Here is a 66,663-nt window from a genome sequence, read left to right on the forward strand (position 1 = left end):
CAGCTCCACCAGGAAGCGCAGCCCGCCCTCCTGCCTCGCCAGGTGCTGGAAGAGGCCCCGGTAGCGCGGGGTCAGCGCGTGGCGGAGCCGGTCCTCGGCCTGCAGCAGCCCGCCGGGCTCGCCCTCCTGCAACCGCAGCACCCGAGCGCTGCTCTCCGCCACCCGCCCGTGGTCCACGCCGAAGTCGCCCGCCAGGCGCCTCAGCAGCTCGGCCCGCCGCGACCCGCCGCCGTCCAGAGCCCGGTAGAAGCGCATGAACTCGGCGCTCCGCTGCTCCAGCGCCGCCCCGGCCGGCGCCGCCGCCTTCTCGCGAGTCTCGTAAGGAGGCAGCGGCGGGACGGCCTGGCGGAGCGCTTCGTCTAGGCCCGGGAAGGCCTCGGTTGCCATGGCGACGGCGCTAGGCCGCGGCCGGCCGGAAGGAGGGGAGCCGCGCGCGAGGAGGCGGAAGAGGTGCCGCAGGGTCGCCCGGCAACGGCTCCAGGGGCGCATGCTACACACCCCCCGCCTCTTGCCCGGCCGTGCCTCGCGCTGCCCTCCGAGTCCGCTCCTCGGGCGAGGCGAGAGGGAGAAATACTGGAAAGATTAGCGGGGAGGGTGGGGGGCGAATAGGGGTGGGAAGAGCCTCCCGCCTCCCTCCTTGAAAGGTCGCCAAAGACGATTGGCCGCCTCCGGAGGGCCTGTTTCTTGGCGGCCAATGAAAAGAGAAAAAGAACGGGGCTGGAGCCGTCGAATGATGACGTCACCGACGGGCCAACGCTGGGCGTGGCCTCGCCGGGGCCGCCGCCTTGCTGGGAGTGGCGGAAGAGTTGCGCTAGGCTCCGCCCACCCATGCCCAGATTTAAAGGGGCCATGCCAGGAATATAGGTACCATAGTTGTGGCTGAGGATGATGGGAGTTGCCATTCTAACGCCTGGAGGGGGCTAAAGCTGTGGAAGGGGATGGACTGCAAACTTAGTCTAATAAAGCTTGCTTCCCTGCAGATTGTGTCCTGCTTATTTATTGATATTTCATATTTCTTAACCCATCCCTCTCCCCGGGAATGTTGGAATAAATCTGGTGCTGTGATCCAAGCCAAACGCCATCTCAGGAAAAAGAAAAGGGGGGGGGGAAGGTATTGAATCCTGCAATTTCATGACCCACTTGTTTGATCTGATACACACACAAAAAATCAGGGTTGCCTATTTTCCCCTTGTGGCAACCGAAAATTGCTTTACTTAAATTCAATGCAACACAAATCCATTAAGGTATGCAAGCAATAGCAACGGTGCTTTTCAAATTTGTCCACTTTGAGATGTGTTGATTTCAATCCCCAGAATTTTCTAGCTGGTAAAGATTGACTTTTAACTCCCAGAATTCCGGGAGTTGAAGTCCACCTATCTTAAAATTGAAAAGCACTGAACCTAAAGTAAATCGCTGGGCTCGCATCAAAGCATATTTGCTGAACAGCCCTCAGCAAACCCAGAACCACATCTATATACCTTTGGTCCACTACACTACAAAAACACCAGAAAGAAAAAGGCAGACACAGTGGAAATTCTAGCATGACATTGGAATGCCTTTGGTTATTTTTATTCAATGTTTCCTAAGGAGTAGATCAGCATGGCTGACTATGCTATCCTTGAGATACGGCAAGTAAATATAAACTATGTGGTTTTCTTGATTCCTGTCCCGTTCCTCCCCCCTGTCACTATTCAGGGTCAACTCAATTTGTGAATGTTTTATTACAAGGTGAATTTGATAGCTTAGGTAGGGAGAGTTGGTTGTGAATGCAGCTCCTGTGTTATGGAGAGTAACTTAAACTTACATATCCACTAAATATCAAAGGTGCTCTCTGCAATGACCAACGGGGGGGTGGGGGGTGTGACCCAGAAACTGGAAGTAAATATGAGTTTCCTGCAAAAAATACATGTTAAATGGTGGTCATGTGGCTACAGGAGGCTGTGAAAGGAAGGCTGGTTGTCGAGTGTCGAAAATTCAATCACATGACCAGGTGGGGCATTCCTCAGACCTTCAAATCCAGGTCATAAGTAACCCTAGGGAAGGCTATATAACTTTACATAGTCATTAAGGGACTAGTAAGTCAAGGACCACCTCTATGCAAGCAACAGAGCCAAGGTCCTTTTAAGATGCAAGAGGCACAGAACGTGATATTCTTATCCCGTGGCTCAGATGCGTGACATGTGAACTCAGTCCCTGTAGCTCAAGCATGCCCGTTCCTCATCTTTCACCCTGGCTTAAAACCAAACGGATCTATTTTTGAAGCATTTGAATATTAGCCACAAATTCAGCCCAGGTGGACACCCTCTCCTCGTGGACCCAACCTTTGCTGAATTTGGCACCCCCTGCAGAAACACCCTGTCAGAGGTGGTCTTCAGCAGGTTCTGACCAGTTCTGGAGAACCGGTAGCAGAAATTTTGAGTAGAGGCGAGAAACCAGATAGAAAAGGATGCAAGTCTCTTACAGATGAATTCCTAACAAATGATTTCCATCCTTAGCAAAATAGTACAAGCAGCTTCTTTAACAGAAGCAAAGAGCAGAGGTTAGATTGATTCATGTCAATATGTCCTTTCAGAGGGAATGCAGATTTAGCAGTATCTTTCCCCTGCCATGCAGACCAGGCCACGCCCACAGAACCAGGAGTAAAAAAATTTGAATCCCACCACTATACCCTGTGAAAAGTTGCATCAGGAGGGGCTGCAAACCTTGCTGCCACCTATGGTGGGCTGACATTTCTTTCCGTCTTAAGCGTTATCTTCTCTTCCCCGCTGCCTTTCCCCTTCCTACCCGTCCTCCCCACTCCCTGAAAATTAAAGCTCCCTTTGTAGATTCTGGATCAAATTAATCCCACCCCACCCCAAGAAACACAGAGTCATAGGAGTCAAGATTTTCAAAAGGTTCAGCAATTGAGCCCAGCCGCTTGCACACTTTTCTGCTGGCGGAGGCGCTAAATTAACAGCTGGGTTCAAGACGGACAAAGTCCTGTCGGAATATTAGCCTTCCAGGAGGAGGAGGAGGAGGAGGACGAGGAGGAGGAGGAGGAGGGGAAGGGGAAGGGGAAGGGGGAGAAGAAGAAGAAGAAGAAGAAGAAGAAGGAGGAGAAGGAGGAGGAGGAGGAGGAGGAGGAGGAGGAGGAGGAGGAGGAGGAGGAGGAGGAGGAGGAGAAGAAGAAGAAGAAGAAGAAGAAGAAGAAGAAGAAGAAGAAGAAGAAGAAGAAGAAGAAGAAGAAGAAGAAGAAGAAGAAGAAGAAGAAGAAGAAGAAGAAGAAGAAGAAGAAGAAGGAAGTTCAGTTGCCTTTTGAAAAAGCTCCTTTGGAACAAACCTGGTGTATCTTCCCAAGTGGCAGAGATCACCAAATGTACTAAGTCCAAACTAAACCCAGTGCTTAAAGCTCGCCCTCATAATCAAATAAGTTATTAAAGTCATCTAGACTTCATATGACTTCTACCCTGTCCTATATGGGTTCCTCAGCCATCTACCAAGCCAAAAGAACTTCCTACAAAAGGGTGCTAGATGCATCTGAAGAAGACCTATATCTGTGCAAGAGAGACCAGTTACGTCCATTTGGCAATGGGACACATGCGGACACACAAGAGAAGATCTGTTTGCTTACGAGGTATCTGGATTCAGAAGCTAGAAAGTCTTTAAGACATGTGGACTTCAATTCCCAGAATTCCCCAGCCAGCCATGTTGGAACCCCTGTCTTGCTCCATTAATGGGAGACCTCCAGAGAATTCGAGGGGTCTAAATTATTGGATTTAGCACCACCACTTTTTATCTCTGCACTGCGAAGTCAATGCTACAGAAGTTTTTGGGGTATTCTGCTTGGCTTTGGAGTGTGTGTGTGTGTGTTACAGCGTTAAAAATAATAAAATAAAAAGGCATCCTTATTGCAAAGAGAGAAAAAACAGCAACTACATTAGAGGCTGAAGCTGTTAACGCCTTTTTATGACATGTAATTTCTTTTCTGCTTCATACTCAAAATCAAAGGCTTTTATTCTCTTTGACATTGTTTCTTCATTGTGTGTGTCAGCCGGTGCGTGCGTACATCTGTGTGTATATTAATGAAGGTTCCCCCCGCCCGCCCCCACTTACACTGAGGCAGACAAATGGCTTTGTCAGGGAGACACCGGATTTTGTGTTCCTTTCTTTTCATCCCGGCTGGCAAAGTGTTTTATAAAGATGATTTAATACTCTACAAATCTAGGTAACTGCCATGCTTCATCCTTATATGTCTGCTTGAAATGTTTTCGGAGGCCATTTTTATAGGTTTATATCAAGGGAACTGGCGCCTGGATCATCTTGCCTTACACCCATTTCTGAATTCCAAGCTGGATTAAAGAACTAGAAAGACACGAGCCCTTCAGGAATAATCCTGCTAATTCCCCCAATCAGGCTCAGCCGAGGTTTGTTTGAACAAGCCACCATGATCTAGTTCATACATTGAGTTCTCCCTGATGAGGGGGGATCATCAAAAGATGAGCTCAGGGAAAGTCTTAGCTGTATAAACAGCCCCATTGAATCAAGATCACGTGAAGTACTAGTACCACTTTATAAAGCCCTAGTAAGACCACACCTGGAATACTGCAACCAATTTTGGTCACCACACTACAAAAAAGTTGTTGAGACTTTGGAAAAAAGTTCAAGAGAAGAGCAACTAAGATGATCAAAGGCCTGGAGACTAAAATGTATGAAGAACGGCTGCAGGATTTGGGTTTGGGTAGTCTACGGAAAATAAGAATTAGGGGTGACCTGATAGCAGTACTCCAGTGTTTGAGGGGCTGCCACAAAGAAGAGTTGGGGTCAAATTATTCTTCAAAGCACCTGAGGGCAGGAGAAGAAACAATAGTTGGAAAGTAATCAAAGAGAGAAGCAACGTGGAATTAAGGAGAAACTTCCTAACATTGAGGACAATTAACCAGTGAAACAGAAGTTGCCTCCAGAAATCGTGGGTGCTCCAACACTGGAGGATTTTAAGAAGAGACTGGACAGTCACTTGTGTAAGATAGTATGGGCTCTTCTACTTGAGCAGGGGCTGGACTAGAAGACCTCCATCCATCCTATTCTAGTTTAGTCTAGTCTATTTTATTCTATTCTCATGGTTCTCTTCTCTTCAAACCCACTCTACTCTACTCTATTCTATTCCTTATTATATTCTGTTTTACTCTACTCTACTCTACTCTACTCTACTCTACTCTACTCTACTCTATTCTTGATTCTATTCTATTCTTGATTCTACTCTACTCTACTCTACTCTACTCTACTCTACTCTACTCTACTCTACTCCACTCCACTCCACTCCACTCCACTCCACTCCACTCCATTCCATTCCATTCCATTCTTGATTCTATTCTATTCTATTCTATTCTATTCTATTCTATTCTATTCTATTCTATTCCTTATTCTATTCTGTTCTATTCTATTCTACTCTACTCTACTCTATTCTATTCTCTTCCTTATTCTATTCTATTATTTTTTATTTCTCCAAGTCTTCCATGGAATGTCTCCCCAAAATACATGCACCCCTAATATTTTCCATAGTTCGTAAGCAAACCAGGGCTGAATTCCTGGAAAAAGCTTCAGCTGTTCACAGTTTTAAGAGAGAGAGACAGAAACATGGCAGAAGCAATCTGATTCTAGAGTCGATGAACCAAAGAAACCTGGTTTGACTCATATAAACCAAGATTAAAATAAATCATTTGCAGAATGACTTTTTCCCCCCTAGCCATGTGTGACATTTACTTTGGAGGGGAAATTGTCCTGCCCAGCCCTAAATAAAAATCATCTACCTGTTCTCCATGTCTCTTTCAGAATCAGTCTGTTGTTGACCTCCCTGTGGCTCAGCGTTTTCCTCCAGACACCTATTCCAAATGTCTTCAGTTTGCCTTGTAATTATTCCACAAATCAAGATGTTTGAAATGAGCTCATTTCCCTGGCTTAAATTAAGCTGGTTTTGTTTTTCCGCTTTTCTTTCAATTATTTCCGTAATTAAAGCTTCTTGGAAACGAAGTGAGATGCACCAGGATGGAAAAAAAAAACCCAGACACAGTGATTTCTTTACCCATATTCTTTTGTTATTCTTGTTTTATCAGTTCGATCCTGAGATCCATTTTGGTATTAAAAGGTACAGTGAGGATAGGAACATCTGTGTGATTTTGAAAAGAAAAGAATGTTTGTGTTTTTTTAAAAAAAGCATTTTTCCTTGGCATTTGTGTCTGTGTGTAAAAACACTGCAAAGATTGTCTGGAGAATACCTAATTATGCAAATCTGGTCTTAGCCGAAACTTCTAAAAATGCAAAATCTCCATTTTCCCATTTGAAGCAAAATGTTTTAATCAAGTCAACTTGTTTTTATGGTTCCCTCTTGCCAGCAAACAGGTTAAGTTGTTTAATATTTCATTAGGATTGAGATGTTCATCTGAGCTATATCGGGGGAACCAAAACGGGGAAAAAGTAGGTCTTTTTTTCTGGAGACTTCAAGAAACTTCAGTGCTGACATTATCCAGAATTTGAATTTGGAAAGATAGGAAACGGGTTTGGGGTGGGCGGCTAATAGTAAAGAATTTATAGTCTTTTTTTTCTAACAGAAGATAAAGGAAAAACTTCAGAGAAGGTGTTTGCTCTGATATATACCGGGTTCTAGGTCATGATAGAACGTGAGCTTTCGAATTTCTCTGGGGATTCTCAATCATCCAGATTACCATTATCCTCAAAGGTGCATTTTGCAAAATGCAACTAGTTTTATTTATTTTTTGTTATTTCTTTGAAAACATTTCGCTTCCCATCTGAGAAGCTTCTTCATTTCTAACTGAAGTAGACTTTATCTGCTACAACTGAGGAAGCTTCTGGGGTGAGAATCAAAGCATTTTCAAAGGGGGAAAAAATCAAGAAAGCCCAGTTGCCTTTGTAGGGGGAAAAAAGGACCTTTGGAATGAGTTTTTGAAGCATGCAAATATAATACAATATATAATGGGTTCGATTGAGTCAAATGCTAACAAAACAACCCCTCTAATGTCATAGTGGGATAGATGAACCCAGATGTTATTTATTTATTTAGCATATGGCATAACATACGTGGACTAGCAATATAAATCTAAATATATAAATATAAACCCAGATGTTATATTATCAATGACGCTTCAAACCATAGGAATGTAACCATCAATATATAGGTCTCCCCGGGTTATCACAGCCGTGATACTCAAACTCTATAACCCTCTTTCAGAAAACAGATTCTTTCAACTTTTCCTTATTTTAAACAGTTTCATGTTGCTCTTCAGGGAATCTAAGGTTCCAGGATATGGCAGGATTTGAAACAAAACACTAACCGAATTCTAGAAAGGATGATAAGCATGTTTTGCAAATGCCACGCAAGCTAATTTAACTTTCCTAGTCAATTAGCCAGGTGGGGGGAAATGGGGTATTTGCTCCAGTTTGGGGCTTCATTCATTACCCCAGCAAATGAATTCTTGTAGGGCTTATATGTTGCTTTCCTGCAAGTCCCTTCAGATGTCTGTCAAGCCGGATGAAAATAAATGATGGTGTTAAATTCCTCTCCAGTTAAACAAATCTTCAAAACGGAGCCTCACTTCAGAACTGAATAAGCCTGAACAAATTTATTTTACTTTGGAGTAGACCTCTGCACACCTGTTGACCGAGCATAACCTGTTGAATAGAACTATCCTCTTTAAGCAGGAACATCTGAAAAATTATTCTCTTCAACCGCGAGAGGCCCCCGATCCTAGCAAACCCACACACAGCTTTCAATGCCGCTGAAACTTTCTGACAACTTGATGTTGGCGCTTGTCACCAGCAAGAGTGGTTGGCTGTTCCTTAGCGAAGTCTCTCCGTTTTGCCCTTCTCGGGGTGTGACGGATCAGAGAGCAAAGTCAACAGCGGGAGCGAGCTAAATGAAAATAGAACCCAAATGTAATGGAGAGCTGGACAAATAACGCTTAGCAGGGTCTTCAGAGGAAGTGACAGCTCAATTATAAAGTCTTTGCTGAGAATATAGTATGACGTGCGTTCACTTCGAGATGGGAAGGAATCTGTGAATACCAAAAGAGGCCAGATCTGTTTCAGAAGAGTTGCCAAAGAGTTGATGTCAACCTAACAAGCAGAAGGCTTAGCATTCCCTAGTTCAGACCTCTGTCTTCAGGAGGCAGTGAAATGTTCAAGTGAGTGATGAGGTTACCTAGTTTTGTAATAATGAAACGTCTGCAAGAAAACAGCCAAGTTCAGAGGCACCAAGGACCTCACAGTCCTCCTCCTCCTCCTCCTCCTCCTTCTCCTTCTCCTCCTTGCTTCTAGTATGATGATGTTACCCAGTTGGCTAATGAAACGTCTGCAAGAAAACAGCCAAGTTCAGAGGCACCAAGGACCTCACAGTCCTCCTCCTCCTCCACCTCCTCCACCTTCTCCTCTTCCTCCTTGCTTCTAGTACTGATGATGTTACCCAGTTGGCTAATGAAAAGTCTACAAGAAAACAACCAAGTTCAGAGGCACCAAGGAATCCCACCACTGGAACGGTTGTAAGTCAGCAGTTGTATATGGACATGGAAGAATGACTTCAACAGTGATGTATCTCACGAAAGGGGACACGGTGCCAGTCTCCATTCTAACCCTAAAACTCAAATACCATACGGGGTAATAATTTTGCCATGGCTGGCAGAGGTGTTGATTGCCGGGCCAAATTCAACCACCTTGGCTTAAAATTTCAAGAGAACTTCTCTCTCCTGCTGAAAAGGATCCAATTTGTTCAGCTCTGGGCCATTTGTCTTCTCCTGGCCAGTGTTCCTTAGATGCTCACCAAGTTCCTTTTGGCAATTAGCTGAACTAATGATGGGGATACTCTCACCGATCTCTGGCGTGAACCCTGGGAGAAATTTGTAGTTTCCTTCACCAGCTGTTTGAGCTATAATCAGCCAGGTATCTGAAGAAAAAGGAAGACTTTCTTGGTTTACAAGTAAAATTGGATCAGTGAAGCATGTTAGTGCCAACAGTGTCCTAGGGAATCTACAACAACTATCTAATTAATGGGGAGGAGATCTTAAGATCTGGCAAGAGTTTCCTGCAGAGGGAGGAAAGCAATTTTTTTCAACAATGTATACAGTCTTGCAAATGGATGGATGGATTTCTATAATAAATGTGTCTCTCATTCTTCCCGGGCGAGAAAATGTCCATGTGTTGGAGATATGGAATTAGGCCAGAAGATTGAGACATGTCAGGGGACTTCGGTAGTATTGACTTTCAATGGCAGGATAGGTCACAGATGAGGAGGTAATTAGGAAAATATTGGAATGTGCAGAGATGAATAGATTAACATTAGCAATTAAGGAGAAAGAGCAAACTGGGTAGTATAGGATATGGAAAACATTTTTTTACCAAAGGCGAGAGAATAAAAAAGGAAGTTGGAAATGAGGAAGAATAAAAGAGAATAGAAAATAAGATAAGATAGAAATATACAGAAGATGATAATTGTTAATAGATCTACGCTAAGAATATTGAGATGTAATGTTAATAAGGAATTGTCACCAGAAGAGTTGTAAATGTTTAGCTGTTTGATGTATTTTAATCTTAAATCTATCTTCTCTTTCTCTCGCTCCTGTCTTTTTGTTGACATACATCCACCTTCCTTAGTCCATCCACCTTTTCATTAACCTGTTTGAGGGTGGACTATATGTCACTTGCAGTTAGGAATCATACCAGAAGTTACTACCAACTACTATTAGGAAAAGCAACTTTCAGATTTGAAAAATGGATGCCAGTCAGCCTTACCAGGTAGACCAGACAGGAAAAATGACCAAATAAGCAAATTCTACTTCATGATAAACCTACATGGCATAACTGTAAATCAATTCTCCCACCGTTACAGTGGAGAAACTAGATTCTCTTCTGAATCTCTTGCTCTGCCTGTTATATAGCTGTGGGCTAGGCCATCTCTTATCTGACCATTCCCTATGCAGCATCTCTTTGCCCCTTCTCCCAAGGCCATTCCCATACAACCACTACAATTTTACTCAGATTAACAGAGTTGGAAGGGACCTTGTAGGTCTAGTCCAACCTGATGCCCAAGCAGGAGATCCTACACCATCTCTTATTGAAAGTCTCAAGTGATGAAGCTCTCACAACTTCTGAAGGCAGCTTCTGTTCCATGGGTTGATTGTTCTCCCTGTCAGAATTTTTTTTCCTTGTTTCCAGGTTGAATTTGACCTTATTTCCAGGTCAGTTTCCATCCATTGTTCCTTGTCTGGCCTTCAGGTGCTTTAGAAAATAGCTTGACCCCTTCCTCCTCTCTGGGGCAGCCCCTCAGATATTGGAAGGCTGCTCTTCTGTCTCGCCTGGTCCTTCTCTTTCCTAGACTAGTCAGGCCCAGTTCCTGCAACCGTCCATCATATCTTTGAGCCTCCAGTCCCCTAATCATCCTGGTTGCTCTTCTCTGCACTCTTTCTAGAGTCTCAACATCTTTTTTATACTGGGGTGACCCAAACTGGATACAGTACTCTAGGTGTGGCCTTACTAAGGCTTTCTAGAGGGGTATTAGTACCTCACTTGATCTTGACTGCAGCCCTCTGTTAATGCAATTTAGGATTGCATTGGCTTTTTGGGGCTGCCAATGCACACTGCTGGCTCCTATTTCCTGGTTGTCCACTAAGACTGCAAGATCCCTCTCACAACTAAAACACACACAAACCCACAGCACTCAAAGTTAATTTTCCACCCTTCTATTTGTCTTTGTCAGTGAAGCTTAACTCAATTGTACAGTATCCTCATTTGTACAGAGTTCCTTCCGTTCCTGACAGCATTGAGTGCGGTGACTTGTCAAAGAACATATAATTCCCCAGTAGATTCCAAGGCTACACCTGGATGTAATTGAGATACATGACCAAGATGAAGCAACAATTCTTCATTAGCTCTTTGCTTATCAGTGCCTCAAACAGAAAAGTGGTTTAATAGAACAAGCCATTTGGGGGAATAGAATGGAAAATGGTACGAACCATCTGTTGAGTCTAAAACCTCAGGGCTGCTATCTGAAGGTTTTGTTTTGTTTTTTTTTCTCTTGGCATTCCCAGATCTCAAAATCTCTTAGGAAATTAATCTCTTATTCAATTTTCCTAACAATTTCCCTTTTCATATCATGCTTCTGGAACAATGCCAGAAGTCCAAACAATTTTTGAAAGGCGCTCTGGAGTCTCTCAGGAATCAAGATTAGATTAGAGAAAGGGGTATCCCTGGAGCTTTTTAAAAGTTTCTTACTTTGGCTGCTTCCACTTCCATTCTTTGGTGTGTGTTTTTTTTTAATGCCTTTGAAAGACTCCCAAAGTTGCAAAGTCTGCTGAAAAGCAGAATCGAAGTTCTCCGTGACCTTGTTCACTTTCCTGCCAGACTTCTAATGAAGAGCCTGGTCTGCTTTTCATTATAAAATGATGCCATTAAAAAAAAAAACATCAGGATGGGGCCCTCCGCAGCATTGAGACTGTTTATAATAACTGGTGTTTTTCAAATACCGGTATTTTGCAGCTAGTCCTCAATGTAGGACCACGATTGCGTCATGCTAAGCAAGGCAGTTGTTCATTTTCTACTTGGAAACCACTTCTGAAGTTTGTGATTGAGGTGGGGGGAAAAAATGAAGCTTTGATTTTTGCGGTTTTACTGATTAGATAGGTTTGTTGTTATAGAAACGGCTAATTTATACTATTATGGAAAAGTAAAAAGTTTGGTGTGGTAGCCTAATGGTGGCGCTCTCGCCTCACAATCAGGAGGCTGTGAGTTCAATCCCAGGTTAGAGGCAGATATTTCTCACTCTGGGCACAATGAGAATATATCTACTTGAGGAAAAAACCTCCGCCTTGGTGACAGGAAGGGCAGCCGGCCCACAAACTCCCAGCCCAGACTCCACCCCGCGAGGGATTGTGGAGTGATTAAAAGAGGATGATGATGGAAAAGTAAAAAAGTTGAGGTAAAAGTAAAAAAGTTGTCTTATTCTATGCCTTTATTTCTTTTTTCTCTTCTTTTCTACGCTTCTCTCTTCCCCTTCCTCTCCCTTTAGTTCCCTGTTTGCTTTTCTATTTTCCTATTTTTCTATTCGAAGTTAATAAAACTGTTAAAAGAGCTAAAAAAAAAGAAAAAGAGGGAATAGAGTTCGATTTTATGACTGTTTTTTTTTTTTTTTGGCCAGATCCTGGAGGGGAGCAATTCCAGGGTCCGGGCCAAGAAAGAAGGAAAATGGCAAAAAGTTTGGATCAGCCCAAAGTGACAGGTATAAAGAGAGATAAGGGAAGAACATATCTCTCTGTAAGGAATGCAGTCAGTGAAGGCTGGCCTCGCGAGCCCTTAAGTCAATATACCTCAAGCCTTTTCAAAATCCATAAAAGGAACCATCAAATATCCATTACCTGGGAAGATGAGAAGAAACAGCCTTGAATTTAAACCCTGGAAAATGGAATCAGCTCCCAGCTTCCACTGTGGTGCACCTTGCAGGCAAATCTTTCTCAGGTGTCTAGCTTGATTCCGGTCTGCAATAAAGCATCCCTAGATGCCCTGGGAGCTTTCTGGATAAAGAAACGAGGAATTTGAGGGCTGAGATTTATAGCCGTGCTGGGTAGGGTTCCTGACAGATCTCCCGTTGCCTGGCCTTGCTTAATACAAACCTTCAAAGGATTCTCACCCTCTTCTAATGAGATAATTAGCTGTTTGATATCCAATAATGCAGATAACAGGTTGCTTCCAGGTGAAAGGGAAAGCTTTTCTAGCTATTGACAAAGAGTTGATGAAATACCGCAGCAATAATAATGATAATTAGCTCAGTGAACTTCTGAGATGGAGATTTGAAAAGGCCTTTTTTTTTTTAATTAAAAATAAAAATCACTATCTTTTTTTTTTTAATAGTAGCCTTCATTTTTTTTTTCTTCCCCCTCCCTGCTTTCCAGTGACACAGCTGGAGAACATCATGTTTCCAATTAATTGCCATAGTTACTACATGAGAATGAATAGCCTTGTTGGGGGTGTGTGCAGGCTATCCATCAAAGCTGGCTTTGCTTGCACAAATCAATTGCTCGTGGACAAATATCGCCGGCTGGTCTGCTGGACTAGCGGTTCTTGTAACTTGCGCAGCGAATTTACTGATCTCCCCTGTAAATGCTGCTGATGTGAATTAATTACAGTCGGCCGACTGCAGAAGGACCAAAAGCAACCTGGTCACCTGCCTTGGAAGGATGTCAGCATCTTAGCCAGAGACGGTTGTAAGCTGCCTTCTAATCTGTGTGGTTCGGGGAAACTCCTGAACAACAAAAATCTACTTAGTTGATTGTGTGTTTTAGATCTTTAAAAAGCTATACAGCTAGGCCTCGACTTGTGCTCATGTCAGCATTCTAGCACACCTCCATTCCAATCAATCATTCTCCAAGACAGACATACCTCAAAGATACCTTTATTTGGATAGAATCTGTGGAATCCCAAATCTGAAAGTTTTGGGGCTTCTTTGCAATATTCAAAACTACAAATCCATCCCCCGCTTGGCTGTCATCACATCACATGGCCCAATGTTGTGGTTCATCAGCAGCAGGTGCGGACGGCTGAGGTCTCGGAGAGGGAGGACTCAGGTGAGGGGCCTGCGTGTGATGCAGGGATGGGGCCAGGACCATCAGGGAGTGTGGAAGGCTACCTTCGGAGATTGTGGAGGCTGGCAGCAGCGATGAAGAGGTCCCTGAGGAGCCTGTGCCCAGTGCATGTGCATGCAGGGCTGCTCGAAGAAAAAAGCACGGGTGACACGGGAGTAAGGCTGTAAGGTAATGGCTCCTCCCTGAGGAGATAAAAGCCAGCTGAGAAACCAGTGTTCTTTGCAGGAAGCAAATAAGGTTTTGCACTCAAGCCTGGTGGATGTTAGGAATATCTGAGTTGATGTTTGGAGACTCTTTGGGTTTGAATTATTGCTTAGTAACTTTATCTCATGTTCTTGGCAGCCTTGCCAAGGTTTTGCATGGCTCTTTCTTATCGGAGCTAATTGGTTTGAAGCAGCCTTTTACCTGCGAAAGAACAGGATTTCGTAAAGAAACATTAAAAGGTTGTGCTGTTACCTTTGTCTCGCGTTTGCTTCTTTGGAACCAGGTTTGGGTCAGAATACCCAATAATGATCGACATCCTATAGTAAGATTCTTATTTCGTTCTGTGCCACACTCCATGATCCTGAACTAACAAAATCGTTTTATTTTGTCTACTTAGAGATACTCAATGGAATCTCCCCCGTCCCATTTTCTCAGGCTTGTGGCAGCATGGGAGCATTGAATCTCAATATGACTTCCAAAACTGACAGGTCATTCCTTTATTAACCACTCAAAATGAAGACCCTGTGAGGAAAAGCGACCTCACCCCAATGATTGTCACAGCTTCCTCACACTTGCATCATAAAAAATTGGGCATTTGGCAACTGGAACGTATTTACAATGGTTGCAGCGTTCTAGAGTTGTGTGACCGTCATTTATGATTCTCCCAGTCAGTTTCTGACAAGCAAAATCATGAGGAAAGCTGGATTAGTGTGATTTGCTTAAGTTACCATGATTATTCACTTAAGGACCACCACGGTTAAAAAAAAAAAAAGTCATAAAATCGGGTATGCTTCTTAGCAACGGAAGTTCCAGTTCTTATTGTGGTTGCAAGCCAAGGATTAGCAGTAGGTGTCTCTAAGGTGCTTTTTTTTTAAAGAGGCAGTGGGACTTTCTGGTTTTTCTTTGAAGATGTTTCGCTTCTCATCCAAGAAGCTTCTTCAGCTCTGACTGAAAGGTCTTCAAAGAAAAACTGGAAAGTCCAGTTGCCTCTTGGAAAATCACCTTTGGGGCAAACCATGGCCTGGAGGACTGAGATATTTCCATAGACATTTAGCGGTAGGTGTGTGTACACTTATGATTGCCCAATGTTTACGCGGTTTTATGAAAAACACAAGGGTCAGTTGTATTCGGGGAGATAAGCAGCCATTCTTTGAAGTCTTCTAAACCCCAGATTTTACAAAAGCCAACTGCCTAAGAATATTAAAGGCATCACAAAAGCCTATTTCTTCCTGGACATCAAAGTCTCTCGTTTTTACAAGTTAGAGTTAACATTCATTTGCTTGCAAATGGACAAATCGTTTTTTCCAAGGGAGTGTTGGAGGCAAGTTGTACATTAACATTCTTTTCCTTTATTTACATCTGTTCTGCACATGATTTTCCCCCCCCACCAAAGCTAGCAAAAACCAGACTAAGGTTTTCCAGCTATCTGGATAGCCTGCCCTTTAGATATCGATTTTACTCCTCCACCTCCCATAGCTCCGTTAAATGAATAAGTTAAAGGGGACCAAGAGGAATAACTTATCGTCCTTCCAGATGTCCAGCGAAGCTTTGATGTATCCTGCATCAAACTGTCATTGACCTAAGAAAGATGCACGTGCACATTCTTCTCTAATGGAAAAACGTAATGTTGGCTAATCACCAATCAATCAGCATCAGCCAAAAGTATTTGCTCTTTCACCCCAGCAGACCACAGAACCAGGATGTCCATGTTCCTCCTGGGTAGGACTGGCTCCTAGGGAATGCCCCATTCTCCATCTTTTTATTTTTAAACCATCTTTTCCTCCCTAGTTGCTAAGCAATAATAAACCCTCAAGGTTAGGAAGAATGCAGTATAATGATCAGGACTCCGATCCAGTCAAACCCCACTGTCAGCCTTCAAGATCTCTTCTACATCTCTTCTACTGCTATGCATCTTTCGGCTGTCATTAGTAACGGGGGGGGGGGAGGAGGGGGGATTGGAAGGGAAGAAGGCTGGAGGTGTTACATTCCTGTGCTGTGAATGAGAAGGAGGAGGGTGACTATAAAATTCTTGCTCTTAAGTTTCTGTTTCCTTGCTCAAACTGCCTTTCTACTGCGCAAAATGAATCCGGTGTTGCTTGCCAGAAGGTCGCAAAAGGTATTGTGTGACCCTGGGACACTGCAACAGTCATAAGTACATGCCAGTTGCCAAGCAGTTGAATTTTGCAACGGTCGTGTGAGAAATAGGCATAGGTCACTTTTTTTCAGTGCCGTTGTAGCAGAATGGTCTCTAAATGGACTGTTGTAAGTCAAGGACTAGTTGTATCAAGATTTTTCCCTAATTTGCCCTGCACACAGTTCTCATTCACACAGAAAGAGGACTACATAAGAACAAAAGCCGGCATACTTCACCCTTTTGAATTTCATGAAAATTCTCTTTCCTGCAGGTAGTCCTTGACTTACAACAGTAAATGTTGGTCATAAGTCGAGGACTACCTGAACTGAAAAATGTTCAAATCCAGAGCCAATTCATCAAGTTGAATGAGAACTGATGGGGAGGAAATGGAGAAATGTTTCTCCGCATGACATTAAAATGTACAATTATTTTTGGCACTTTCAAGTTCCACTGATTCAAATGGAAAAATCATTTATGGCAACCTTGAATGTGTGTGTGTGTGTGTGTGTGTGTGTGTGTACACATACATACACACACACATGCAGAAGTGAGTGTCACTAATTTTAAAGGAAGACTTTAATATGTTTTAAATCAAGCCATATCCCTGGTTGATGGAATATATGTCTGTGTGTATGTGCAAATTCCCTACCTCCACACAAGTTCTTTATTGCCTCCTTAATTCTCTACAACGTGATCTGCAAAGCCTTCTCATTTTTCTTAAATAAAATAAAATCATGTACTCTGAAATCAGATGGATTGTATCTCACCCTGCCAAGCCTAATATTTTTCTCTTTTCCTTCTTCTCATAGCAAACTACAATATAAATGGTCTTTTTTTTTAATATAAAAAGCACACGCTTTTATATCTTCATAGACTCCCTTAAATGTCCAATTCACATGAAAAATATCCCCAGAAACTAGAGATTCGGATAACTTAACAGGAGAGGGGGGATAAAAATTCAGGCTGAACTGTAGATGTCACTAGCTAAATTGCAGCACAGCAAGGGTTTTGGATGCAACCCCCTGTAATTTATATAAATCACTGCTTTGTGAAATGTAATGAAGTTAATATCTTAAAAGTGGCAGAGAAAAATGCCCTTGCTTTGGGTAAGAAAAGCAGCAAAATAGTGATTCGAGAAAGAAGAGCGGGAAAATACTTTAGACTAATAAACTATGGACCATGCGCTCTGTTTTGTAAAGACTTTGTTAAACTGGAGAAAAATAAACCTCAATCTAGGACAAAAAGTAGTTTACATCTAAGTCCTAATTAAATCAAAGTTACAAAATATCCGCTGCTTAATTTGCATCCTATTAATTTCAGCGCAGAGATTTTGAGGAGGGTTGTTGGAGGCAATTGGTTCCCAATCCGGAAGAACTCTGGGATCTATTTTCACAGCTCAATCGGGGAGTTTCTTTTATTTCATTGGACAAAGAGCCATACCTGTCTATTTCTGAAAATCAGACCTTCTGTGGAAAGGACTAAAGAATGAACATTTGGGTGTTCCTACATTGGCTTCAAGCTTTTCCAGGAACAATTCCTATAATCTAACCTCAGCTAAAAAAAAATTAGCATTATAAGACAAGATCAACCTGTAATTATTGGTTTAGAGGAGGGGTGTGTCCAACCTTGGCAACTTTCAGACCTGGGGACTTCAAGTCCCAGAATTCCCCAGCCAGACTGGATGGGGAATTCTGAGAGTTGAAAATGGGCAAGCCTTATAGTTGCCAAGGTTGAACACCCCTTCTTTAGAGCAAATATTAGATGAATCATTGTTATAAGATGATACCAGCATTCATAACTTGGTTTCATGGTTTTTATGTCTACCAAAGCAAGAACAGAACCAGCATAACACACTGGACTAAAACATGTTTAGCAAGCGTGCATTTCAATGAAATGGTGCAAACTCAGGTCGTTGAGTTTAATTTTGCAACCATGGTCAAGTGCAAACCCATCCAACATTTAGCAATGCAACAACAGAGGAATGACGCAGCCGTAGCAACAGATCGGTTTCAGCTTAAGGGAAGGAGAGAAAGAAAGAGATATCAAGAGAAAAAAAGAAAAGAAATTAGATTCCTTCCAGGCTGTTTGAGAGCCAAATCCACTCCTTTTAGCCCTGCTTTTCCCATTGGCTACAAGTTCTGAAACATCTTCAAGGGACGGCCCTCAAGCATTCCTCGCAGCAGTCTAGTCTTGAGCATGAAATATGAAAAAAAAAAGGGTTCAAGGTGAGTTATTAAAATTAGCTGCACCCTGGGGGTGGAGGGAGGAACCTTTCCCCAAACAATTTTGTGGCAATATTGTCTCTCATTAGCAGTCTATTCATTATTAATCCTGTAGTGCTGAAAATAACTTAATTGATTTCATCTGTCTTGGGGAAACCGTAGAAGCTGAATGCACAATTCTCCTCAGTGGTTTTGCTTGCTAATTGTTGCTGAGATAATCCGAGCATGTTTTTAAAGAAAACCCGGCAGCACGTGTGAAGTCCTCTTGCACTTCTAGATAGAATTGAGTATCCATTTCCTCGGGGATCATTTATTATTTCATTCTTTTAGAAAAATCAAATCACGGGGAGATGATATCTCTTGATGGCACTTGCATTTAACTGCTGAGAAGTTCCGTACTTTTTACGTTCCATCTTACATTTACCGTTTTTTTTCTTTTCCTCCAAAGGAGCATCTGAATTCTGTTTCCTTAGGACAAATGGTGCGTGAAACTACTTTCTGGGAAAGTCGTTCCGAATTTGAATGGCCTTCGAAAGTGGTTCTGTAATTTAAATACAGAAATATTCACAACAGAGGAATAACAGAATAACAGAACTGGAAGGGACCTTGGAGGTCTTCTAGTCCAACCCCTTGCTCAAGAAGGAGACCCTATGCCATTCCAGACAAAGAGCTGTCCAATCTCTTCATACAAACCTCCAGTGCTGGAGCACCATCAACTTCTGGAGGCAAGTTGTTCCACTGGTTAATTGTTCTCACTCAGGAAATGTCTCCTTAGTTCTTCTCTCCTTGATTAGTTTCCATTCATTGGTTCTTGTCCTGCCTTCAGTGCTTTGTGTAGGTTACTACTAAATATTGTTACAATTATTCCTACATTCAATTTAAGACACATATTCACACAATTATTTGCATGGTTATGGATAGTATTTTCTCATCTTGACATAACTCCTACTTTAAATCTTTCATCCATCTACTTGGCATCTACCTTCCAACCAGTTATACCATAAACTCCAAATCTCATAGTACTCTGTTTTTTTCTCTATCTTTCAAGTCCTATCCATCTCTGCACATTCTAAAACCTTTTTTATTATCATGGTGTAGGAAGGAATATTGTCACATTTCCAGTTACTATGTGAAGTAGGATGTATTGAAATTTTTTGCAGATTTTATATCTTAATATACCCAATAAAAATATCTCTGGTTTCAATTCAGTTTTTTGTTTTGCCATTTCTTCTAGCCAATTCTTAATTTTGTGCCATTGTAACTTTAAACTGTCATTAAACAAACCGTTGTAAGTCAAAGACTATCTGTATAATCCTGGACATTGACAAAAAGCAAGTTTTTCTCGGCTATCCTTAGTTATGCTACTGAATGTATCTACATTTAACAGCAGGATCAAGATACAAAGCACTTAGAAAATGGAAGATTTAATCTATTACTCTGCATTATGCTTTATCTGTCAGAGTGTGAATGCATCTAACTATCTGTTTAATGAATACATTCAGAAAGCATTCAGATCCCACCGAAGTGCGTATTTTTTATGAACCCATCTGACAATGATAAATTGAAATGATACAGCTTATTATCAATTAAAATCAAAAGATCTGCAAAGCTAGGAGTTGGCATGCTTTCAGCGCACTATTCATGCCTCCAAGTTATTTTTTCTGTCTTGGGAGCGAATGGCTGGGATTTCTGTAGATCGGTTTTATTGTTGTTATTCATTGATACATTTGAATTGATCCATTTTAAATATGCATGCAGGAAAGTGTTTTATTATTAAGGCCCTGGGAGGAGGAGGAGAGGTCAAGCAATTAATCTGAAATATTCCCTAATGGAAGCCACTTATTCATTGGGCTCTGGAAACAGCCAACATGAAATTATTTTCCTTTACTTAGGTGAGGAAAATTAACACACTGCTGAAAGATAATCAATTAGGCAAACATAAGCTTCACTTATATGCAGATTTGCAACATTTAAATGTGAAGCAGGGGACTCTAGTACCCCTTTCCAGTCAATATTATCACAATGTCTTCTAACCATCTCAGTCTAGATTGGTGTTTTTTAACTAACAACTTTTAAGGTGTCTAGACATCAATTCCCAGAATTCTACTGGCTGGGGAATTCTGGGAGTTGAAGTCCATACCTCTTAAATTTGCCAAGGTTGAAAAACTCTGGTCTAGATAACTCTGGTCTCCACCTCCTATTGAGTCCCAGCTGATCAGTTGGGTCTTCTTTGGTTGCCGGGCACAGGAGAACAGAACTGGAAAGCAGGCTAGTGGAGTGGGGAGGGAAGGGGGATTTTGCAGTATCCTTCCCCTGCCACGCCCATCAAGCCACGCCCACAGAACCAGTAGTAAAAAAAATTGAATCCCACCACTGGATCAAATTCATCTCATCTTTAAGCATTTGGTGAGATACATGGAATTGGAGAACTGCGGATTGATCTAAGGTCATCCAGACAGATCTGTAAAATGCAGTGACAGTTTGAATACTGGTTCATTGGCTTTTGATCTGACTTGTAAACATGCCTAAACCTGGAACAAAATTTAGAAAGTGCATGTAATATCTTAACCACAATAAGAATAACAGAGTTGGAAGGGACCTTGGAGGTCTTCTAGTCCAACCCACTGCTCAGACAGGAAACCCTAGACCATTTCAGACAAATTATTATCCAATCTCTTCTTAAAAACTTCCAGTGTTGGAGCATTTACAACTCCTGGAGACAAGTTTTTCCACTGATGAATTGTTCTCACTGTCAGGAAATTTCTCCTTAGTTCTAGGTTTCTTCTCTCCTTGATTAGTTTCCATCCGTTGCTTCTTGTCCCGCCCTCAGGTGCTTCAAAGAATAGGTTGACCCCCCTCTTCTTTGGGGCAGCATCAGAACACTGCTATCGTGTCACCCCTAATTCTTCTTTTCACTAGACTAGACATTCCCAATTCCTGCAACTTTTCCTCATACGTTTTTGCCTCCGGTCCCCCAATCATCTTGGTTGCTTTGGTCTGCACTCTTTCTAGAGTCTTTCTAGAATATAAGCTAGAGAAAGTATTTAGGAATTGCATTCAGTTAGATAGGTAGAATAGAATATGGATCTTTCTGAAATCTGGGCGCGAGAGTTGACAGATCAGATGCAAATCTCTTGGGGCAGCTGCTCTGATCTGCACAATTATAGAGTTTCCTTATTTTTGAAACTTACTTTCCTCCTGTAATGACTTCCTTTCTCCCCTCCTTCTTTCCTGTTGGCCCAAATTTAATTTTATCCAGGAGCAAAAAAAAATGTTTATCGTTTTCCTTTCCCACTCAAAGGACTTCCTTTGATTTTCTTTAAATGAAGATGACTAATTGGGGTGCACTTGAGGCCAAAGGGTTGCTGGAATTTGCTGCATTTTTTTCTATTTCTGCAAATTAAAACTTCTTTCCGTCTTTTCTCTCTCTCTCTCACACAAATTCTCATGTTTATCTGTTTGTTACTTCATGTTTATTCCTGAATATCTCCTCTCGGATCAGCTATTTTAACCCTTGGAATGATGCAGCCTGACTCACTCCCAATCTAGAATCCAATCTCCTCTCTTCAGAAGCTGTGGATTTGTATTTGTTGTGAATTACAATATTCAGAACACTGGCTTGTGAGTCTGTTTTAAGGCAATACAACGGCTTTACAACAGGCGCCAAATGGCAATAGTGCCACCTAGCGGCCAGTCTGTGGTGCTGGTTTTGCGTTGCTGAATTATTACAATTTCTCACAAATAACACAGTTCCTTGTTCTGAAAAGTGCCTTGTCAACAGCCACATTTACTCAAGGCGTACCTCAAACGTACTTTTCGGCTGTTTGCTTTTAGAAGCAGAAATGAAATCATCAAGCTATCATATCAGCAACTCTAAAATGTTGTCATTAACTACTATCAGGATTTCATTTAGTCTATTACTGTACAACGCTTCTGGTTATCAGCAACTTACAAGATGTGAGGACTTCAACTCCCAGAATTCCCCCAGCCAGCTGTAGTGGGATACAAATAATTTAACAACTGATTCTCTACCCTAAACATTTCTTCCAACAACCAGTTCACCAAACTGCTCAGAAAGTTAACAACCGGCACTCCCAAACTGGTGCAAACTGGCTGAATCCCAACACTTCTTATACATTGTTGTGGTCAAGAAAGACTGGCCTTTTAAAATAAAACAAAACAAAATTAAGTATCTCAATAGAGTTGTGGACATCCTTGATATATGAAAAAAATATTGTTTCTCTAGATTTTAAATCATAACAGTGCAAAGATATAGGAATAGAAAATGGCTGGCTGGGGTATTCTGGGAATTAAAGTCCACATATCTTAAAACGGTACGATTGGGAAACACTTGTATACAGGAACCCCTTGCCAATTGTTTGTGAAACTTATTTCAGCTGGTTATTGCTCAGTTTGGTTGGCAGAGATTTCCCTTTTGAAATGCATTACAAAGGAAGAAGCGTTTGAAACAACGTGGCTTGGAAAATAGATTCAAAATAAACTCTGTTCATCTTCATCTTTACATAAAGATTTCACAGAGGATTCAAACCAATGCTTGGCAGACACTCAACCATTCCCTGAATCGTTTTTGATGCCTCTTTGCACCAGCAAAATTGGTAAAGATTTTTAAAGACAAATTAGCTAAATGCTGGAAGTGCCACCAGACAGCTGGATCATTTTACCATATATGGTGGACATGCGTAGAGGCAAAAAAAGATATTGGACAAAAGTAAACACTTGGTTGGAAAAAATGTTAATGCAACATATAGATTTCAAACCTGAAATATTCCTATTAGGGATAGTGCGTGAATGTTATAGCAAAGACAAAACATATTTAATTATTTATGCATTAACTGCAGCTAGAATTGTATTAGCTCAGAACTGGAAAAGCGATAAAATTCCGATAGAGGGAAAGGTGATTGAGAAAATCTTAGAATGTGCAGAGATGAATAGATTAACACTGGGAATCAAAGAAAAAGAAGAAACTGAACATTACATGGTGTGGGATTTCTTTTATCAATGGATGGAAAGTAAAACAAGTTAAAACTGAGTAGATGAATATATAGAGCAATAAGTTAAGATTAAAAATAAGAGATAATGGCTTATCAAGAAAATGTGATTATTGATGTATTGGCAAGAAAAGTATTAATCATAATTGTTAGCACAAGATATATGTACCCAGTCGACACGCTGTTTGAATGAAAGATGGTCTATTGTAAATATAAACATAAAACATGATTTTAAAAAAAATCATTTTTGATGTGTGAGAGGACATCATCTCTTCACCTATTCTTGCATTCAAGAATTGACTGTAGGGACGCTCTTTGGATGCTGGACATTAATAGATGAGCCAAGATGGCATTTCAAAGCATTGCAATTTGTTAAATGGGGACTTTTTTGGTTGCTTAGAGAAAGTTAGATTAAAGCTAACAGGAAGAAAATATCTTTAAGTTTGGAATCAAACAGGAAAGTCAGAAATCCTCTTGTTGAGAAGATTGAGTGAACCTTTAATCCTCTCGTTCTGCGGGATCCATCAACAGAACAGAATCCCTGGATGAAACTTAAGCCGATTTGATGGCATTGAAGTCCACATCCAAAGGCTTGGGCCAGTTTTGAGTTCTTCCAAAATTCTTCAACAAATGAGAAGTCACCCCCCTGCCCTCAAAAAGGAAAATAAAGAAACTGGAGAAGAATCAACCATTTATATCAACCAGGCACAGTTATATCAACCATGACATGCACAGCTTCAAGTCAAATGTGTGACGGTAATTATGAACTGACAAGTGTTGGTATCAAATTATTTCAATGTTTAGGACAGAAGAGATAGTTACTTTCTCTCAATTTCAAAAAGATAAAAGGAAAGCACACTCTGTTATCCATTATTGTGAAATCTACACCGGTTACTCCTGGTCAACCAGATAAAAAGAAGGATCAATATTTAAATCTGATTAAGAATCTTGGACAATTTAAAGTCTGCATATCGCTTTGTATCGTTGGCTTTAATAGAGGTTATGGATGGTTAAAAACAAGCCATCTTTTGATTGACTTCCTGTTCTGGGCTTGGACAATATAGGAAACTCCTATGATTTAGGTAAACTGATCTAAAATAGGAAAATTGTGATTAAAGTTAACCAGCATCTCAACTATTGTATGGTCTAAACATGTTAAAATAAATTAATGGCATGGCTTAGCATGGCATATGAGAACGTCTGGAGAATGTGCAGTAAAGGCAGCTTTAAGCAAGGAAATATGGCCTTCATCCAACCCCAGACAAACTTCTTTTGTTCTTTCAATTAATTTAACTTCTACTTAGCATGTGGCAAATCTACAATTAGCTCTGAAATGAGACCAAAAAAAAAAAGTTCTTCTCAAATAAACGAAGGGAAGATCCCAAAGAGACCATCCAGCTGCCTTTGCCAATGTGCTTTCCGTTATAACCGTTTCCATTTAATTACTCCAGAGCTAACTTGTTTAAAGCAATTCCGTGGGCCTGGCATTCCCCGCCAGGGTAGGGAAGCATTGGGGCAGAAAAAGTTCCCAAAGAGGTATTTTTTGCAGAGGGAAGGGATGCAAAACTGCCATAAAGTTTGACATTTGAGCCCTATCTCGTGGGTTTTTTAACATTTGGAGAAAATGGGAGTTATAAATCAACTAGAAACGCTTTTTTAGAAGAGCGCAATTAAAATGCACCAGGACACATTTTCCTTTTGGAGGAGAAAGGCTTCCTAACTTCTCCTTTTAAAAAAAAGAAGAAGTAAGGAATCGATTAAACCAAGTTGAAAAAGACAACCTATAGGAGAGATTCTTCAGGTACTGAAGGGTTCCGAAACGCAGATCTTTCTTCCATTTGCCTCCTCTTGGCACTTTCTTAAAACAGCTTTGAGAAGGGATAGGAAACCGCAAAAAAAAAAAAACACCCTTAGACCTCATCACAATATTATTATTAAATTAATTTGCTGCCCATCTTGGCATAAGGGTACTTAGGCAGCTAACAACAATAATATGCTACTAAGATATGATTTATCCTGACTCGAATATCTGCTTTGGTTCGTCCAGCACACTAACCAATAAACAAAGCTACAATGGGTGGGTTTATCAACTTGCTAAGCCCAAAATAAACCAGGAGGATGAAAGTTTGAAAGAGAAGGACCAGGGGAGACATGGTAGCAGTGTTCCAATATTTGAGGGACTGTCACAGAAAGGAGGAAGGGGTCAAGCTATTTTCTAAAGCACCTGTAGGCCAGACAAGGAACAATGGATGGAAACTGAACAAGGAGAGATTCAACCTGAAATTTCTCGACAGAGAGTGATCAGCTGGTGGAATAGAAATTGCCTTCAGAAGTTGTGGGAGCTGCATCACTGGAGGCTTTCAAGAAGAGATTGGACTGCCATTTGTTAGAAAGGTGTAAGGTCTACTGCTTGGGTTGGGGGGGGTTGGACTAGATGACCTACAAGGTCCCTCCCAACTCTGTTAATCTGTAAATCTAGAAGTTTAACCTCACACCTGCCATGACTGCTTCAAAATCTGCTTTCCCTGCGTCGTTCATTCAAAAGGAACAAACATGGTTCATTTGGGCACTTCACTGATAAGATTCTGAGTGAACCGGTTCCAGACAGGTGTGACTTTTTGCAGAATAAATTCTGCAGAGCTGTATAGAGATTGGTTTTGTAGGATGAACTGTATGCAGGTAACCTGCAATCAGAGTCTGAAATTTCTGTTCCTAAGCAAGGCAGCTATTCAGTGAGTCTTGCCTCGTTTTACGACCTTTCTTGCCACAAGTTAGCAATATGGTTGTTGAATGAATCCAGCTTCCCCGTTGGCCTTGCTTATTGGGATGTCTCAAAAGGAGATCACATGACCCCGGGGTGATGCAACAGTCATAAATATGAGCCAGTTGCAAGTGGTCGGATTTTAATCACGTGACCAAGGGGATGCTGCAACTGTTGTTAAGTGTGAAAAACGGTCATAAGTCACTTTTCAGTGCTGTTGTAACTTCAGTCACTAAATGAATGGATGTAAGTGCAAAACTACCTTTACGGGAAATAGAAATTTGCTTTCCTATGTCATAGGATTAACATCAGCAAAGTTTTGTTCTTCTTTTTCTAGTTCTCTTCAAACTGCAAAAGAATGGTTCATAAGCCAACTGTGGAAGACTTTATTGGGCATTAAGGAAGCCTCAGGGAACATAATGGATAGCAGTAAGATCCCTTCATAAAGCTCCGTATCCCAAGAGGTTCTGCTAAATACTTCCTCGCTCTTTCCACTTCCTTAAAATGCAACCACCCCTGAGTTTTAAGCCTCGTTGTTCAAATTCCCAAATCATTTACAAGTCTATGTGTCTTTAGCTTGCTCTTGGGAACATAGGCATCCCAGCTAAGAGCTAAGTTGCAGGATGAGCTGATAATTAATCCCTGGTAACGTGTTTGTTTTTTTTGTTTTATGGCAGGCTGCACTTGATGGATGAGGGGCTAGTAATAAAAGCTCAAGGACGGCATGTTGACCAGTAACAAACTGTCCATTGCTGGAAAGCAGGATGGTGGCCTGTAGCATTGATACTGCAAAGCAGAGGGCAGCCTAACAGCTAGGAGCTTCCGTTGTGACACACAGCACATTTATAGAGCCATTGTGAGTCAATGACCTAATAGGCTCTCCTGCTTGAGCAGGGGGCTGTACTAGAAGACCCCCAAAGTCTCTTCCAGCTCTATTCTGATTCTCTGATTTTTCAAGGTGTATTTCAGCACCATGGATAGCACCCTGGTTAGGAGAAGCGCTGCTCCGTTGGGTCATAAGTGAATCTTTCACCCAATCGGCCACCTTTTTCCATTGGATTTGGCATATTTATCCACCTATCGAGTCCTTCTCCAGGACCTGGCAAAGGCGGACTTGGTCATTGGAGGGGGTTAAAGGTCACAGATTGTTAAGCTGTTCTAAGGAAAGCTGCCTTATTGCTATTATAGTGTGACACAGATTCCCCGGTTTGACACTCCAGCCATCTCAGGCAGCCAACGTGAAGCCAAGCTGCTTCCAGGAAAGTAATGGCACCTAGATCTTAGTAAAAAAACAAGGTATTAAAAACAAGATAAAATTCAGGGCCTGCATTCTGTAATTGCAGACAATTGTGCGCTAGAGGGCAGTATCTGATCTACGAGTGGATTTAGATTGAAATTTCCAAAAGTTGAGACACATCAAGCAGGTCAGTCAAGGAGAAAGCAGCAGTTGATTTTTTTCTGCCAAATAAGTAAGCACCTTAGTTACTAAGTAATGGAGAGAGAGAGACAGAGAGACAGAGAAAAAGAGAGAGACAGAGAATCACAGAGAGACAGACAGAAAGACAAAGAGAGAGAGAGAGAGAGACAAGAAAGGGAGTCAGAGAAAGAGAGGAGAGATAGAGAGAGAGAGAGAGAGAGAGAGAAAGAGAGAGACAGAGAATCACAGAGAGACAGACAGAAAGACAAAGAGAGAGAGAGAGAGGAGAGAGACAGAGAGAGACAAGAAAGGGAGTCAGAGAAAGAGACAGAGAGAGAGACAGTCAGAGAAAGAGATAGAGAGGAGACAGACAGAGAGAGAGAGAGACAGACACAGAGACAGAATAGGCCTGATAGAACCTCCAAATCCAAAGTGCTTGTGATAGTATCCATAAAGGGAAAAACCCTACAGCCTACAGAACATGACCTCTGCTTTCTCTCTCGTAAGAGAGAGGAAGAAAAGAAAAATAACTTGTCCAGCTAGGAGTCAGCATGAAGGAAAGGTTAAACTTTTCTCTGAATGCTGAAGACCAGATGCAAATCAGGGGATTTCTACAGATGGATGGATTTGTAAAAGGCCTTTTGGAAGTAGCAACATGATGGGGATTTTATTGGATGAGTAAATCCATCTTCCTCTTTGGCTCTACTGATCTCCATGAGATGCCTTCCCAAGCTGAATGCTAACGAAGCCATTAGCTTGCTGACATTTAAAAATGAAATTAGAAAGGATAAATCTCCCAAGTATCTTTTGACAGGGAATATGGCACTTTCTCTGCTGCGGAGGCAAAGGAACACAATCTAAGAGTTCCGTTAATATCTAGGCCTGAAATCCACTTTGAACAAAGGCTGTGTGTTTCCTAGAAGGAGGGGGCTCTGGGAATTGGAGAAGGGGAACAAATCAATGGGAATATTTCAGAAATGAAGAGCAGGATTCCTTCCCGGAATCCTCTAACATCGATCGATCACAACAGGTTTGTAAAAAAAATGCAAAACTGCACCCATGTTCCTAGGGCACCAATGTCAGCCCATTGCTACTGCACACAACCAATGTTTTTGCTGAAAATTGTACAAACTATGCCTTGTGGCCTCGTGGTTTTTAAGCAGAAAACTTATATCCTTAAGATCGAACCATATTGGGGGTTTTTAACCCTTGGGGAGAAAAGATTTATCTTCAACACCATCTTCCCTTTGGAAAAAAAAGCTTTTCTGTTCAGAGAATAAATCTTTTTTTCTTTTTAGCAGAACACTTGCAATAAATTGCTTGGGATATGCAAAATATCCATTAATTGGGCAGCCTCTGAATGCAAATTCCTCTCCCTGCAGCACTTAATCTTTATACAGGTTTCTGAAGTCCCCAAAATATACCGCAATATTTCATCCTGTCATATCACCCGAGGAAAGTCATTCCGGGGGGGTTAAGAAGTATTCTTTAAATCCTTTGTGTGTGGATATAAAACAGCTACAAGTGCGACTGTGGCTTTTGCACTTTGAGTCTTTATTAATAACACTTTCTGTGAATCAGCTGTTTAGCTTAAACAAAGGCTCAAGATTCTGCTGATGAAAACGTATATTGGGGTTATTTTTTCCCTTTGTTGGCGAACGTTTTGGATAACTTTATCGATACTGTCTGTTGGAACCAATTACAGGTAGTCCTTGACTTATAAATGGTCACTTAGCAAGCATTAAAAGTTACGTTAAAAGGAGACTTACAACCAACATTCAAAGTTTGATGGGTCATCCACCCAGTCATATCACCATACTTTGGGTGCTTGGTAACGTGGCCACCTTTAGGGATGACAGCAGTGTCTTGTAGTCACCTGACAGCATTTTATGGCAGTTTTGCCCCAAACTGTCACTTGTTTCTGGTTTTTCACAAAACTGCTCCCCTAGTCAACCCTGGGTTTGATTAAAAGCTCCAGTGTTTGCTTTATGGCCACCACACACACAAAAAGGTTAAAACAAATCAGGTTAGTCACATGTCCAACTCATTTTGCAACCATTGCAACTTACAACTGTATTGGGCAGGCTCTATTACAGTCGTAACTCGAGGATTTCCTGTAATTTATTTTGAGTGATTCAGTATTTTATACTTCCAGCTTTCCAAGAAAAGAACAAAATTGTTTATCAAATGATGATTTGGAATACCAATATTCTCCTGTTTCTGGAAATATTCTTAGGGAAGAATATTTTTACTGCTCCTTAAATCTAGTTCACTGCCACTTTTTAAAGGTGAGTGTCCTTCTTGGAGAACTTCTGCTCTGGACTCGCGTCCTGGAAAATGTTCGTGAAGTTCTCCAATTTCTCGGCAAAACCTTTAGCCAAGTTTTTCCCAAAGGAGCTTTTCCAAAAGGCTAACAGGCCTTTCTCGTTATTTTTTTTTTCCTTGAAAACTTTTCGCTTCTCATTCAAGGAGCTTCTTCAGTTCTGCAGAATGAACGGAATTCTGTACCATGAACTGCAGAACGAAAGAAGCTTCTCAGATGAGAAGCGAAACATTTTCAAGGGGAGAGAAACCAAATTGCAACAGGATAAGCAAGAGACTGCTGTAAGTTTCATTGTCACACATGGACATATAGGAATGCTTTTCAACACACACACACACACAAACACAAACTCTCCAAATATCAAAGCTAGAAAAATAACTTGCCGGAAACTCTACTTTGCAAGTCAGCATTGACTATCCAGATGCTTCAGGGAAGCTCAGAAGCAGATGGAAAAACGAAATCCTCCTGTCATTTATCCAGAGCCGGTAACATTAAGTGCCTCTAAAGTTTTGATAGATCCTAAAGGCACCAATTCCCCTTTTGCAGCCATTAAAGCCTGCAACGATTGGTCCGGAGGGAAATATAACTTAATTGCACAGTAAATAAAGTGCTTTTACTTTCTCAGCCGAAAACCTGCCTCCGAACCACCACTGTGCATCAAGCAAACTGGGAAAGAGACTCCAATTACATCATCTACGATATAGAGAAATATTTAGTGCCATTTTAGCATTTTATTTAGACATGTTTTAACAGCAGGATCTAAGAAAGATCTAAGGGCTGGTTATACAGGGTATTATTTCAAACCGTCTGTCTCTGCTTTTTCTTATAACACCATTAGGATGACTTCACCGACAGGTCGAAAAACAATTATTCCGATGTCGCCAGCCATCACAAGGGTCTTGATTTTGTTTTGTTTTTCAAAAAATAATAATAAATGGATCTGATGATTAAAGTGCTGCTCTTCAGCTGTGACTGAATGTGAACATTTCCACTAAACTCTTAAGAATACCGGAGATCTCTCTTTCTTTTTCTACTCTGCTCCACTTAGAAAAATTCAGCAGAAATTTTAAAGTGAGAGAGAGAGAGAGAGAGGAAACAAGATTGTTTTCCAAACAGCTGGCTTCTGTCCCTATTGGCAAGATGCCTTCTTAAAAACTTAAAACTGGCACGTGGGGTAGCGGGTCAATTCTCCCTGCAACTCAGGGAATTTGCTGTCCGCATTTCTCTTAGAACAGATCCATAAATATTAAAGGAACAAGAATCAAGGAACCTACAAGCAGCCTAGAACTAAGGAGAAATTTCCGGACAGTTAGAACAATTAATCAGTGGAACAACTTGCCTCCAGAAGTTGTAAATGCTCCAACACTGGAAGTTTTTAAGAGATGGGATAATAAGAGCTGAAGACCCAAATTTGGAAGGAGGAACAGAGTTCCCAATCAAGGAAAATATCTACTAACACCCCAGTGAGATCTACACAATGGAGCAAAGGACCCACCGTTCATTTTTTTAAATGCTCCTAACCTTTTTTTGAAATGAACTCACACCCAGGAGAGGCAAGTTTACTCTGCAGCTTTAGGAGCTAGGCAATAATGCTCTAATCCGCTCATGTCCTCAACAGTTTAGCACCCCAAGCGCGGACTTTTCTGCAAGAAGGCCGCACAGGGTAACTTGAGAGAGAACTTTAGCAGGTTTACAACCATTGTCCATGTTTGGGCTGAAATTATACATCTTCCTGAGGTTTGGAGTTGCAACCCCAGCGGATCGACCTCGATTGCTGCGCACTTATCACAATTCCATCAAACTCTGGACTTCTTCGGCAGCGATTTCTAAATCCATCAGAGGGAGATTTTGTTTGGACACTTGTAGAACCAAAAGTGCATTTTCAGCCGTGATTTTATAAAATCGCATTTCGGGCATTGAAACAGCTTCAATATTGGATGGACCTAAGCAGCCATTTTGCAACTACCAAGATGTAAAGGGCAACTGGCACTGGACAGAGTTCTATTGGTCATCCTTGAAAATAAATGTGCATTTTATTATAAATCCAAGGAACTGGTCTTCATACTTAGAACTATAAGGTGTACCCACCCAATAACAAAATCCTGTTACCAGGCCAATATTATTGACAGTTTATTTTAAAATGATTAACTGTTAAATTTTTCAATCATCAACTTCCTCAAATCGATAACTGAAAATGAAGAAGTTACAGCTCAAGGGATCCAAAATGGATTGTTTCCTACTTTAAACTTATTACTAATAGAGTAAAAGATCTGTAGGTGACTCACAACACATTTTCATCCTTGTGCACAAAATAGGCAGACAGAAAGCACAACACTTTCAACCCATTAAGTAAAGGGAATTACAAAAAAGGAACCAAGAAAAGGAAGCATTTTTTTACATCCAAATTCACAAAAGTCCACTTGTATAGCGTTAACATTGTAGCTGACCCGACAAGCTATCAAATTGTTTTAATAATTGAAATTAGTATAGAACGTGTCAATTCCAAAAAGTATGTGAAACTCACAATGCATAAGAAGTCAGAATAGAAATGGTTCCAAATCTAGTTATACAAGGTACATTAAGAACACAAGTTCTACAGCAGTAGAAAATTGCTTTTACACACTAGTCGTTGGAAAAATAAAATAAAACCAAAAAAAAAATGGTGTCTGGAAACCAGTGTAGGCTTGTAAAAATGTCCCTTTTCTGTAGCCATCATAAATTATTGGCAGGCTGTTGAAAGAAAGGTAGAACAATTAGTAAAGATTGTCAGAAGAAAAACCAGTCACATTCCTAAGTGAAATTTTAAAAGGTTGCATTCTGTACAGTCCTAAAAAGATATACTTACCTCATTCAGGCATTTTAAAAACTCAGGGAGTACTTGACATTACTAGACCAATTTACGTTCATTTTTAAGTGTGTACAACTCTATTTTTCCCCCCCTCTTATAAGCAAATAAAACAAATAAGAAATCCCTTGATTTATGAGTGTAATTGAGGCTGGCTTGGAAACTTATGTCCTGACCGGATGTGTCATTACAATCTTTTCTGCAATGGTTGCTAAGCGAATGCCACTGCCCTTAAATGAACCCATTGCAAGGTGATGCAAACGGCCATAAATGAGGGTCAATAGTTGAGTATCCAAAATGTAGTCAGTCATTTGGCCACAGGAGAGGAGAGGCCAACTTCGTAAGTTTGAAACCAGGTTGCAAGTAGCTTTGAGGGACGGAGTTATGTCTGTCATAACCAGAGGTCTCCAAACTTGGCAACTTTAAGACTTGTGCACTTCAACTTCTAGAATTCTCCAGCCAGCATAGCTGTTGGCTGTGGATAGATGGCCGAAGAATTCTCTAGCATAGCTGGCTGGAGAATTCTGGGAGTTGAAGTCCACAAGCCTTAAAGTTGCCAAGTTTGGGGACCCCTGGTCATAACTTACCAGTTAAGTTGAGGGCTATTTCTTCTATCACATGCAGGCTGAGAGCCTATTTATTTATTAAATTTCTGGGCTGCCCATCTCCCCTACAAGGGGAGTCCAGGCAGCTTATTATAAATTATAAAAGTAGGTGAAAAGTAATTTCAAAGATTGGTAATCCCAATCCAGCCTCTGAGAGCCATCTCAGTCATCTCACCCCCATTTAATCTGCAGGAACATCGAGTCATTTGTGAGTCATCAAAGGTTGACTCGTCCTTCCGTCCTTCCAAGGTCGGTAAAATGAGGACCCAGATGGTTGGGGGCAACACTGCTGACTCTGTAAACTGCTTAGAGGGGGCTGTAAAACACTGAGAAGCGGTATGTAAGTCTAAGTGCTATTATTAATAAAGAGCCGTGGTGGTGCAGTAGAATGAAGTATTGCAGACTAACTCTGCCCACTGCCAGCAGTTTGATCCTCACCAGCTCAGTTTATTCAGCCTTCTATCCTTCCGAGGTGGGTAAAATGAGGACCCAGATTGTTGGGGGCAACATCGCTGACTCTGTAAAAACTGCCTAGAGGGGACTGTAAAACACTGAGAAGCGCCATATAAGTCTAAGTGCTAGTGCTATTTCAGAATCAAGCTCACTTGAAGTCTTGGTGGGGGCCGCTTTGCTTTCTCCTCCTTCCAGCTCCTCCACTCCGGCCTGGGTCATGAGATCTGCAATGTTCTTCTCCAGGTCGTCAATGCGGCAGCTCATGTCATCAAGTGAACCCGAGTTAAGTAAAAATCCCACCTAGACCAGGGAGGGGGGGGGGGTCTTCAAACTTCACAGCTTTGAGACGTGGACTTCAACGCCCAGAATTCCTCCTCCAGTCATGTTAGCTGAGGAATTTTGGGAGTTGAAGTCCACAAGTCTTAAACTTGCCAAGTTTGAAGACCCTTGGACTAGAGAAATGCAACCCCCTTTCAACTCTAGATCACGGCATCCGCCTTCCCAAACACGCGATTGCCATTTTAGAGAGCCAACGGGGAACCCAGAACGAAGTCACAAGCCACACGGCATTGTGCTTAATGACACGCAGTGATCTGCTTAACAACCACAAGCAGGAGTGACACTGAAAGTCAGTGTGGTCGTGACCTTACACTTTTAATGAGCACCCTGCTTAATGACAGATTTGCAATTGTTAAGCAAGGAGCACCTCTACATACATAGCAAGATTCTTTGATATATGTACATTATTTAAAGGGAGAAAGTGTCCAACATTTGTCCCAAAGATGCTTTTTTTGCCCTCAAGAGGCAACTGGACTTTCTGGTTTTGCTTCGAAGACATTTCATTTCGCTTCTCATCCAAGAAGTTTTCTCAGCTCCGACTGGATGGTGTGGAACAGAAGGATTTATACTTCCATTACATCACTCTGGTGACTTCGAGGACACAGGTAAACTTCCAGGTGGCCTCAACGACCCTCTAAAAGGATGCAAATGATCAGCTGTCGGAGAGGAGCATCAATCCTTCCATTCCACACTATCCAGCCAGAGCTGAAGAAGCTTCTTGGATGAGAAGCGAAATGTCTTCAAAGAAAAATCAGAAAGTCCAGTTGCCTCTTGGAAAAAAAAAAGACGTTTGGAACAACCGTGACCTGGAGGACTGAGAATCTCCACGTCCAACATTTGCATACTGACTGCTAAAGTTGTACAAACTTTGGGCAGCACCTTTGGAAAGTGCAGTCGGGGACCCTGGCTTTACATCCTCTCCTGACACCGGAGAGGACGTTTTTTAAAAGAGAGGCAGAATGAAACAAGGGCACAAGCATCATATTATTCCCATGCAACTGCCACAGGGCGATGCGGCTTTTCTTCAGAGGGGTCTCTCCCCCCCCCCCCCCCACACACACATGAGGGGGGGGGGGGTTGTCTGGCCCAAGGAAACCACGTGGCGAAAATCTTCCTGGTCTTGGGGGGTCTTCCTCTGATTTCCACGCTCAAAAGGATATTCCTGCCGATGATTTGGTCCGACATGATCTGGAACTTGTCCTGCATTTGCTGCAGGAGGGTCTGCACCTGATGGGAGTAGGGAAAATAATAATAATTTGGTTTTTAAGCAAGAAAGTACCTTCTTCACACACACACACACACACATATATATTACAAAATGCAAGTGGGTCTAAGTGTTCCCAGTGGCTTCCCTTGCAAGCAGCAGGAGGCCTGGCCCAAACTCTGGGGCAAAAAATAAATAAAAATAAAGGCCACCTCGAAGTCCCCTCCCAGGCGAAGGACAACCTTGGAGGAAGGCAAGGGCCACATTCTCCCAACCCGGGAATGCTCTTAACCCGAGTTGGTCGTATGAAGGCTAAATGGAAACGCTCTTCAGCATCCCCCCCTCCGTTTCCACGGCAACCGAGCCCGCAGCCTTCCGTCGTATCCAGGGCGACCCCAACGGCCGCGCCCAGTTCCCTAGCAACGCCACCACCGCCCTCTCCCGTCTCCATGGCAACTCCTCCCTCACCCCCCCCGCCCGTCAGGCTCCCCGGCGACCCGCTTCTCCGCCCCCAGCCGAGGACGCTCACCACAGCCGTGAGGTCCTGCACGGTCTTGGGATCCGTCTCCGCCATGTCGATCCGCTGCGGCTGCGTCCGGCTCCCGGTCACCCGTCCAGGCCCGACTCCCAGGCGCTTCTGGCTTCCTCCACGAGAACACCGGCCCAACCGCGGGGCTCTCGCGCGAGTCTCGCGAGACCTAGGCGCGAGAGTTGCATTGTGGGGAATGAAGTGATTTCCTCGGTCGGGACACTAGCGGGCCTTTTAAGCTTTCTTCACTGACCGGTGGGTCGGGAAAACATAAGGACCCGAACCCTGTACCGCTGTGTCTCTGGGGATGATGTGAATTGTAGTCCCAGCGAGGGGTTCCTCCTCGAACCAAGCGATGGGGGCGCTCTAGCCCTTTGCCGTCTCTATTGCACTGGTCCAGAGGCCGGAAGTTTCCTATCCAGTAGTTCGACTGGGAGTACTTTGGCCAATCAGCAGTGCTGTCACGTGGCTAGACAGTTGCAGGAGCATTCTGGGAAATGCAGTTTTCCTTTGGGCACAGTGCATGAAGAGGGCTTTTCCCTCCCATCACACTTGCAAAGGAAGGGATATTGGACTACAATGACCATGATGCTCTGCCAAGAGGATTGGGGGAGGGGAGGGGGGCTGTTGTCCCTGAGTTCCACTTGTTTTGGACTACTACAGTTCCCATCAATCTCAGTCCACATGGAAAGAGGATGGGATCATGGGTATTGTAGTCCACAGCCTTTTCCTTTCCAATCTGTAACCCCACCTTGAGCAATTTTATATATGAAAAAGATTTCCTGGTTGAACTAGTTTGGCAATAAATTTAAATATAAAAAGGCATTCGACTCTGCTTATCTGTGTATGTCTATTAGATTTTTATATACATACAAATGTATGTGTATATAAACATAAAATGCAGAATAAATATTGAGCAATATAGTTCTAGCTGCATGAAAATCAGGAGGATTAATATGTTTGTGTGGAGCCAATAATGTAGTTAGTTCCAAACTAAGGGACACATTCAAGCTCAACTAATAAACTTTGATGTTTGAAAGCAGTCCATGTTTATTAGATTAGACCACACAAAGTTTAAACACATCGTTCTGTTGTATATTTTGAGGACAAATATGGGCGCAAAAATAAACAATTGCAATGGAAGAATTTGGGGGAAAGATTATGCGGGGACTGGCATAAAACTACTCTGAATATATTGTTTCTTAAACTTTTTTCTCTCTGCAACCCTTCCCACTTTTAAAAATTACAAAGGACCCTACAAAATATTGTATGTGTCAATATTTACTGTGCTAAAAAAGTAAACTGTTAAAATGTGGTAACTTTTTGTTTCCTTTTTGTAAAATGTGGTTACTTCCATTTCCTTTGGCTGATGTTTTGCCCAAAGAAAACATTCCTTGTTTTAAGACTTTATTGTACGCATTGTTTCTCCGTGATACCATCTTGGAAATAATAAACCGGATAAATAAATGATCAAACTTTGCATCCTGTTCAAATTTGGGGAATGGTCCAAACTCACATAAAAAAAACCTCACTGGAATAATAGTCTATGCAGACTCAGACAGTGACAAATATCGTATGTTTTCCATTGAAGTGCCAAATGCATCCTAGCTTGTCCCCATGTTTTAATTTAATTCTATTTTATGTTGTTGTTATTTTATGTTGCTCTGTTGTTAGATTTATATGCCACCCGCTTCACCCTGCAAAGCTACAGCGGACTCTTTCAATCTGGCTTGGGGTTTGTGATGCTGAACGCCTTGAATTTTGGACAAGCATGGGTGAACCAAGCCAAACATGATTTATTCGTTAAACCCTGGTCACGAAAAACATGACTTTGAGAAAGCGTGAAGCCAGTCCTTTTCTAACTTAAGTTTAGCATGCTCTTGGAATGGTTTCATTTACTCTGTGCTAAACCAAGATATCGGAGCAAAGATTTTTTATAACAGGTGTTTGTTTCTTAAGAATTGCAGATAGAAAATGGTCATTAACTGCACTCTGCAAATGTTATATTATCACTTCCCAAGCAGCTAGAGCTCTGCATAAGATGATAAAGAAACAAGCACACACACACACACACTTGTGTTGGCTCACTGGCTAATATATTCACACACAAGTTCTTTCAAATGCCATCTAGCTCTGCCCTCTTCTTTTCTTTTTAAAGGATTTCAGCAAGGCACGTCATCCATATGCATGACTTCCAAGCATCCTACAATGTCACAAACCAGAAAGGGGGGAAAAAAACCCCTCCTCTGTCTGCTCCATGTTACTCCCTGTTTTTTTTTAAAAAAAAATACATATCTATCTATGCGAGAAGGAATTAACTTGGGCTGACATGACATTAAATAATTCATTTCTTGTTTCGTTAATTGGCTAAAAGGTGCTGCAGCTGCCAGAGACTTGGAAGTCTTTGGACTTGGGTTGTGAGTCAAAGGGCTTCCTGAAGAAATACAAGCTGAGGGGTCCCACAACAGGTTTCATCAATGTGTTGGCCTGGGGAAGCACTGCTAGGGCGCCGATGCGTGCCAGTCCTGTAAGAATGAGGCCCACTGCAGAGGTGGGTATTCAGCAGGTTCTGACCAGTTCGAGAGAACCGGTGGCAGAAATTTTGAGTAGTTCGGAGAAGTGGCAAATCTCACCTCTGACTGGTCCCGCCAACCCCATCTCTTCCCTGCCTCCCATGGAGTCCCAGCTGGTCGGCTGGGTCTCCTTTGCTTGTCCTGCACAGGAGAACGGAGCTGAAAGGCAGGTTAGTGGGGGTGGGGGGATTTTGCAGTATCCTTCCCCTGGCATGCCCACCAAGCCATGCCCACCCCAAGCCACACCCACAGAACTGGTAGTAAAAAATTTTTGAATCCCACGACTGGCTCACAGCACTGGCACAATTTTCCTCAAAGGAAGACTCGTAGCCAAGGGATCTGTTCTTTTGGAACTACTCTCTGAGGGATCTGCGAGATTCCTCTCTCCTGGATCCTTGTGGGAGGATCAGAGGATGGAGAGCCGCTTTAGCTTTCTCTCGGACATTTAAGTCAAAGTGAGGCGAGGGTTTCTCATCTAGCTCAGACCCACGTCCAAGAATATCTCACGCGGGACGGCTCTCCTCTTCCCAAGCAAGCAGTGCCTTGAGGAGTCTTAGGGCCAAAGGGGGTTCATTCCACTTCCCGCTCCTCTCCCCCACTCCACCAAAGTCAGTTGCATTGGCACAGTAAAGCACACTTGTTTTCACACTTTCCTGCATTGTGGGGTCCTTGGTACTCTCTATTGTTTCCTTGCAGATGTTTCATGACCCAATTATCAGTGCTAGAAAGGAGGAGGAGGAGGAGGAGGAGGAGGAGGACGGCTGTGGAGTCCTTGGTGCTCTCTGAACTTGGTTGTTTCCTTGCAGACATTTCACGACTCAACTAGGGAACATCATCAGTGCTAGAAGGAGGGGAGGAGGAGGAGGGTGGCTGTGGAGTCCTTGGTGCTCTTTGAGCTTGGTTGTTTCCTGTTTGAGCTTGTTGTTGGGACATTTCACAACCCAACTAAGAAACATCATCAGTGCTAGAAGTGGGGGAGGAGGAGGAGGAGGAGGAGGAGGAGGAGGGCGGCTGTGGAGTCCTTGGTGCTCTTTGAGCTTGGTTGTTTCCTGTTTGAGCTTGTTGTTGGGACATTTCACAACCCAACTAAGAAACATCATCAGTGCTAGAAGGGGGGAGAAGGAGGAGGAGGAGGAGGAGGAGGAGGAGGGCGGCTGTGGAGTCCTTGGTGCTCTTTGAGCTTGGTTGTTTCCTATTTGAGCTTGTTGTTGGGACATTTCACGACCCAACTAGGGAACATCATCAGTGCTAGAAGAGAGTTGGGTCGGTATGCTCTTCCTATACAAGTGGCTTGCCCTGTCCATGTTGGTGGGTTAATGGTTAGAAAGATAGGGAGCATAACTCCATGCCTGGAGACCCAGATTTGTTCGGGGCAAACTTTCACACAAAGATCAAATGGTTGGGAGAACATTAACCAACGGGATATCATTGTGAATCAACAACTCCCAGCAATCTAGACATGGGTCTTTAGCAAATATATAGCCTCAAAATGAGAAAAAAAGGGGGAATAAGGGAGAGAGAGGGGGGGGTTGGGGCAGAAGGTTGGATGAAAGCCAAAAACAATTTGACGAAAGCCAAAAATAATTAATTGGCTGAGTGTAACAGACCGGGAAACAGCCGGTTTGCCCTACGGATAATGTGTTTGGAAAGCAAGTGTCTGGATTTTCGTTTTAGGCCTGCTGGGCTAAAAAACTAACGAACATCGAAATCCGACTTGCTTCGTTACAGCCTTGTCTCCATCCTCCCTCTCCCCCCCCCCCGCCCCCCCACCCCCCAGTGATGGATGGCAAGGTTAGGGGATGTCATGAAAAGTTATTGGAGCGGAGAAAGTTTTTCTCATGCTTAATGACATCGAGCAGAATGTAGAACACGACGGCCGACTAATTAAATGTCTCAAGCCAGTTCTTCCAGATGATTCCCGCCCCCACCCTGTCTGGGGCCGGGGAAGAGCCCTCCGAAGTCGGTCACAAGGTTCTTTTCCACCACAAAGGTGTGACGGGGGTTGGCGTGGAGCCGCTTGCACGCATACGTGCACAAAAGATGCTGAAGGGGTCGGCTTGAAAGGGTGTAGTGGGAGGAGATCTGATAAATGGCTTCGGAAATGTGTACGGTTTGGAAAGTGGCAGGAGGAATTATATGTTGGCAAGAGATGTATAGAAAATAAAGGGGATTTTATGTATCTTTTAGCCAAAGGTATCACCAAGTTGAGATGGGCAGCCTGTTAAAAGTTGTTGTGTTATCTATCTACTTATTATCTATCTATCCCTCCCTCCTCATCTCTCATCCCTATTTATCCCTCCATTCCTCCATCACCTGTCTATCTATCCCTCCATCCCTTCATCTCTGTCTATCATCTATCCCTCCATTTATCTATCTATCTATCTATCTATCTATCTATCTATCTATCTATCTATCTATCCGTAGATTTTCATGGGTACAGGTATGCAGGTCTTGGCGTGTTCGGGTCTTTTCTATCGGTATATCGATCTGTATATCGATCTATTGATCAATCTCCCTATCCCTCCCTTCCCATCCTATCTCCCTCCATCCCTTCATCTATCTTTGTCTATCTACAATCTATTCCTCTCCATCATCTATCATCTATCTATCTATCTATCTATCTATCTATCTATCTATCTATCTATCTATCTATTCATCTATCTATCTATCATCTATCTATCTATCTATCTATCTATCTATTATCTATCTATCTATCTATCTATCTATCTATCTATCTATCTATCTATCTATCTATCTATCTATCTGTCTATCATCTATCTATCTATCATCTATCTATCTATCTATCTATCTATCTATCTATCTATCTATCTATCTATCTATCTATCTATCTATCTATCTATCTATCTATCTATCTATCATCTATCTATCTATCTATCTATCTATCTATCTATCTATCTATCTATCTATCTATCTATCATCTATCTATCTATCTATCTATCTATCTATCTATATCTATCTATCTATCTATCTATCTATCTATCTATCTATCTATCATCTATCTATCTATCTATCTATCTATCTATCTATCTATCTATCTATCTATCTATCGATCTATCTATCGATCTATCTATCGATCTATCGATCTATGTATCTATCTATCATCTATCTATCATCTATCTATCTATCATTCTATCTATCTATCTATCTATCTATCTATCTATCTATCTATCTTTGTCCAATACTTACAAGTGAATCCCTTCAACTACAGTTTGGCTGTAGCTGATGCTATTTCTTACCGTTCTAAAAACGGGAAGTCTGCTCCAAATGAGATTTCTTTTACATTTAGAGGGACAGATGAATTAATGCATTTTAAAGTGAATTTCAGTGACTGTCTCTCAAAACTGCGGACTGCAAAGTCAAAGGACTTTGGGATGAGTCAAGATAATTCTAAAGCCTGGATCTCTGGTCTCCCTTCTCTGACAGCAATTAGCCCTGCCAAGAACTATGTCCCCAATGCTTAATATTTGTAATAGGATTTTGTTCTTGTGTTCCCACTGCAGATCTGATTCTCTGGCTTTCTCCCTGCCTCTCTAAAGGTCAAGTAAGTAAGGACCCTGAATTTAGCTCTATTTGCTGTCTGAGTTTAATTTCCTCATTTTCCTGGTGCTGAACATTTCAGTCATAGGGCCAATGATATTTTTGATCATCATCATCCTCATCGTCCTCTTTTAATAACCCCATATTTCCTCACGGGGTAGAATCTGGCAACCTGAATGGAGCTAGTAGAGTGTTTACTGGCCAGATGCTCTTCCTGTTGCCAATGTGGAGTTTTGTCAGCAGATATATTCTCATTGTGCCCGGAGAGAGAAATATCTACCTCTACCTAAGATTGAACTCACAGCCTCCTAATTGGGAGGAGAGACCTCCACCTCTAGACCACTGCACCACTCACCAATCATACTTTTGATGTTTGAGCATGGATGAATGATTACAAAAGCTCTTGGGTGTCATGCCCCTGTTGGAATCTGATTCCGAGGGGGAGGTCGAGCAGCAGACAGGGAATGGGAGTGGGGCTCCGGTGGCTGTGGAGGAAACTGGGGAAGGGCACAGTCCAGCTGAACCTTCAGAGAAAGACCCAGGCCCACCCCCTGTTCATCCTAGGGCACATGGGGAGGAATGGAGAAGGGAGCAACATGAGTTATGTGGGTTAGAGGGAAGTAAAGGGCCCTGATTCCCTTCATTAGGTGCAGCTGGGAAAACAGGATTTAAAAAGGGTGTTTGCGTACAGCACCTTGCTGGAAGCAAAGCATGAATTATCTTTGTTTGTCAAGTCTTATCTGGGTTCTGGCATCCTCCCAACTGTGTGTTTCGTTATCTTTTGAAATCTGCAATTCCTCATCCTGCCCTGTCTTGTTAATTGCTGCAGCGTGGTTTGTGTTGATTTCTATTTATAATTAGAAATACATACTTTGGGTTCGGATTGAATTTCTTCCCTTTAAAGACTGTTCTTGGGCAACTTTTCTTGTCTCCAGCCGAAGATAACTGGACATTGGGGGCCAAGCTGGAGGAATTAAAGGGATTTTACCTATTTTTGTGACTTTGTTGCTTTTATGCCACGCCCCGGGTCATCACATTGGGAGAAACTGATGGTCACCCATGTCTCATTACCTTCCTATATGGTTCATCTTGGGACCTCCTTGGACATGGACCTCTCCCTCTCTAGTGGTCAAGGACAGTGAAGTGACCCGGACAGTGTCTGAGGTGAAATCCAGGAAAATGGTCTTGCCTAGGATTTTTCTCATGGAGGACTTTCAGCAATGTTTTAAGGAAGACCGGGGTTCCCTCAAGCAATGAAAAGGCCTGTTTCAAAAACAGGACTAAGAATGAATTGTCCTCATTCAAAGCTACATACTTTCTTTCGGGCCCATGGAGAAAAGTTGCAGCAGAGAACTCACGCTGTTCCTTCATCTGCAAGGAAGCCTGTAGCGAGATTTTTTGTATGTCTGCACCATCTGCTAAGCAGGAATAAAACAAAAGGAGCCAATGTGCTCATCAAACGCCCCAAAAATAGTTGAGCATAAATGAGATGAGAGTCGGGGGGGCAGGGAGCAGATTAGTCTTAGACCCCTGTTTTTCTTGGGGGGAAGGGCTTTCATCAAGACTCTCCTCTCCCATCCATCAGGGTGGAGGGCAGGATTAGCGATATAGATTGGAAATATTGGATTATTTGAGATGATGTGTTATTGAGAGCTTTTGGGGGGAATCTCACAAAGGCATAATTTTTTTAGGAAGGAAGGAAGGAAAGGAGGTGAAATAGGAAGGAAGGAAGGTGAAATAGGAAGGAAGGAAGGAAGGAAGGAAGGAAGGAAGGAAGGAAGGAAGAAAGGAAGGAAGGAAGGAAGGAAGGAAGGAAGGAAGGAAGGAAGGAAGGAAGGAAGGAAGGAAAATGAAATAAGGAAAAGGAAGTTGAAATAAGAGGAAGGAAGGAAAATGAAATAAGGAGAAGGAATTTGAAATAAGAAGAAAGAAAATTAAATGAAATAAGGAGAAGGAAGGAATTTGAAATAAGAAGGAAGGAAGGAAGGAAGGAAGGAAGGAAGGAAGGAAGGAAGGAAGGAAGGAAGGAAGGAAGGAAGGAAAATAAATGAAATAAGGATGGATGGGAGGGAGGGAGGAAATTAAATGAAATAAGAAGGGAGGAGGGGAAGAAAGGGAGGGAGGGAGGAAAGAAGGAAGTTAGTTTAGCCACATTTTTTTCAAGACTCCTGGCAAATTTGTGGAAAAATCCTAGTGGCTTCATGTTCAATAGAAATCCCAAAGTACAAAGATGCTCATTTGCTTATGGCACAGAAAACTACTTTATACTTTTTCTCTCTCTGCCAATCTAGGTGTTTCTTTGCTTCTCACCCCAGAGGAACCCTAGATTACATCACTGTCTCCATGCATTTCCTGCCGGGGATGGTGGGAAAAAACACCATTTTCCAGCAGTTTGAGCACCTCTGAGGCCTCTCCCAAGAAAAAGCAGGGTTAGAGGTCATATGAAACTCAGGGCCACTGGTCAAAGATGTCCACCCTACTTACATCCTTGCTTGAAGCAGTCGCTCATTACAAATGATGATTTGTCCATCGGTTTAATGGGTGGTTTCCTTCCCCTTTGATTCCTGTGATGTTTGTCCACAGCAAAATTGGATTTTTCTTGCAGTTCGAGATTAAAGGGGACAAAAACAATGGATTCAACCCGCTGAAGCTTCTCCCCACCCTGGGAACCAAAAGAGGGATCAGACGGATTTAGAAAGGCTACTCAAGGAGTAATTAATAGGAAATGTTGGTTTACTAACCCCCAGCTGTGCTCAACAGGGAAGTAATAAAACCAGTAGAAGCTACTGGGGCCTTGTTAGCTCTATAGCTTCACACTGCCAATGGCAGAACTAGGGGTGAGTTTTATTACTCACTCATCCCCCAAAAAACAACAAAGTCAAACCTGCATTCATTGTGAGATTACAGGTCATTTTAGCCTTACAACCGGCCACTTGGCAACTATTCAAAGTTATGAGGGACTTCCCCCAGTCTTGGAACCAGGGGTGGGATTCTACCATTTCAGATTGGTTCTATAGAACCAGTTGTTACGATTCTACACAGTTCAAAGAACCGGTAAATCGTGCCACTGGCTGGCCCGGCCCCTCCCCATCCGCCCCGCCCTACCCAGTGACTCCTTATCTTGCATGCGTGCCATCCAACTTGCTTGCGTCGTTCGCCTAATTTTTGATAAGTTGTTGTTTTTCCTTTTATTTTGACGATCAGCTGTTCCGATGATCAACTGTTACAAGTGATTTAGATTAGCTAGAAAGCAGGAAACCATCGGATTTCTGCTAATCTAAATCGCTGTTGAACTGCTTTGCCTTTGCCCAGAAGGCTTCCCTGAGGCCCAGTCAGGGGTGGTATTCAGTGGGTTGGGGGTGGGGGGAAAGAAGTGGCCTGAAATCAGAGCTGAACCTTCCTTACGGCCGAAACTTCTATTTTTCAGTGCAGATTCAGGCAGCAGATGGCAGAAAGATAGATCTGCGAATGAACCTGTGATTCTGCAAGCAACTCAATCTGCCTGCCTGCTTTGCCTGATTTGGGGTAAAAGTTGCTCTTTTTTTAAATAAAAAAAATCCATATTTACATGAATATTTACAATATTTACATAAAAGCCGCGCCCAGCCAGTCACGTGACCCCAAGCCACACCCAGTCAGCATGCCACACCCACCCAGTCACATGGCCACCAGATCACACCGACAAATTAGGCCACACCCACAAAACCAGTTGTTAAGAAATTTGAATCCCACCCCTGCTTGGAACCTATTTTATCTTGATTTGATCTGTCAAAACTTCGGGGCACCGGAATATCTTCAAATGAGATGAACAATATAGAAATAATTGACCAAAGAAAAGCTTGGTTGCCTTCCAAACTCTGTTGGGTCAGGTCTTCAACGGGGGCCAAGTTAAGAAACAGAGACTGCCAAGATTCCAGAAATTATAGGGTGCATAACAGAGTCTTGAAAGCCTCTGAAGACCTTGTCCTTGAGGACAATTTCAAGGCAGAACTGTGTGGAGGCTCTTTCTCCTGCCTTTTTTAAAAAAAAAACTTTCCTAGGCTGAGTAATGGTGCCTCCCTGCCCACTTCCTTCTCAAGGTCAGAGCTCAACTCTTCTGAAGGCTGGCAACCCTCATCTTGCCCAAGAAGGAGATAGAGAAAAAGAAGAATTGTTGCAGTTGAGAAAAAACAGAGATTGTCCCTGCAAACAGAAGATGGCGACAGACAGGCAGATGGACGAAACAGAAATACACACACATATTTTTGGCTCTGAAACCACTTCCAGCTGGGAGATTTGAAGGATTTTGGGGATTTCTGAGGGGGGATTAAATTTTGACCTTCCTTCCCCAAGGCTTATCTGATTTTCAGTTTGTCCTTGACCAGATTCATGGGCTGTTTTTCAGGAAAGAGGCGTTTTGTTTCATTGTCAGGATTTCAAGAGAGATTCCATGCCCACCAGCGGTGGAAGTTGATGAAGAGAGGGCCCCCAGGTTGCCACATCCCTTTAATTCAGCCCTCCCTCTTGGACACATCTGGAAACAAAAGAGAAGAATGCAATGGAGCGGGCAGGATAAAAAATGGAGGATAAGTCGTATTTACGAAACCACGACTGGAGAATTCCACCAGAGATGATGCAGTTGTCCATATACCCAGATTTCAATGATCTTATTTTGAAGTCCATGAAAAAGCCAGTTCTTCCCACTTCCAGGTTGCTCGACACAATACATATAAACTAGATTGATCTCCTTCTCCTTGTCCTACTTCTCCTTTTTCTCCTTCTCTTTTTCCTCCTCCTTCTCTCCTCCTTCTCCTTCTTCTCGTTCTCTTTTTTGAAACATCTTTTATTTTACAACAAATCCATCTTCCAATTATACAGTGTGTTGAATGGGTACATATATCGTGTGCAAATATTTATATTTAGTATACATGTCTTGCTATGATTACATTCATATTAAAAACTACTCTGTATCTTATTAGAACAATCTTAATGCATTTTCCTTCTCCTTCTCAATGTCCTGTTGGTAGCCCTTCTGTTCCTGGTGTCTTTGGGCGGAACTCTTTAGATCTCCAAAGTCCTTGTCATCAGAGGGGGAACTTAGCAAGATGGTGAGCTTCTATCTCCATCAGCTTCCCATCAGCTCCAAGTGACCTCTTGAAGAACATCTTCCTATGTTAACTTGAATGTTCCAATCTAGCTTGATCTTGGCCAGGCTCCACTGAAAGATTTTTGGCAGTCCAGAGATCCCGGTTTGAAATGCTACCTTCCCCCATCGATTCCACTGAAATCGGAAACTTTCAGCTTCATTACAAAACAGCGGGAGTCTGAAATTTCTTCTGCACAAAGGAAGAGATACAATAATTACAGTAATTCAACCCATCTGTTTTGTTTCCTTTTTAATTCTCAGGAGTGCTCAATAAAGTTAAGTAACCGGGCTTAGTTAATCATTGGGTCCACTGCCATTTTACAAACCAGCACCAGGAAGGCTAAATTTTATCAAAGCTTCTTTGTATGATCTCTTTCTGATCCAAAATGGTGGCCGGGTAGGACATCTGAAAACCAGGATGTGTTACCTCATGTTTTTTACCCCAAAATTGTCCCAAGCTTTGGAAAACCCCAGAACATTTTTGAAAACCCCAGAAATAATCTGGCTCAGCACGCTGAGGAAATCCATGTGGGTTTGTAAACTATGAATACTGGCTTAGTGCAATGTGTGACCCTGGCCTAATAGTGGTTAGTAGTGTTGAGCCCCAATGACTTCTGCAATGAGGCAACCAAGTTTAAAAGATAAGAAGCAATAGACTCTTTTAGGACCATGCTGTAGTTTCTTTCTTTTTTCTTTTTTTAAAAAATCCATGTTAACACATAAAGTCTCTTTGAAGCGATGCAACAATGCAAACCGACAAACTCGGGCAGATTGCCAAGATGCCAAAAACTGTTCTCTTAATTAAGCCTGAGGATGAAATGATGTGAACTATGGTTTTTTGCTGACCCAATAGTTGCTGATTACGACTGCCTGTACCATCAGACAGACAGAATAAAATCACATAAGTACAAAGTGTTCTTTTCAACATATTGCTTCCTTTTCGGAACGGGGAAAAAATATACACGCAGAAAGAAAGCACATGAAAGATGAAACAGAAGAAAACGAAGGATAAACCAGCACTCAGCTGGCTGGACTGAACAATGCAAGAAGAAACCTCAAACAACTTTAAAATGGCTTCTGACCGGTTTATCTTTAATCATAGAACCCAGAAGATAGAACCATAGGGCTGGAAGGAACCTCAGAGGTCATCTAGTCTAATCTCTTGCTCAAGTCAGGAGATTAGACCATCCCATTCAAATGGTTGCCAGCCAATTTTAAAAAGAAAACTACAATGATGTTTTCAAAAATGGAAGTCTTCTGTAGTGACTTCAGTAGTGAGAGGGGGTCCTTTGAACTAAATTATTTGCAATTCACATGCAAAGTGTGTTTTACATCAGCCACTGGAACTCTGTTCCTCCATCAAGAAATTGATAGAAAACATGGGTGAAAATAGAGGCATATTTGATCGAGCTTCTAATCTGTGTGGGTGCAAAATGTGTGTGCAAAATGGAGAAAAGGAAGATTCTATCAGCACACGTTTAAAAACACTTTTATTTTGTCTGCGTAAGCTCCCTTTTAGGAAGGATATTTCAAATTGGTTTGGTTAGCAATGTTTTGTGACAGTTTAGTGCAGCATTTTTGCTCTGGCAAAAACTGAAAGCTCAGGACTCAAACTTCTATCGTCTCTAACACAGTCCAACGGAGAAGATGGGACTTATAACTCTATCCTCTGCAAATTCCCAATTTACTAAAAGGCTGTCTTAGGACCACCGCTTGATAGGCCCAACTGTCAGGTTTCTTATTCCATGCTGAAGACAGCAACGGGATTTGATAGTCTCCATTCTACTCTTTGGATTTTTAATCTTGTCCATTTCTGCCTGGGCTCCCTCAAACATCCGTGGTTGCATCTCAGCAAAAAGCTGTTGATTGGAAGGATGGATTGCAAGAGCTGGAGACTACCTATCATCTTTGGGAGGGACACCCAGCAAAACGGTGGTGGTGGTGGTGGCTGTGGTGGTAGCTTTGAAGTCCACGTTCCGTGGCCAAGAAGAGCCTTATCCTTTGAAAATGTACTTGATGGGGTATTCGCTATCGTCTGAAGCAAAGCTCTCGCTCTCATTGAAGGTGTCCCTTTCGCTGATCGTGTTGGCACTTTTGATTCTCGTGAGTTGAGCGTGGAGTCGCTTGTGCCGTTTCCTCAGCTCCGCGTAGGAATGGGAGAAGGTATGGAAGATGGAGGTAGCTGGAAAGGCCATAATTAGAATCCCGCTCAAGATGCTACTGAGAGCCACCATCTGGCCTGGAACGCTCCTCGGGACCATGTCCCCGTACCCCACCGTAGTCATGGAGATGATCGCCCACCAATAGGAGGCCGGGATGCTGGTAAACTCCAGGACCTTGCCAGATTCGTTTTCCGCAAGGTAGACCAGGGGAGAAAACAGAGTGATGGCCACACACAGGAAGAGCATCAGGAGGCCAAATTCACGAGCGCACCTCTGCACGGTGAGGCCGATGGTTTGTAAGCCCAGCGAGTGTCTCGCGAGTCGCATGACGTACAGTATCCTCAGCGCCCGTAAGACCCGTAGCACCAAACCCACCTTCTCAAAATAAGAGCTCCCGCTCGGACGGTGGTCGTTCTCCAAAACTTCATCGTCCCCCATGATGAGGGAGATGTAATAAGGAGAGATGGCCAGGAAGTCGATGACGTTCAAAGGACCTTTGAAGAACTGACACTTGCTCTTGGCTTGGATGAACCGAAGGCAAAATTCCAGGGAGAACCAGGCGACACAGATGGTCTCTACGATGAAGATGTAGTAGCACTTTTGGGAACATTCACCCTGGGGGGCAGAAAAGGGAAAAAGCCAAAATAATGTTAGAATCCTGCCATTTTAGTGGATATCAGTTGCTCCTTAGGGTGATCGGGGTCAAAGGTCCTCAAGAGGGGTTGGACTTAGTTTGCTTGTGGCTATGTAAGGATTCTAAGCTAATCCCTCTTTTCACTCCACACCCAGAATGGCTCTGCCATTCCTTCTCCTACAATAACGTCTATCTATATCTATCTGGGCTAAAAGGCACAACTCGTTGAATCTTCTTAAAGACGTCAAAAGCATTCCAACAGCAATGAAAATACAGCCCTATCTTAAAATGAGAACCATTAAAGGGCATTAGCTCATTCCTTTTCATTAAGCCACTTCTTTAGCTGAAGGATTTCCATCACTTACAATAAGAGGCAATACAACCATTTCCGTCCTAATGGAGTTCAGGGCAGGAAGAGCAATGAATTTAATATTGTCATCTTTGGGAAGACAATGTTAAATTCATTGCTCTTCATCCCCTGAACTGCTTGGAAGCAAATATATATTTCTTGCTCACAGAGAGTCCCTTCTAGGAAGAGGAGATAACAATGGCAAAGGTTTCTAGGAATATGCAATGCCCCGTGAGCTGTCTGGTTCAATAGAAGCAGAATTGGCAGTTTTGGCCTGTGTATTTATTTGTATGGTCCCTGAAGCATCTTGACCATTGAAGAACATGAGGCCAGTTCTGCAAAAACAAATCAAGAACCTTTCCAGCTAAAGATCTGGCCAACAGCTTCCAAGGAAGACCAACAACTGAGCAGAAAGCCATCTGGTGTTGTTGTTGGGGATTCCTATGAAATATCTCCCTTGCTCCTCACTAAATGTCACATCCCAAGATCCCCTGGGGAAGAATTCCATGTGGATGATCTTATCTCAAGGTCTAGCCTCCTACCAGCCAGATGCTATATTTGGAATTTCATAAAACTCTTTTCCTGTGAAAATAACATCTATCTACTGTATCTATCTATCTATCCATTTATCTATCTCTGTCTGTCTCTCTGTCTCTCTGTCTCTCTCTGTCTCTGTCTCTGTCTCTCTCTCTCATCCATGCATGCATGCATGCATCAACTTTATCTAGCTATTTATCCCTCTATCCATCTATCTATCCATCTATCTATCCATCTATCTATCTATCTATCTATCTATCTATCTATCTATCTATCCATTCATCCATCCATCCATCCATCTATCTATCTATCTATCTATCCATCCATCCATCCATCTATCTCTCTATCTATCTATCTATTATCCATCCATTCATCCATCTATCTATCTATCTATCATTCATCTATCTATCTATCTAATCTAATTTATCTATTTTATCTAATCTATCCATTTATCCATCTATCATCTATTTCTATCTATCTACAGTATCTATCTATCTTTGTGTCTACCTGACTGTCTATCTATCATCTGTCTGTCTATCTATCCATCCATCCATCATCCATCCATCCATCCAGTCTACAGTATCAGTCTGCCTATCTCCATCCATATGAAAATTATGATTATTAATTTGATGCGATCACTAGTCCAAACCCTCCAACCTGCAAAAAAGCTTATCAATCCAAAGCAAAATTGTGCTCTTCCCTACAAGCTCTGTAAATTTACTGTAAACAATTAATTAATATTCCTCCCATTCAGAGCACACACACACACACACACACACACAATGAAATGGATAAAGCTGTACAAATTAGCTAGCTCTGCTCAATTGACAAGAGACACAATTCATAAGAAGTAAACCCTGCAATGCAGGTGTGTGGGTTGGATTGGAATTTTATTGCAAGGATGTAGGTTGGGCTTTGCTGGCATGTTTTAATTGTGTAATTTGAGGAAATGTATTCCTTGGAAGAAGATCTGCTGGAAAAATTTAGCTGAAAGTTTTAGACAGACTGGTTGGTCGTAAATATTTACTCTCCCCAGACTAACACCTTCCAGAATTCATGAAACCGGTGTATTCAGAATAAATTGTGGATGACAAGGTTTCTAAATCATCTGGAAAAGATTTTTTCAAAAAAATATGACCAATAAAGAGATGAATGAATCAACACTCTTTGTGTGTGTGTATTCCTCTAATTCTCAGCAGAGAAATCTCCAACCCTATAAGGCAAGCTAGTAAGAAACTCTTGACTTACAAGCACATTTTACTCAACAGTCATGCAAAGTTGATAATTCCCCTGTTTTGATTTCAGAGGTGGACTTTGCACTGGTTCCACTATTTAATCCTTGTTGCTATTCCCATCTGGTTTAATAAACACACAACAGGACCAAAAATACAGCACGTTAAGTGAAGTATTGAATGCCATCAAATGGTCTTTGAAGGTAATGGGACTGCTTCCAGCCTGCATCCTTGTAGTATTTGAGCACCCTGTGTGGTGCAGACTGGAATCCTTTTCCTGAAACTGGCATATCCACGGAAATTTCTTCTCGATGTGGGATCTGCCTGATGGGAAGTAGTAAGAGAGGAGCAATTTCACACTGTCTACCATGCCAGGAGAATATTTTGCGTCTGAAGAAAGTTCTAAAAAGCAGACCAGCGTGAAACATCGATGGGTTTGCTACAGAATGGAGAGTTTATTTTAGCTACATTCAAACGATGAAGCAGATATTGAAAAACTGATAAAAAAATAGTTCCTTGTTTGGATCCTGAATTTGGATCCAGAAATGAAGAAACTTAAGGTTTCCTTTGAATTCAATTCAACTCCTGTTGACTTATGGACCCCAAAAATGCAGTTTTCTTGCCAACTATACAGAAATGGTTTGTCACATGTTTTCTTCCAGACTTTCTGGTCTATCTGGAACCCAATCAATTTCTGGCAGTCTTCCAACCAAGATTTAATTAGAGTTATCCCTCCTTAGTGCTTTCAAGATTTATCTTGATTAATCAAGATATCTGGATAAAGGTGATACTGGGATAGATAAATATAGTTATAGACGTCAACAATAAAGACAAAATACGGAATAAGAGAGTTGGAAGTATCTTGGAGGTCTTCTAGTCTAATCTTCTGCTCAAGCAGAAGACCTTATACCATCCTGGAAAAATGGCTGTCCAATGTCCTCTTGAAAACCTCCAGTGATAAAGTACCCACCAATTCTGGAGGCAAGCCATTACATTGATTAAGTATTCTCACTTTCAGGAAATTTCTCCTTAGATCAAGGTTGGATCTCTCTTAGATTCCAGCCATCCAACCATCACTTCTTGTCTCATCCTCAAATCTTTTGAAGAATAGTTCCACCCCATCTTTACTGTAACAGCCCATCAGACATTGGAAGACTGCTAGCATTTCTGAATACGATGATTTCTGCCAGAGTGGAAGAGTGAGAATCAATTTTGGGTTCAAATCTTTCAACTGGCTAACTAGGGAATTAAAAAAACGAACAAACCCTGGATGGATTAATGATATATTGAAGGTTTATCCTTTCAGTTTTATTCTTGCTAACTGAGTTGGAAGGGACCTTGTAGGTCATCTAGTCCAAACCCCCACCCAAGCAGGAGACCCTACACCCTTTCTGACAAATGGCAGTCCAGTCTCTTCTTGGAAGCTTCCAGAGATGATGCTTCCACAGCTTTGAAGGCAATTTATTTTCTATGGGTTGACTTGGCATCTTCCTTCCATAAAATTGGTAGAGATTTTTCCTCAATAAATGATTGGGTATTTGACATTAACATTGTCCTATCAACTTTGCCATCGGAAAATGACTGAAAGTTTTTGCAGCCGTATTCCTATTACAAGGGCCTCTGAGTCACATTTTTTCTGCATTGCTGGTTATATTTGAATAATTAATCCAAGCTAAATCAAGCCATTCAAGGTGAGAACTGGGCAAATTAAAAAAAACTATTAGTAGGAAGCTACAGTATGGTAGCAGCTCCAAATGCAAGTCTACGTTCCCCCTCTTCCTTGAGTGATAAATCCATAAGCCCCAGTAAGAACAGTTCTTTATGGATCATCGGGAAGGTTTTATTTAGTAAAGCTATTTAACAATAAAGGTTATACAACTACCACCCTCCCCCCTCAAGCAGAGATCTGATTTTAGAAAGCATTAGGAAATTTAAAAAAGGGAGTTCCACCTAAAAAGAAAATATTTTTTAAGCTCATTTCTGCAGGGGAAAAAAAAAAGAGATTAGGATGAAACTGTTTTGATAGAATATGACAGGCAGTAGGATATGATCACTAGCACACTGGATGTTGAAAAGACCGACCGGGATTAAATGCACAGTCAGCCATTAAGTTTAATTTCCTTTAGCTTTAGACTGTGGGACACGAATCTTTTAAGCGGAATAGGTGGATAAACCTTTGGCAGATACGGTGGTATAGAAACCATGAAAAGCATAATCGGATGGTAGGGTATTTTTGGCGGGGGTTTCTTTTTTTAAGAAAAAGATATATCCATCTTTAAAAGGTATACTAAGGACAACTCTTCCTCTTCACGGTTTTGGGAGATGTTTCCAGAATTCCACCCCCCCCCTTTTTTTTTTTGGTGCCAGCACATTGAGATCCAAAGATTTGGCACATCAAGATTTTGGCTTTGGCCTTAGACATGTTATTATAGCTGAAGTTGGTTACAAGGTGAAATCGCAAGGACACCTTTGGCACAATCTTGGAAAAGGGGACCCTTGGTGACAACATTAGGTGACCGAACGTTGAATGTATGGAGCAATGTCAAAATTGGATGGTTGGATAGATGGAGAGGTGGGGGAGGGAGGGAGAGAGAGAGAGAGAGAAAGAGAGATAGTGAGAGACATAGATTATAGGTAGGTAAGAAGATAGGTAGGTAGGTAGATAGGGAGGGAGGTTGATAAGTAGATATATAGGTGGATGGATGGATGGATGGATGAAATTAAAGGATGTCACCATATCAAATCCAAACCATAATGAATTCTTCAGGACCATGGTAGAGGGCTAAAGCACCGTCCCATCCATTTTTCAACCTCTTTCTGTTGTTCGTTGGGCATTGAACCAACATTGAGCAATGAACCCGGGCAATGAACCTGTTCATCACCTTGTTGTCAAAAATACCTGCTGCTGATTTCTGCAGATCCTCCCCTTGTTAACACACACACACACACACATACACACAGAGAGACAGACACAGTTATTTTTGGTTGGTTTTTTGTTGTTATCGCTGTTGTTATTTCAGGTCAGCTGGCAATCATAAAGAAAGGGTAACCTATTTCTCCATGCTCATTTCCCTATGAAAATTTTCCACTCTTTGCCATCCCTTGCCTTGAGAGAAAATAGAAAGATAAATGTATATATATATATAAAAGAAGCAACATCTTCCAGATATATTATTGTGCTTCCATTGTCAGCTTTACTCACTCTCCCTTTCATCCTTTCTTATTCTCTCAAAGCCCCTGGCATTGGGGATTTCAATCCATAATGCATGCCTCGGATGGAAGCATTCAGAAAAGCTATATCCATCCATCCATCTACACATCCTTTCTGCCTGTCCATCCATTTCTGTCTCTACAGGTGACCGACACTTGTAAGAACATAAACATTCTTCTTGTAAAACTCAGGGCCAATCAAAGACTGTTTTGATCTGGAAGCTGAATTGCTTCCTCCGTCTGTCATCAAAATATGCCTCCACATGGATGCACTTGCCTGAGATTAAGACGTTTCAGATCCGTGACAGCATTTTCTCAGAGGAAATGGGAGATTGACAGCGCTACATTCAAGAAACAAGTCCTGTCGAGTTCCACTAATCGAGGAAAGCGATGTGTGGAATTTCAGGTGTCCCTCATCCACCTCCAACATTTCCCCTTCAAGGAAAATGATCAAGCTGCAAAGGGATGCTGAAGGCGACCATGTCGATTGACATGGTGGTCTTCAACATTCCTTTTGCATCTTGATCGTTCAACTCAAAGCCTCTTGGCTTTTTCAATGTCAGCCCCACCGTGGTGGGCAAAAATGTGTGGACCACAGTCAGATAATGCAAAAGAAGAAGAAGAAAATAATGACTCTTGAATAACACCTGTAGCAAGGTGGGATTTTGTAGCCACGTTCCTGTTTTTGGATTCTACCTCCAATCCCAAAGTCTAACTCTAGACGGTAGGCATGTTTACTCAGAAAGTATTGCTAGATGAAGTCTACCAAGTTAGTTACCCTGGATGGAAGGTGTTCCATCTAGGATGCCCAATGACTAACTAGTCACATACATCAAATCAAAACTTGATTATGAAATCCAAACATTGACCAGAAATTAAAGAGTAGCATATTGTCACTTCTTTGAAATTAACCCCACTTAACCCTTACAAAGGAAGTCATCAGCCTATCTCCATCAATAGGCTTAAAACAGTGGCTTTGGGGTCATTTGGGCAATACTGGAATTTGTAGTCCTACCCCACTTGTTAGGGCACCACATCAGAGGAGTTTGCCTTGGAGATCCAGGTTGGTTAAACTTTGCTGAAGTTCTCTCTCTCTCTCTCTCTTCTAGATCATGGTCCTCACCATCTTTTCAGCATGCTGGGCAGTTAGAGTTTGGTCAGAGAACTTTGTGTTCACAGGAGGTTGCCTTCCACAAAGTTGGCTCGAGCTCAGAGCTGCCTGAGACTGTGGTTACAAGACCTGTTTACCCACCAACCACTATTAAGCGGGCAGGAGATATTATTATTAGAAGTTACCCTGCGGTATTTGTGGTGGCTGACAGGTTGGGAATGGCTGGTTTAGTCTTAATGATAGCAACTTTCAAAGTCTTTTTTCTAATGAAGGAGAGAGCCTTAAATTAAAATAACAACTGGGTAGTATTTGGGATGGGGTAAGGCATGATTTAACTGTATAGAGCCTTTACACTTTCAAAGCTGCTATTTGTCCCTCATCTTTTCAAGAAATGTTGTGTAGAAATTCAGGGGCCAAGAAAGGAGGCTTTGCTACCCAACATTGGACAGTTCCATGTCCAAGTAACACAAAGCCAACCCGCTCAACCAGACATCCAGATGTGTGGTATGACCCTGACCCTTGACCTATCCCGAGCAGAAATAGGTCCATAGATACAGAGAGCACTCCTGCCAAGAGACAGCTATGAAATATATGTGCTCTAAATTCTAATGGTCTCTTGAGCATAGACCATTCATCCTTGATTTATTCGGCAAGTAGGACATCCTTACCCTGTCTTCTTCTTCTCTCAAATCTGGCATAGTGCTGACACAAAGGCTTATTGCTGTGGTTGCCACAAAGAGGATGGAGAGACAAGCAAATATTTTCCCGGGGAGACCCGACTGGGGGTTTTCCACCATGTCCCTCAAGTTGTTCATGAAACGACCATATTTGGTCTCCTCCTTCTGGGCACAGGCCATCAGCTTGGCCCTCTGCAGTTCATCTTCTTTGTGCTCCTCCGACAGTTCCTCCACCTTTTGAAGGAGCTTCTGGAAACAGCAGTTCTCCAACCTCGACTCTGCAATCCCCCAATACTTTAACTCCTCTTGAAAGGACAGGACACACATATTGTGAAGGAGCATCAGTTTCCCCGCTGCAAGGAAGCTGACAATCATCCCAAAAGCACTTGGGTTCCGGTCAAAGAAGAATTCATGAGTGTCTTCATCATAGTCATCGCAGATCTGGGTGATTTCCTCGTAGCTGTTGCACGATTTCAGTTTGCTCAGCCTGGAAGAAGGGAACTCATCCAGGGTGCTCCAAGGTAGGAGGTATTTGCTGCCACCAACATTGATCATGACCTCCTTATTGCCATCGATGGCTCGGAGCTGATCGGAGCAGTAGATTCTCCGGACCTTCTGGTAATGGACCCCTTTGATGGGTGGAGTCTTGTCCCCTGTGATGGGAAGCAGATGGCTCAAAGATTTGCTGGAAGCAAAACCGTAGTCATGTTGTTTGCTCCCAGCGAGAACAGGCATCTCTCAGGATGATCATGGAGGAGCCGAACCACATCTGAACAATGCTAACAAAAGGAAGAGGGGGGAGGAAAAGGAGGTTAATAGAGACAGAACTGTGGTCACCTTGAGATAAAGAATCAACATAACCAATTTTCTTTCTTTCAACTCTGCTTCGGAGAACATCTAAGTCATTCCAGAACAGAGGATGCTGCCTGATGCATTGTGGCACGACAAGCACAGACTGCCACCAGATCTGCAGTTTCAGGGGTGGAAATCCCCAGGCTGTGTGGAAGTGACTTGACTCAGACACCTCCTGAGTAGGGCAGTTACCTAGTATTTAAAACATGAAGACCACTTCAAGGAAATCACCTGTAGGAGTCATGGCTCAATGGGCCCCATGAAGGAACGAATTCCAGTGTGAGCACAATAACTCAACTGAAAACAAGCATCAGAAAGTCCATCCGCCCCACTTTCCAACAGAGAAGGTCAAAAGAAGTTCATCCACTAGATATAAAGGAATTGATTTCCTTCCGCTGGTTGACCCTGTCACCTCCTCTCCAGAGACAAATGGTCCTTTGTACGGGAGATGCTTTAACCGACGGCCGACCAATCCATACTTGCATTCATCTCATTCTTTTTAAGCTATCCAAATGGGGACTTTCCTACAGCTGGATCCACGCTAAATTAATTAGGTTGATAAGGGGAGGATTGTGCTCGCTTGACCCAAATCTATTGCAAATCAATTTCACTTAGATGGCAATATTTCCGGGACAAAGGATATCTAGGAGGAGTTAATAAAGACCTTCGTGGTTTCTCTGCTTTGGAAGACTACAATCATAGCTGCCCATCCTTAGCTGGGTACTTTGCATATTCAGGGTTTTTTTTAAATCTTGGACACGGTGAACAGGGGCTTGTTTTAAAATAACGGCCGACAGAAGCCCAAAGAAATTCCTAGCTGTATTTTCTAAACGAAGAGGCTGGTTGCATTTTCAGATCATCATCTGGACAAAAGCCTGTCAGGATTATTTAATTCCAGACCGATTAAGCTTTTGCTTTTACCGAAGGGAACATCTGTAGCTAATCATGCAAAATTCAGAACAGCCTCAAGTTTCGAAATCGCCAAGCTCCTGGGTGTCCTTTGAGGGTCCTCAGACAGCTCTGGAGAAAGTTGAAAACTTGCATACGATTCCCCCCAAATTACCCTGACGACTTTTTAATAGAAATATTGATGAAAGTAACCCTAAGATTGTACATTAATGATAGCAGCATTAGAGAGATTTTGAAGGCTCCCGAGCTTTTACACAATCTCCCAAGGCAACCTGGTATGGTAAAACAGGATGATTTTGCCCCCAAAATTGGCACTTGGAGACATTAAATCCTTTTATTTTGGTTCCTTCTAAAGAGGATGCTGTAGAACCACACAACTGGGAATGGCTGGTTGAACCAGAACAGAAAATCAATCTTGCAGGATTTATTTTTCCATGCTTCGGAAGGCAGCCTAGCCTTCCGTGTGGGTTTCTGAGCCTCGAGGGACTTGGTAAACCATAACCCAACTGGGAAAAAACAACATTGATAGGACCTTGGTGTCCTTCAGTCCCTCTCTTGCCCTGCAGCAAGACAAAAGCCATCCCCAAACCAACTTTCCCAAAGTTACTTACTGCGCTAAACACCGGCTGCATGCAAGCTGTTTCCCTCTCCAAGCAGAGCAGGAGGTGGATTTGCATTGCTGAGCGGGACTGACAGTTCGATCGACATCTGTCGCCTGGATTCCACTGAGAGAGAGAATAAGCAGCTCTTGTCAGCCATCAGGGATCTGCATCTCTCGCTTTGAAGGTGAGATCTCCAAGCATTTTTTTCCTCCCTCCTTTGGCTTTTTCTGCAAAGGAGCAGAAGCTTCCCAGGAGCTGGACGCTCTTCTTCTGAAGCCCAAGGCAGGCAGGGGAGCTTTGCTTTCTCCCTGGAGATTGTCAGCGTGGACCAGAACAAGGCAAGGGAGGGAGGGAGGGAAGGAAGGACTCAGAAATCCTCTTTCCCTTCCCCTCTTTCCAGCATCCTCCAGTCCTTGCCTTCCTGGAGCTAAATGCAGGAGAAGCAACCACTCAACAGCAGTCGGGACGATCGGAGTCAAGCGGCCGTTTATTGTGGAGTTGAGGCTGGCCAAGATAATTTGGGAAAACGGTCCTCTGCTTGGCTGACCTTCTTGACAGTTTCAAAAGGATGCAATTCCTTTGCTTTCCTTCTTTGACTTTGGGGGTGCCCCAAACAGAAGGTTTGGGGGTTTCCTCTTCTCAGGAAGTCAGGAGGTTTCGACTAAGGTGAAATGTTTCAACTAACTCAAGATCCAAACATGCTAAACAAGAATGGACAAAGGATGGAGAAAATTTGATTGAGGGAGCTGGGGTGGGGGAAAAGAATGGCCAAAATAAGAGATCAAAGGAGTCAACCGTTTGCTAGGTGAAAAGTCACCCTCCCCACCCCATTCAGTTCCTAAAATGGGACCTGCGGGGTGTGGGGGGAAGGTGTAGGATTGCATGCAACGTCTCCACGTTTGGGGAAGCTCGGTTCAAGGGCATCGTCCGTCCTCACGTGGCTGGGTTTGACTTTCCACTCAGTGCAGACATTTTCACCCGTGCGCCCCAAGGCTCTTTCTTGGACAAAAAGTCAGCAGGTGTTGAGGAATGCTGACAAAATTTGTGAGTGTGTTATGTATATTTGTAAACGCACACACATACACACACACTGGACAGACAGACAGAAATGTTGGCAATATTCCATTCAATTCCCACAACTTTTTTCATTATATTCTAATGTTACTATGCTTGCTTCCGCACTAGAATCTTTCCTTCTTTCCTCTCCTTCCTTTCTTCCTCCTTTCTTTCCTTCCTTCCCCCTTCTTTCCTTCCTTCCTTCCTCACTTTCTTTCCTCTCCTCCCTCCCTTCCTCCTTCCTCCTTCTTTCCTCTCCTTCCTTCCTTTCTCCCTCCCTCCTTCCTCACCTTCTTTCTTCTCCTCCCTTCCTCTTCCTCCCTCCCTCCCTTCCTTCCTTCCCCTTCTTTCCCTCTCCTCCCTTTCTTCCTCCCTCCTTCCTTTCCTCCTTCCTTCCTCACCTTCTTTCCTCTCCTCACTTCCTCTTCCTTCCTTCCTTCCCCTTCCTTCCTCACCTTCTTTTCTCCCTCCCTCCCTCCATCCTTTCCTTCCTTCCTTGTCATGGACTTCTCAGAGGTAAAATACCCTGCAAAACCAGACCATTAGACAAATTCAGCGCCCAAATTCAGCCCCTGATTTTTTTTAAAAATTCAGTGCATTCCCACTCAGTGGAAACCACGGTTGGCCTCTTTGGCACATGGGCCTAGGCCAGGTACCAGGGTTAAAGTAACAATGTGCCACCAGCCTGGTCTGTTTCTGCATATGAAATCTCTGCCTCAGGCAGCAAACTGTCTGGGGAACTTTAGCTCTGCTGAAGTGATTATTTTTTTCAAGATTTCGCTGGTGGCCAAATTAAAAGGAACTGCTTGCATATAGCTCAGGATTGTGTCTTCATATAGCCCATGGGAGGAAATCTCTGCTACAACATTACCCCATGGGCTACTTAATATTAATGATTTTTCTTTAAGAATCCTAGAAAACTTTGCAGTTCTAACTTTTCTTCAGGAGTTTTACCTGTCCTGCACCTGATTTCATTATCAACGTTGCCCTCTGTCATTGTCCATCCCAAACACAATATGGACACACACAAAGCAGACCGTAGATTTCATTCCTGGATCCATCTTGTTTTTTTCCAGTAAATCCAAATTGCTTCCCCAGATTCTATTGCCATCTGAAATGTTTTCAAGTCTGCATTGCCAAAAAGAAATAAAAGGTCAAATAAAATTAATATTGCCAAAATTTGCGTGGGCATAGCTTAGACAGAAAACTTGGGTTAATTATACAGTACAGCCAGCCCTTACAAATAACAATAATTCAAACATTAAATGCATCCAATCAAATTATATCAGTAATAAAAAAAAAGAACACAGGAAGTAGCAGGTGGCCAAGATGCCAGAAGAAGAAAAGTTGTGCTGGCTGTACAACAGGAGTCCCCAAACTTGGCAACTTTAAGACTTGTGGACTTCAACTCCCAGAATTCTCCAACCAGTTGAAGTCCACAAGTCTTAAAGTTGCCAAGTTTGGAGACTTCTGCTGTGGAAAGACAACAGAGTTGGAAGTCTTAGTAGACCATTTCAAAACAAGGCAGCGACCATTGAAAGCTTTCTGAAGATAGCAGCTCACCAAAAGAACCATCTCTTGCAAAGGTCTTGAACCTGGACAGTTATGAAACATTGATACTAAAAGTCAAAGTCTAAATTATCCAAAAGAGGTTTCCAGCAAATTTCTTTTTAAGACTCTGCAGAGATTCTCAGTCCTCCAGGTCATGGTTGTCCCAAAGGAGCTTTTTCAGGAAGCAACTGGACTTTCTTGCTTTTTCTTTTGAAGACATTTCGCTTCTCATCCTAGAAGCTTCTTCCGCTCTGACTAGGATAGTGGGGAATGGAAGGATTTATACTCCTTGCAGACACAGCTGGTCATTTGCATCCTTTTGGAGGGTCGTTGAGGCCACTTGGAGGTTTATCTATGTCCTCGGGGTCACCTGAGTATCACTCCTGGTTCTTGTAGTCTGCAATTTTTTCTCCGAAAATCCATTCCTACTCCCACACCATTCAAAGGGTGTTCATCCCAAATTCTATAGCTAAAAGTCTGTTGAGACCAGAATGCTATACTATATAAATCCTTCTATTCCCCACTATCCTGTCAGAGCTGAAGAAGCTTCTTAGATGAGAAGTGAAATGTCTTCAAAAAGCAAACAAATAAGGAAGTCCAGTTGATTCCTGAAAAAGCACTTTTGGGGAGTCTTTTTAAGGCCTTCAATGAACTTCTATATACATTCAAGCATTTCAGGTCTCACTGATATTCTGATCTACTACTACAGATGCCCCTGAAGATGTAACTTCTTGCAAACAAATATTTTTTGAGGGTTCTCTTTATCCAGACAATCTATTTTGGTGTTTGAAGAACTGTAAATCTCACTTCTCCTACTTCTTCCCTTTAGTTTGATCTTCAGAATGTATAGTTTGTAAAAAGAGAACAAAAAAAAAAAACAAGGAAGTAAGTCACAGGACTGGCAAGGAATAAATGTGTCGGTTCTTATAGTTCACACACTTACTGATTTCTTCTCCGTGGCAGAAGTATATGCTTTTCATTCTGCATTTTCCTGCATTTATCCAGACCAGATGGGAGAGATTAAAACATCTGTAGGTGTTGGTGGCAGAGCTGATGGTGAATTAAAAAAAAAAAAAAAACACCTCATTGTTTTGCATTTGTTCTGTTTTCCTTCACTTTTCTTTCCTGGGTACATTATGATCAACCGAACGAAAAACAAGGCATTTAGTTGCCTCCAGATTGTCATCGTTGTAGGTGTCGGTGGGAGAGAAAGGACAGAAGTGAAGTCATAGGCATCCTGACATCATTGAACAACTGATGCGTCTTTGTACAATGGTGCTAACAGCTGCTTTTTGAGATACTACAGCACCCATCTGCCTCATACAAACGAGACAAAAATTGGAATGGCAATACAGGAGAATCTCTGTAGCTCAGGGTTAAAAGGAGGCGGTCCTTGGTGCTCTCTGATCTTGGTGGTTTGATTGCAGATCTTTCATTACCCAAACTAGGTACCAATAATGAAACATTTGCAAGAAAACAACCAAGCTCAGAGAATGCCAAATACATCCCTCAAAAACCAGAGTGCTCTAGGATACAGGGATGACATTGCAATGCAGATTTTTGAAACTATCTTTGACCCAGCTGGCATGAATTCTCCATAATCTCATTTTTGCACATCTGAAAGGAAATTACCCTGAAGTTCTCTCCATTTCCTCAAGATGATATTCAACACTTGCAAAAAGCAACACTGAGAATCCTTTGATCATCTTTGCAACGTGCTACAAAATTCAGCCCAAAAGAGAAAATGGACTCAAAGCACTGGAAAATATCACCAAAGATCTTTCAGAATTTTAACCCAGTTTCTTTAAAGTATTTTTTTTTCTTGCTCTCTGATTTGGGAAAAAAAAAAAAAGACTAATCCCAAGATTGTCCCTGCTGTCCATTACAACATGCTACAAATCCTGTCTGGGGGTGGGAAAACATTTCTCTTTCTTTTTCTACTTTCGCAGAATAAAAAGGATTTATTGTAAGCGGCAATCTCAAGACCAGCACATTTATTATCATCTAAGCTTTTCTAGATTCTAGGTCATTTAATCAGACGGACTACAAAGCTGGAAGGTTTATTTTGTATTTATGCCCTAACCATTTTTTGAGGCTTTAAAGTGCCAAAAGATGCTTCTCTCTCTCTCTCTCTCTTGATCTTTCTTTCTTTCTTTCTTTCTTTCTTTCTTTCTTTCTTTCTTTCTTTCTTTCTTTCTTTCTTTCTTCTTTCTTTCTTTCTTTCTCTTTCTTTTTCTTTCTCTTTCTTTTTCTCTCTCTCTTTTTCTTTCTCTTTCTCTTTCTCTTTCTTTTTTTCTCTCTCTTTCTCTCTTTTTCTTTCTCTCTTTCTCTCTCTTTCTCTCTCTCTCTCTCTCTCTCTTCTCTCTCTCGATCTATCTTTCTTTTCTTTCTTTCTCTCTTTTCTCTTTCTTTTTCTTTCTCTTTCTTTTTCTCTCTCTCTTTTCTTTCTCTTTCTCTTTCTCTCTCTCTTTTTCTTTCTCTTTCTCCCTTTCTTTCTCTCTTTCTCTTTCTTTCTCTCTTTCTTTCTCTCACTTTCTCTCTCTCTCTTTCTCTCTCTCTCTCTCTCTCTCTCGATCTTTCTTTCTTTTTCTTTCTTTCTTTCTCTCTTTCTCTTTCTTTTTCTTTCTCTTTCTTTTTCTCTCTCTCTTTTTCTTTCTCTCTCTTATCTCTCTTTCTTTCTTTCTCTCTTCTCTCTCACTTTCTCTCTCTCTCTTTCTATCTCTCTCTCTCTAATTCTTTTTGGCTCTCCTAAACTCACCAGCATTTGGAAGCAGTGATGTTCTTTCCTGACACGAGCTGTCACATGTGAACAGGAGGAATGCCAACGTTATATACTGTAAATCTCTACTAAATTACCTATTCCAAAAGAGAGCGTGAGACCCCATTGCCTAGATGAGGATCAAAGCAATTAAAGCAGACACAACTGTCTGATAGGCAAGGGATGGAATATTTGATTCTGAAAGTCTGGCTTGGCCTTCTCTTTTTTGGAAGACATTCCTGATTCCTTCTGACCTTCCAGAGCCTGGGTTTGAAAGGTGATCTGGAGGTAGGTAGGTAGATTGAGTTGGGTTAATTATAACAGAATGGTGTTTGCATGAAAGATAATGTTTTCAAGTCATTCTCTGGGTCAATTGTTGATTTATAGCTGCTGTAGTAACCAGATTGGAGTCAAGAATTCTATATTTTGCAGAAGTCACAATTTCCACAGGAGCCACAACAGTGGGGTCAGGGGGCATTTTTGCCTACATTTCAAAAAGGGGGAAGGGGTTTTTACAACTTTGAAATTTCACATTGTTGGGAAATGTGATCAGAAAGCTACACGTGTCTTTTTGAATGAGTTCCTCTTGTCCAATGTCAGAACAATGCCAGGATTAGGATAAATATTGCTAATCTTATCACTTGGGTCACAATTTCTATTCTGTCTTAAGCTAAGATGTTTTATTTTAATTGTTCCTTTTCTTTAAATAATTACATTATGCAAGGCAGCCCATTTTCAAACTGATGTACGGTACATAAAATAAAATAAAAATGAGCAAGGGGGGGAGGAAAAAAACGCAACACAACAAATAAAACTCCCAAAAAAGACACTCCACCCCCCCCAAAAAAAATCCCTTGTAATTACAGATATATTCTAGGTTCCCCTAACGTTATAAAACTTTGAAAGAGGAAACTAAGCTTTGATGCTCACCGAATGAATGGTTGTAAATCAAGAAGTACCAGGAGCCACAGTGGCACAGTGTTAGAAGGCAAAATTGCAGGCTAATTCTGCCAACTGCCAGGAGTTCGATCCTGACCAGCTCAAGGTTGATTCAGCCTTCCAGCCTTACAAGGTTAGTAAAATGAGGACCCAGATTGTTGGGGGCAATAGGCTGACTCTGTCAACCATTTGGAGAAGGCTATAAAGGGCTGTGAAGCAGAATATAAATCTAAATGCTACTGCCATCTTCTTTCCTTCCTTCCTTCCTTCCTTCCTTCCTTCCTTCCTTCCTTCCTTCCTTCCTTCCTGTTATAATGCAGTATTGCAGGCTAAATCTGTCCACTGCCAACAGTTCGATCCTGACCAGCTCAGGGTTGACTCAGCCTTCCATCCTTCTGAGGTTGGTCAAATGAGGGCCCAGATTGTTGGGGGAAAGAGGCTGACTCTGTAGACTGCTTAGAAATGACTATAAACCACTGTGAAGCAGCATATAGGTCCGAGTGCTATTACTACCTATAATGGAAAATATTTGAATCACAGAGGACCATTGGAGAGGAGCAGGTTCTGTTTGGGCAGAACAATTCTTTTTTTAAAGGCCACCCGAGGTGGTATTCAGCAGATTCTGACTGGTTCTGGAGAACCAGTAGTGGATATTTTGAATAGTTCGGAAAACTGGCAAATCCAACCTCTGACCGGCCCCGCCAACCCCATCTCTTCTCTGCCTCCCATCGAGTCCCAGCTGATTGGCTGGGTCTTCTTTTGTTGCCCTGCACAGGAGAATGGAGCTGGAAAGCAGGTTAGCGTGGTGGGGAGAGAATGGGGATTTTGCAGTACCCTTCCCCTGCCCCCCACACACCAAGCCATGCCCACAGAACCAGTAGTTAAAAATGTTTGGATCCACCACTGAAGGCCACAGTCCTTCAAAAGGAACATCCCAGAGATTGATCAAGACACAAGTTGCCCGACAAACGTATGTCACATTCTGCGATCACGTAGAAGACAATATTGTTCTGCACAAACACGTAGGCAAGCACATAGAAGACAACAAAATTGTTCTGCACAATTTTTGGTGTTTGAATTTATATTTCTAGGATAAGGAGGGTCACCTCTTGCAGTCTTGCAGTCAACCACTTTTAGCGAACAAGAACAAAACTCTCTGAAGTGGAG

General features: G+C 42.2%; 3 protein-coding genes across 3 annotated transcripts in view; all 3 read right to left on the reverse strand.

Annotated features, from left to right (window-relative positions):
- The window catches only part of MLYCD (malonyl-CoA decarboxylase), a 13,096-nt gene extending 12,448 nt beyond the window's left edge, over window positions 1–648 (reverse strand). The window contains exon 1 of the mRNA XM_026713974.2: window positions 1–648. This exon is cut by the window's left edge and continues 57 nt beyond it. Within this exon, the coding sequence (XP_026569759.2) occupies window positions 1–489 (489 nt within the window). The 5' untranslated portion in view covers window positions 490–648.
- A 31,052-nt stretch (window positions 649–31,700) lies between these two features.
- HSBP1 (heat shock factor binding protein 1) lies at window positions 31,701–35,823 on the reverse strand. The gene is made up of 4 exons (XM_026714003.2): window positions 35,662–35,823; window positions 35,089–35,155; window positions 33,742–33,861; window positions 31,701–32,416 (listed from the first exon to the last, which is right to left on the reverse strand). The coding sequence occupies exons 1-4, from the start codon at window positions 35,704–35,706 to the stop codon at window positions 32,406–32,408; spliced, it is 243 nt and encodes an 80-aa protein (XP_026569788.1). The 5' UTR covers window positions 35,707–35,823; the 3' UTR covers window positions 31,701–32,405.
- Window positions 35,824–48,390: 12,567 nt separating this feature from the next.
- On the reverse strand, window positions 48,391–57,604 carry KCNG4 (potassium voltage-gated channel modifier subfamily G member 4). The gene is made up of 2 exons (XM_026714018.2): window positions 56,821–57,604; window positions 48,391–49,694 (listed from the first exon to the last, which is right to left on the reverse strand). Exons 1-2 carry the CDS (start codon window positions 57,562–57,564, stop codon window positions 48,912–48,914), a joined length of 1,527 nt encoding a protein of 508 aa, XP_026569803.2. The 5' UTR covers window positions 57,565–57,604; the 3' UTR covers window positions 48,391–48,911.
- Window positions 57,605–66,663: the final 9,059 nt, after the last annotated feature.

The sequence above is a fragment of the Pseudonaja textilis genome, chromosome 11 (genome assembly GCF_049901715.1).
Source record: "Pseudonaja textilis isolate UNSWEBS1 chromosome 11, rPseTex1.2, whole genome shotgun sequence".
NCBI classification, from domain to species: domain Eukaryota; kingdom Metazoa; phylum Chordata; class Lepidosauria; order Squamata; family Elapidae; genus Pseudonaja; species Pseudonaja textilis.

Bases quoted from the DNA above. Each gene is read 5' to 3' on its own strand.
- HSBP1 (XM_026714003.2), bottom strand. From the start codon at position 35,706: ATGGCGGAGACGGATCCCAAGACCGTGCAGGACCTCACGGCTGTG. The intron at 35,156-35,661 runs GTGAGCGTCCTC...TACTCCCATCAG, and splicing joins TGCAGGACCTCACGGCTGTG to GTGCAGACCCTCCTGCAGCA. The intron at 33,862-35,088 runs ATATCCTTTTGA...ACTCGGGTTCAC, and splicing joins GGACCAAATCATCGGCAGGA to TTGATGACATGAGCTGCCGC.
- KCNG4 (XM_026714018.2), bottom strand. From the start codon at position 57,564: ATGCCTGTTCTCGCTGGGAGCAAACAACATGACTACGGTTTTGCTTCC. The intron at 49,695-56,820 runs GTAAGGATGTCC...TCTGCCCCCCAG, and splicing joins TGAGAGAAGAAGAAGACAGG to GGTGAATGTTCCCAAAAGTG.